Below are 72089 nucleotides of genomic sequence, written 5' to 3' on the forward strand. Positions count from 1 at the left end.
CATGAGTATCCATTTAATATTTTTTTGAACATACATGGTTTAATATTTTATTGAGGTCCATGAACCCAAATTATGAGAAAATTTCAAGGAACACAATAAAAATTGATTGCAAGAAGATTTATGAGTTTGAAAAAGAGAAGCTCAGAAAGAAATTAAGGGATATTCATAGGTTTTCATTAACCTCTGATTGTTGGACTTCCAAGCAAACAATCAGATACATGTGTCTAACCGCTCATTAAATTGATCAGGCTTGGAAGATGCAAAAACGAATTATTAATTTCATTGAATTGGATCCACCTCATACTGACACATTCATTTGTGATGTCATTTGTTATTGCTTGTTAGATTTGAAGATACAGGACAAAGTTTCTACTATCGCTTTAGATAACACTAGTAATAATGATCTTGCGTAATAATGATGTTGTTGCTAGCTTGCTTCAATCAAATTTTATGACAAGAGGGAAATTGCATTTTAAGGGACATTTCTTTCATGTTTGTTGTTGTGCTCATATATTAAACATTATGGTGCAAGACAATTTGAGAGAGATTAATGACATCATTTAAAATATTAGAGAGTCTATCAAATATTTAAAGAAGTCACCGACAATGTTGCATAGGTTTGTTGAGATATCCAGACAATTAGAGATATCAACATAAAAGGGTTTGTGCATTGATGTTCCAACAAGATGAGACTCAACATTCTTAATGTTCGAATCTAATTTTTTTTCGGAAGTTGTTCGCTTACTATGCAAATCAAGATAACAATTTCAGTTGGTTGCCTTCAGATTTTGATTGGGTGAAATAAGACTTGAGAGAAATATGACAAAATCAGAAAATTTCTTATTGTTTTTAATAATGTGACAAAAATGATTTCAAGTTCTTTCTACCCAACCTCAATTATGTTTTTTTACATGATTTTATGCATATAATGAATTTTATTGTTTTTATTAATGTGAAAAAAAAATGATTTCACGTTCTTCCCGACCTCAAATATTTCCTTACCTATCGATTTCCATATAAATAAATTGTTGTTGGATGAGTCGACTTCATCTGATGACTATATTAGAAACATGACTTTTGTTATGAGAGGTAAATTTGCTAAATATTGGGGTGAGTGCAATCCATTTTACGTGTTTTGATGTGGTCTGGAATCATCTGTCTGCTACCCCATATCATGCATGTGGCTTGGGGCATTATGTTTTTCAAGCTCTTTTACATTGTCTGCAGTCCAACCTACTGGACTTCAGATTTCGGTTTTCATTTCTACTTTTCTTCTTTATGAAGCTCTTCTCTCATGGTTCTATGGATACTATGGGTTTTGATTTGTTATTTACGGTATGGTGTTTCAACGTTTCAAAATTTTGATCCTGCAGAAATTTAGGCATCTTCACACTCGCTGGAATGACAGTCTGAGTTTGAAGGTTTGGCTGAATATGAGTGATTGGTTTTTGCTGGTGCTGGTGGTTTGGTGCACTCTATTGAGGGGTTTAAAGTGGTTCTTTTCATTGTCCCATTTGCTTTATATTGCGGTTTAGGCTTGGGCTGAAATGTAGGAAATGAAAATTGAAAAGTGTGCTACAGGTTATCATTACCAAAATTTATTTTAACTAATTTTCTTTCACCACTCCTTATTTTATCTGACCTTCACTAGAATTAGTATACAATGCATTCTTAATGAATTTCAATTAATTTTATTACTTTGTCGTTGTAATCGAAGCTCCCAATGCTTTTTTTTGTTACTATACAAGAAGTATATTTTATTTAGTTATGGAAGATGTTACAATACAAGAAATATATTTTATTTATCATTACCTAAATTTGTTTGGCATGGGGAAGATGCAATAGAAGATGTTTATTCATGTAGATGTTTTTCATTTCAAAGTTGTCTAAGATGATTGTTCTTACTCTTAATTTTAGAATGCAACACAAGTTGGCAACCATTTTAAGATAAGAAAATAAAATGTTGCCTTAGATGATTATTTTTACTCTTAATTTTGGAAGGCAACACAAGTTTGCAACTATTTTAGGATAAGAATATAAATGATGCCTTAGATGATTATTCTTACTCTTAATTTTGGAAGACAACAAAAGTTTGCAACCATTTTAAGATAAGAATATAAAATAATGCCTAAGAATTAAGATGATTATTCTTACTCTTAATTTTGGAAGGCAACACAATTTTACAACCATTTTAAGATAAAAATATAAAAAGTTGTTTAAGACGATACTCGAAAATAGATTGCAAATTTTGGAGTTTGGAGAAATGCCATCACAGTTATTTGATGGCCCTCATTTAAAGAAGAAACCGTTAGTTGAAATTCTAAAGTTCCAGGTATATGAATCATTTCATTTTATCAATTGCAAAATGTCTTAACTATTTTTCATTTTATCAATTGCAGGGTTGCCTCTTAGCTTGTCTACCTTTGGCTTATCATTATCTAATTCAAAAAATATTTATCAAGAGGTTACCACTCATTTTCTCTATAATGGAAACTTAGCTAGGATTGTCATGATGATATTCACTCTTCACTAAGATGTATTTCTACTTTTAACCAGGCTATTAATGTGCTGCATTTGTGTAATAGGCACAACCAAACTACTACAACTAAGGCTTTGTCGGGACCGCTTGTATGATAGAAAAAAACATCTAACAAAAGATAGTACTTCTTTGAATGACTTATTTTTACAGTTATTCAAAATTGCCTTAGAGAAGGTACTTTGGGATGACCATAATTCAACCAGTGATTGTGAAAGCATCTTTTAATAGCAACAACATAAAACATAAGCTGACCACAATGAAGCTTAATGGTTTCTTTGGACAGCTGCAGTTTTCTTATTTTTATAGTTTTTTTGGTCTCTTAATAAATATGCCTTATATTTTCTTATGTCGTGGGGTTTACACCCTGCTTTTTAAGACATTGATATATATATATATATGCAAATGCCTGCTTAACTCTGAAGTTGATATTTCTGCTTGTAATCTTATTCATGCTACATTTGTTACACTAAAAAACCTCTTTTTTTTCTTTTTAATTTTGGGGCCCTTTGGCCTGAATGTGCTCTTAGCTACATCTGTTTACATGTGATGATAAAAATTGATGATTTTGATTATTGATTTGTCTCTTTATGTTATTATTCATTTTAATACATTAATAAATGATACTAGTGATTGCAAATATTAGTGCATTATCTTTATTAGTTTTATCAATGACTTTGCATGCCTCTGTCTTTATATTTTGGTGTTGTTTTCTATGAAGTCTTCTACAAAAGGTGGTATGCATGATCTCTGTCTTTATCCATTTGATGTTTTTTTCCCCTTCTTCTTTGTAATTTGATAAGAAAATATTCAGTAAATACGGGCTATTAATGAAGGAAGATCTACATGCATTCCACACAATTCTTATGTATCTACGTATCACCTGAACTTTAATTTGTACATTCATACCACCTTTTCACTATTAATTTTTACATGCAATCTAGCATATTTTGATTTGTTTCACCAAAAGAATCTTACTTCTGACTCTTCTTTGGTCACAGATGCAGCTATCAGGCCTTCAAGTTGGGCGAGTTAGACTCCATTGTATTAAGAGAAATGTGTGATGTATGGACTTGCTACTTTGTCGCTATGCAATTTTATGTTTTCCATATTTGTAATTGTTTTTTTTTTTTTGGGTCGAGGATATTCTTAGTAGGCAGCCTTTAGTTAATATTCGTAGTGCTCAACAGTCGTTTGAGCGTATTGCTTATTCCGTTAAGTACAATGAAACTGTTCTTCTAGTCGTTTGAGCTATATATTTTTTGTGGATGTCCGATCGTTAAAATTTTGTTATAATGCTATAACATATTCAATTTTTGTCTTAGTCTTAAATGAAAATAATCATTTTTGTCTTGGTTTTGTTTTGTAGAATCTAAATCGACTTTTGATATGGAAATCAAGAAAGAACAGAGTGAATGTGGCGGTAATGGTGATGCACCTTATCAAGTTATGCTTCAAAGATATGTGCTTCAACTTTTAAAGCTTCAAAGCGACGTGCTTCAAATTTAAAAACCAAGAAGTTCAGAGCATTTAAATGCATGAATGGAAACAAAGAGCTCATAGTGGGGAACAAGAGTTTCATGCTTGATTCTTATAATTTGTAAAAATTGTGAATAAATGCATAAAATAGTTCTTATTTTGTTAATTTTTTGTAAAATAATATTAATTTTTTTATTGTAGAAAATTTTGTCTTCAATTTATTTGTCTTAAATTTTGTCTCCTATTTATAAAATAATATTAATTTTTAATGTTTTTTTTTTGTCTGAAATTGTGTTCAATTTCCTGAAAATTGTCTTCAATTTAACTTTTTTAAGTTAATCATTTTTTCTTAGTTAATAAATATCTTGGGCTTTTGTCTCAAATTTGCTCTTGAAAAATTTTACATAAAATTTTTTCATATTAAAAAATAAAATATTTTTTAATAATTTTGTATTCTAATTAGTCAATTTTGAGCCGAACACGAACACACTATTCACGAGCCAATTTCGAACACAAGTCAATATCGAACGAGCCGAATACGAGTCCGATCGTTTACTGCCCTAGAGGAGCTATGTTCCTTCCATACTTTTTACACGGTATTGCTTTTTTTTTTTTCATTAAAAAATGCTTGTAAGAAAATTCAAATGAGCCGATCCTTAATTAACTCCATATGTCATTTCATTTTTCATTTTTTTTTTTTTTTTTTTTTTTTTTGGTTACTTTTTGACTTAATCTTTTTGATTGGATAATGATGATGCTGATTGAATGATAAATATTTGGTCAAGATAAGTTTAAATAATTAATGATATATATATATATATATATTGATGAAGTTTAAATTAATCACAAGTTAGAGATCAAATCCCCAAATGAAAGAGCTACCTCCAATATTGTAATTTTGTGCTCAATGGCAAGCTATTGCTCTTATTAGTGACAAAGAAAATTTGTGATGAAAAATTTAATTAGATTCTTAAAAGTTATGAAGATTTGAATTTAGAATTTTTGCAATATCATCGATAGAAAGACTAGACATATGTTGTGATTTGTTCGTGTTTGAATGCCTTCTAAACTTTGGTAGTTGAATGCCTTCTAAAGCTTGGTGGAACATCAAATTCAATAGATTCATAGGGAGTGCGAGATCATCATAGTGAGCAGTGTGTAATGTGGTATATTGGGATCAATGAGGATTATGTGGTCATATTGCTTACTCTTTAATATGTCCTTCAAATAACCACCTCACGAGCCAGACATTGTAGGCTATTTAGCAGTTTACTGATGGTTCAATCGATATAAATTCTTAAAAACTCCAAATTGATGAAGAGGGAAGAATTCATATAGTCAGGGAACACAAGAGAGTGCTTAGGATGTGTCTGTGTGATTATGAATTTTTCAGTCAAGAAGAAAGTGCATTATAGAAGAGAGGATTATTTGGAGCGGATATGAGACTCAAACGGGGTGTAATCTCTTATTTAACTTTATAGACTTTCTATTTTAGTTGCAAGAAAATCTACTTTAAGAGTTAGTTTTCTTACTTTTTGAAATGGTGGAGCAAAAATCTTGTTCATTCCTTGCAAATTTCTTAGAGCAAATATTAAAATATTGATATGTTAACCTTTAATGCTTCATTTAATTTTTGACTGGCTAATAGAGAAGCTAAAATAAGTTATGATCTTAGACTTTTAAATGTAGACTAGAAGAATAATTTAGATTAACACATTTCCTGGAAGAATAGGAATATTGTCATTATGAGATTGCAATCACATAAGAAAAAGTGAAATCCTGGAACCCTTTAAGAGGACATAACCATAATATTAGACTCCAATATTTCTTATGTCCAGGAATAGAGTAAGGGGTAATAGCCCTTAATTGTCAATAAATTTGGAAGAATTTAATGGACGAACTTAAAATTTATGTTACTTTTTATACTCTTTGAATAACTCGACTTTCAGCTCCACTAAATAACCTACTTTTCAAATTTGATCACTATTTTTTTGTTATCAATTAAATTTTCTTCCTATTTTCATTAATTAAAATAGCCTTCATATGTTATGTTTTCTTGTTTCAATAACCTGAAGATGGAATCCTTTCCATTGGATACTCACCGCGCCTCAACACATATGCGATGAGATTATACCTAAGACATACACTTGTAATAGATACCCAACTAATGTAATCCACCAACTCCTAAGAACTATGACACCTCGACGCCCTGTACGTCAGATATTTCGTCCAATCACTTTGCCACATCACCACTGATCGCCCTTTCTTCAAATGGGCACATGAGACACCACTCCCAAACTAAAAAGGAACTGGATAATGTCCCATAAGCATGGACCTATCTTACATAAGAGAAATTTTGCCTCCATATTAAAATAAAATAGTAGAACAGGGTTTTCTTCTTGAATAGCCCTTTCGACAACAGATTCAGCTGTAACAGTTACTCTAACAATTAAAATTGTACGATATGTTAGGATGTTAGAAGTGGAGACGGTTAAAAAAAAACCCCCCGCACGTATTTCTTCCGCCCTGGACCCCGACTCCCGTCTGCACGATCTCCAGCTCCCGTCTCCGCGATCTGCCGCTCCCTTCTCCTTCACGCGAGAACAGAAACTCTCGCCTCCTTCATTTCACCAAAGCAAGAAAGGAGACTTTCTGCTTGGATTGCTTAGATTCTTGTGAGGCTTACGAGAAGCAGAAGGTAGAAAAATGGTGTTTTCGCAAGATACTCTTTATTAGTTGATTTTGCGTGCTTGGAAAGAAGAAGAAGGTGCTTGATTTCTTCTTAGTGGCTTGCGCAAGAAGAGAAATAGATTTCTCTTGTAGGTATTTCTTCTTCTTCGGTGTATCTCGGTGTAGAGAGAGAAGAGTGAAGAATTGAAAGGAAGAGTTCGCTCTTGTAATTGGAGACGATCAAGCGGTGTAAATTCCTCAATTAGTAAAATCCTCTGTAACTCCGTAGATGTAGGCAATTTGCCGAACCACGTAAATCTGTGTGTTATTTTCTGGTGTGATTTTTCTCGTTCTATTTTTTCACTTCATCGTCGATCGTTTTAAATTTCATATATACCACAACAACTGGTATCAGAGACAATGACTGCAGATGAAGTGAAAGTTTCAGGGATTAAGAAGTTTGATGGCATAGATTTTGGTTATTGGAGGATGCAGATAGAAGATTACCTCTATGGGAAGAAACTTCATCTTCCATTATTGGGGAAAAGACCTGAAAGAATGGATGAAGCTGAATGGAATCTGTTGGTTCGACAGGTTCTGGGGGTTATTCGATTGTCCCTATCAAGGTCCGTTGCACACAACGTTGTCAAGGAGAGGATGACTGCAGATCTTACGTCAGCCCTGTCAGGTATGTATGAAAAGCAATCGGCGAATAACAAGATATATATAATGAAGAAGTTATTCAATTTGAAGATGATAGAATGTACGTCTATTGTACAACATCTGAATGATTTTAATACCATCATAAATCAATTATCATATGTGAAAATTGAATTTGATGATTATATGTGTTGAAGACTGTCTAGTTGAGGAGAAGTTCATTGTCAAATAGCTGGGAAGCTATAAGGATGGTTGTCAGTAATTTTGCAGGTAAATCTAAATTGAAATTTGAAGATATTCGTGATTTGATTTTGGCTGAGAAGGTGCGCAGGAAAGATTCTGGTGAGACATCGGGTTCGAGTTCGGCACTGATTGTTGATTCCAGAGATTCCAGAGGGAGATCACAAAATCACAAAACATGAACTCAAACAGGGGAAGATCAAAATCAAAGAATAGAAGCATGAGCAAGTCAAGGTCTGGTAAACAAGTAATTTACTGAAATTGTGGCAAAACTGACCACATAAAGAGGAACTGCAGGAATCCTAAGAAGACGAAGAATGACAGTGCAAATGTGGTAACTGAAGAATCTCATGATGCACTACTGCTGACAGTTCATAGTTCTGTTGATGACTGGATATTGGATTCAGAAGCTTCTTTCCATATAACTTTCCATCGGGAATTGATATGGAATTATGTTGCAGGTGACTTTGGGAAAATATATTTAGCAGATGGAGAAGCTCTAAACGTGGTAGGAATTAAAGATATTAACATTGCACTTCCAAATAAGAATAAGTGGACTCTGTAAAAGGTCAAACACATTCCTGAAATGAAGAAGAACCTCATTGTTGTTGGGCAGCTTGATGAATGTGGACATTCAGTAGTTTTCTCAAATAACACCTGGAAGGTTATAAAAGGAGCATTGATACTGGCTTAGGGTAAGAAAACAAGTACGCTGTATATGACTACTGATTTAATTAACAATGTTGATACTACTGTTGCAGAGAGCACGACAAAATCGTGGCATTGCAGACTTGGCCACATGAGTCAAGGAGGTATGAAGGAATTTCAGTCCATAGACAAGTTACCTGAACTGAAGTCAGTTGATTTCAGCATGTGCCAGAGTTGCATTATGGGGAAGCAGAGAAATGTCAGTTTCTTAAAAAGTGGTAGGATACCAAAGGCAGGAAAGCTGTATCTTGTACACACAGATGTGTGGGGACCTTCTCCAGTGGCATCTCTTGGAGGCTCTCATTACTACGTCACATTTAGCAGAAAGGTATATGTTTATTTCTTGAAATATATGCATAAATTTGATGTATTTAGTGCGTTCAAGACTTAGAAGATCGTGGTTGAGACAAATACAGATTTAAAGCTGAAATGTCTGAGGTCTGATAATTGTGGTGAGTACATTGATAGTGGGTTCAAGGAGTACTGTGCAGCTCAAGGAATCAAAATGGAGAAGACCATTCCAGGGAGACAAAATGGAGAAGACCATTCCAGGGACACCACAACAAAATGGTGTTGCAGAGCGCATGAACATGATCATTAATGAGCGGGCTAGAAGCATTAGATTACGCGCCGGACTACCACCTACTTTCTGGGCAAAAGCGATCAGTACTGCAGTTTGATCAATAGGGAGCCATCTATTCCATTAAGCTGTGAATTACCTGAGGAGGTCTGGAGTGGGAAAGAAGTCAAATTTTCTCACCTTAAGACTTTTGGTTGTCTTGCTTATATTCTCATTAATCCTGATGCTTGGAATAAGCTTGAGGCTAAGTCAAAGAGGTGTTATTTTCTTGGCTATGGAGATGAGGCATTTGGATATCGTTTCTGGGATGATCAGGGTCGGAAGATCATAAGGAGCATGAATGTAATTTTCAATGAGAAGATTATGTACAAGGAAAAGTCCAGTATAGTTCTGAAACAACATTGCAGAAATCTGAGTTGGTAAAGTTTGATGATTTACCAGAGGTCGCAGTGCAGTACAGAGATGCTGGTGATGAGGAGAGTGGATCCAGGGCATCCACTCCTATTGTTCCACAGCCTGTTTCAGAGCAGTCTACCCTGTTGACCTCACTTTTGGTTGTGGTTTAGTTTTTCCTCTTTAGTAGCCTAAGGTCTAGCCATATGACTTTCTTATTGGCTATTCCTAGAAAACTAGAAATGGAACTCTCATTAATATAAATTCTACCCTCTTCCTTGCTTAACTTGAAGTTCCACATATTGGTCATAACCTCTAGCACTTAGTAGGTGGGGTCGATATGGGGGAGCTCAAGGAGAGTTCCCACCCTTAGGACTGCTGGACCTTAAGGTTGACCCTTGGTGTTGGTCTAGCACTCACTACAATCACCCCACTCACAATCACTCAATACCCTAAACTCAAAATTTCTTAACTCTGATCCCTTAATCTTTTGGGAGACTCATGTAGATGGTCCCCTAAACCCTCTCCGGTCCCCTAAACCCTCTGGCCCTAGGCTAGGGTTTAGCTAAGACCAGTACATAGAGGACCCAAATGGGGTTTCTATTGGTCCATAACTCATTTATGGTGGTTGGTACCCCAATTCTACCAAAAATAATCAACTTGGCTTTTTTGCTCCTGAACTCCTCCAACCAAAATAGTGCCTACATACCCCTACAGTTGTAGTTTGTAGGTCAGAAAGGGCTAAACGTTCTCCACAATGCTATTCTCCAACTGTGAATTACATTATGTTGACAGATGGTGGAGAACCTCAAAGTTATGAAGAAACCTTGCAATATGAAAATTCGAGCAAGTGAGAGCTTGTCATGAAGGAGGAGATGGATTCTCTACTTGAAAATCAGCCTTGGGAGTTGGCAGAACTTCCATCTGGGAAGAAGGCATTACACAACAAGTGGGTGTACCAGGTGAAGACTGAGCACGATGGCAGTAAGAGGTACAAGACTAGACTTGTAGTAAAGGGTTTTCATCAGAAGCATGGTATTGATTATTCTGATATTTTCTCTCCTGTGGTGAAGCTTACAACCATCAGAATGATACTGTCTATGGTGGCTACTGAAGATCTCTTCCTTGAGCAGTTAGATGTGAAGACAGTCTTTCATCATGGGGATCTTGAAGAAGAGATCTACACGCACCAACCTGAAGGGTTCATGGTACAGGGAAAGTAAGAGTCAGTTTGCAACTTGAATAAGAGCTTGTATGGCCTGAAGCAAGCTCTTAGCAGTGATACAAAAAATTTGATAATTTCATGCACAGTGCAGGGTACAACAGATGTCAGACATATCATTGTTGCTACGTCAGGTATTTTGACAATTCTTATATCATCATACTGCTGTATTTGGATGATATGCTTATTGCAGGTGCTAGTATTGGGGATATCAATAATCTTTCAATAATCTGAAGAAGCAGATGTCAAAACACTGTCAGAGCACTTTGCAATGAAGGATTTGGGAGCTGCAAAACAAATCCTTGGTATGAGAATTGTCAGAGATAGAGTCAGAGGCATGTTGAGACTCTCTCAGGCTGAGTATGTGAAAAAGGTACTTAGCATATTCAACATGGATAAGGCCAAACCAGTTGGCACACCTTTGGAAAGTCACTTCAGACTTAATAAGAATCAGTCACCCAAGTCAGAGGAGGAACGAGATCACATGAGTAAGGTTCTTATGCTTCAGTTATTGGTTCACTTATGTACGTTATAATTTGTACCAGATCAGATATTGCTCATGCAGTGGAAGTTGTTAACAGATACATGAGTAATCTAGTAAAGGAACATTGAGAAGCAGTGAAGTGGATTTTAAGGTACCTAAGAGGCTCTACAGAAACTTGTTTGTGTTTCTCGGAAAAGAGTTCAGAGGTACGAGGCTATGTTGATGTTGATCTAGCTGGATACATTGATACAAGAAGAAGTACTACATGCTATATTTATACTTTTGGTGGTACTGCAGTGCATGGGGCTCTAATCTGCAGAAGACAGTTTCATTGTCTACTACAGAAGCTGAGTACATAACAGTGTCAGAGGCTGCAAAGGAGTTGATATGGATATAAGGCTTCTCGGAAGAATTAGGCAAGAAGAATCAGAAGGGAATTCTCTACAGCGATAGTCAAAGCACAAAAGCACAATATTCCTTGTCAGGAATCCAACATTTCAGTCCAGGACTAAGCATATTCAGATCAGGTATCACTTCATTCGGTCATTGTTGAATGATGGACAGTTGTTATTTGAGAAAATTTGTGGAAGCCAAAAGCTTATTGATATGTCGACAAAGGGTATTACTCTGGAGAAACTGAAGTTGTGCGCAGCTTCAGTTGATCTTCTAGCTTGAAGACAGGAGTCTTGAGTTGCAGAGGTGGAGGATAACTTGTTTGAAGAAAATGGTTACGCCGCTAGTGGAGGACATCAATTTGAGAAAGAAACGTTGTAGTCTGTGTACCGGTCTCCAAGTGGGAAATATGTTAGGAGTAAAGACAGTTAAAAAAAAAACTCTCGCCTCCTTCATTTCTCCGAAGCAGGAAAGGAGACATTCTGCTTGGATTGCTTGGATTCTTGTTGAGGCTTACGAGAAGCAAAAGGCAAAAAAATGGTGTTTTCGCAAGGTACTCTTTCTTAGTTGATTTTGCATGCTTGGAAGGAAGAAGAAGGTGTTCTTGATTTCTTCTTTGTGGCTTGCGCAAGAAGAGAAACAAATTTTAACTTGTATGTATTTCTTCCTCTTCTTCGGTGTATCTCGGTGTAAATAAAGAAGAGTGAAGAAGTGAAATGAAGAGTTCACCTTTGTAATTTGAGACGATCAACTGGTGTAAATTGCTCAATTAGTAAAATCCTCTGCAACTCTGTGGATGTAGGCAATTTGCCGAACCACGTAAATCTGTGTTCTTTTGTGGTGTGATTTTTCTCGTTCTATTATTTTCACTTCGTCGTCGATCGTTTTAAATTTCATATATATCACAACACGATAAACGGATCCATCATCTCCCCCCTTCAAACGCAATGAGTTCTAATAGCCATAACTAGTTGACATTTATTTTTTCTTGGTGCCATATGGCCAAATAAAAGAAGATTATAAATTGTGCAGCTCTTGACTTAATCTTATAATTATTTGTTAAAAAAATATCTCAAATAAAAAATGATTATTTTAATTAAAGAGAAAAATCAACACATTGAACTTCCCTACAAAATGGCACTCCTATGTTCTACAAACCTACTAACCAACTAATGGAGACAAAGCGGGTGTGCGTTGTGGGTGCGGGAATCAGCGGTCTGGTGACCTGCAAGTACTTACTCCATAAAGGCTTCCGGCCAGTGGTCTACGAGACCGGCCGGTCCATCGGCGGTGTATGGGCCAGCACGCTCGGTTCGACCCGGCTGCAGACCTCGACCCAGAGTTACCGGTTCACCGACTTCCCGTGGCCGGAATCCGTCGCCGGAGCGCCGAACCACGAGCAGGTGATGGAGTATTTGGAAGCTTATGCTCGTCGGTTTGATCTTATGAGGCACGTGCGGTTAGGGGAGAAGGTTGTGGGTTTGGACTATGTTGGATCGAATCGGGAGCAGATGGCGGTCTGGGATTTGTGGGGAGGAACCGGTGGCGCTTTCGCCGAAGCTGGATGTGGAGCTTGGAAGGTGACGGTGGAGAAGGAAGATGGGGTTGTTGTGGTAATTTTAACTTAAAAATGAGATTTTGCAAAAGGATAAATTTTTTAAGATTAACTTGTTATTATTAATTATGTTAAAAATATGTTTTTCCTTAAAAAAATTGAAATTTATAAGTTATTTTTAAATTCATCAAATTAAGAATTTTTAGGGTATAATTTTTTTTCTTTTGATAAAAAGTATATATAAGTAATGAATTCTGGAAAGATTTAAATAGGTATGAATTTTGTAAATAATTTTTATGCATTTATACATCTAATATTTAATTTTAATTTTTTAAATTTAGGTAGTTTTTTATGCATGAAGTAATGTATTTATTCTTTTTTAAAAAATAAAATAATTATATATTTGATGTGATTCAAAATATATGGAAGTCAAAAATATAAGGATGTAAAGTGTACATCTAGATTTATAGGAATTGATTGGTATTTATATAAATGCCAATGATAAATTTCATAAAATTTTGAATATGTTTGGAGATAATTAATATTAAATATTATTATGTTATATTAGAAAAAAATAATAAATAATTAAAAAGATTTAATTAGATATCTTAAGAAATATTTTAATGTAAATCAGGATTTATTAAATTATCTTGGGTTAAAATATGTAAATCATTTTAGACCTTGTTAAATTTTGACCAATATTTGGTTATTTATTGTTAGATTTAAGATGATACTTTTATGACTATAATGATTTTTATAATTTTTAATCTATTTTAAATTGATTATAATATATAAAAAATAATAATTTATTTTCCATCCTAATCAAAAAGGACAATTGAAATAAAGCTTTTGACATTTTTTGGACATTGAAAATTCCCTTTTTTTTTTTTTTTTTTTTTTTTTTTTTGTAAATGGATGGTGGCATGTTGATGAAAAGTGTTGTTATTATCTATAAAAAAAAATTAAAATTTAATTTTTTTTGGGACTAAAATTTAATTTTAGATTTATGTTATTTAAAAAGATTTAAAACAAATTTTAAATTAACTTCTTATATATTATTTTTTTTATTTATCTTGAAATAGAGCTTTGAATTTTAATATTAATTCAACTCAAAATTTTCTTATCATAATGAGTATTCAGGCTTAAATTTAAGCTCTCTTTAATTTTTTCCTAAATATTTGCTTCTAAAAAATAAAAGAAAAATTTATAATTTATTAAATTTACAAACTAACATTAGTTTTGCCTTTCATAGGAGCATGTCATGGACTTTGTTGTCCTCTGCTTAGGAAGGTTTAGTGGCCTCCCAAATATCCCTAACTTCCCTAAGAATAAAGGCCCTGAGGTCTTCAATGGCAAGGTGATCCACTCCATGGACTTAGCCAACATGGGAAGCACTGCTGCTGCCAAGTTTGTTAATGGAAAACGTATCGTTATAGTTGGTTTCCTCAAATCTGCTCTTGATGTCGCTGCAGAATGCGCTAACATTAATGGTATGATTGTTGTTGTTATCATCATTAAATTTGTTAGAAAATGTGATGGGGTTGCCATTTACTATTTATACTCACTATTTATTCAAATTAAATGTTGTATGTAATTGGCACATGATGGTGCTATATAACTTTGTGCTCATATAAAATGGAATGAGCAATAGGGGTGTCACAAATTGATTCTATTTGTCATTGTGACTCAAACCCGATTAAAAAAAATTCAGGCTCTGGTTGAGCTAATTAATTTTCATGCTAGGTTTTTCTAAAAAAAAAATTATAAAATGATTAGTTTTTTGGTTTGGATTTAGATTGATCACTAAGCCCGAAACTGACTTTAATTTGATCATTCAACCCAAAATTAACTAAAATTTGACCAGAGCTTGATTTGAAATTGACAAATAGCTATTATATTTATATTAAATGAGTTGTGTGGGCCGATGGTCAGCCAGGTTGAAGGAGTGTTTGATTCGGGTTAGATTTTCAAACCCATTTTAAGTTTAGGTTGTGTTCGGGTCAATTTCAGGTTTGAGCTGAACTCAACACGTGAACCCGATTAATACCCCTAATATGCAACCATGTACTATGATGCTCCACACATTCATCAAGCTACTTAGTTCACACATAATAATTCCATATATTCTTTATTCTTGTTTTTCTTAAATTTGCACTTGTAGGTGCGGAGCTTCCTTGTACAATGATTTTTCGAACAAAACGATGGAACGTACTAGATTTCTCAGCTTGGGGTGTCCCTTTCAGTTACATTTATTTCACTCGCTTCGCGGAACTACTCTTTCACAAGCCCGGAGAAGGAATCATACTAAGCATTTTGGCAACTATGCTTTCTCCTTTAGTAAATACACACAATTCTTATCTTCAAAATTCTTTTTTTTATTTAGATATCACATTATTATTATTATTTTTTGCTTCAATATAGCGATGGGTTATATCTAAGTTTGTTGAGAGCTACATCAAAAAAACCACTCCCATAGAGAAGTATGGAATGGTTCCAGACCATAGCTTCTTTGAAGCAATGAGCACCACATTATTTAGTACATTGCCGGAAAATTTTTATGAGAGGGTGAAAAATGATAGCATTATTCTAAAACATACAAAAAGCTTTGAGTTTTGTCAAGATGGTGTAATATTGGAAGGTGAATCTACACCTATAAAGGCTGATTTAGTTATCTTTGCTACGGGCTTCAAGGGTGATCAAAAGCTTCAAAATATTTTCCACTCTCCCTCGCTTCAAGAGATTGTGATTGGCTCCTCGGAAAATACTGTTCCACTTTATAGGTATGTTTCGAATGACTAAAAGTTCATATTATTATAATAAGTGCACCCATAGTAAAATTTTGAAATGTATGACTTGTATGGATATAAACACTTGAGTTTTAGCTGGCACGGTCCATAGAGGTTGTTTGGGACGACTCGTTAAGCAGACAAGTCTATTTAGATTTGATTTGTTAAATTATTAAGTCAAATATGAACCATTCATGATTATGCAATAAATTTAAAAATCATAAATAAATCATGAATCTATATGTTGTCATCCACATAGATGCTTATAAAATTGTATGAATATAAAAAACACATGCACAAACGCACGCGCACACCCATAGTCGCACGTGAATGCACAGACACTCACACGTAGTCGCACGCGCGCGCGCGCGCACACACACACACACACACACACACACACACACACACACACACACACACACACACCCACACATAGTAGCACACACACACACACACACACGCATGTGCACATATATTTCATGTAACCTTATCAAGCATTTGTGAGTCGGACGCCACCAAATGATGCTTTGGTTGTTTTGAAAAGGTTAATAATGAAAAGGTTTATCGAGCTCAAATTTATGATGCTCAACTTATAATTGTTTAACTTTATTAACACATTTATATATGATAGAGAATGTATACACCCAAGAATTCCGCAAATGGCCGTAATCGGATACTCAGAGAGCTTATCAAACTTATATACATCCGAGATTAGAGCGATGTGGCTAGCATCTTTTCTTGACGGTGGATTTCGTCTCCCGAGCATAAAATTAATGGAGGAAGACGTGAAAAAATGGGATAAATACATGAAGGAATATAGTCACGAGCATTATAGAAGATCAAGTATAGGAACCATACATATATGGTATAATGATCAACTTTGTAAGGATATGGGTTGTAATCCAAAGAGAAAAAAATGGTTTTTGTCTGAATTGTTCGTGCCTTATGGACCTAATGATTATGTTGGACTCGACTCGAAAGTTGAGTGATCAGATCCCCATAAAGTTATTGCAAGGAACCAAAAATAATGTCAATGGTTCTTGCTAATTGTCATGGAAAAATATTGAGTGTAATAATAATAATCAAATTTAGTCACAATGAAAATAATTGTAATTCTCTTGTTAATTCTCAATGTTATATAATTCTCAATGTTTTTGTTAATTTCTTATTTCTTATTTTACAAGATAGGGATTAATTTATATCAAAATTTTCAATTCTTTAGTCCTTTACGGTTTGTAGACTTCAACATTTTAAGGTATTTACACATTTGTGTTTTGATTTCAAATAGCTTCATGTTCGCTGGTCATTCGGCAATTGCCTTATTTTATAATGCTAGCAGGTAGTTTTGAACACTAAATGATCTGCAGACATCAATAATATTTGTTCTGTTGTCTTAACTTTGAAGTTTTATGGTCTATTTGGGTCAGCTGCAGCTTATTGAAAAATCTCCTGATAAGTTAGGTGCAGTCGCTATTGCAAATTTTTATTTTTTTAGAAAAGTCAGACCGCAACCAGAAAGCTGCCACCGCACCTAGATAGGTGCGGTGTGAAAACACTGTTTTCAGTGTTTTGAAAACGCATAGGCTGTCAAAACACAGTTCACCCAAACAGACCTGTCGTGTTTTCAAAACGCCACCGCACCAAATAAGTTGCCCCAATCGGGCCCTTAATAAAAGTTTATTTTATATTTAAAAAATATTTTATTAGATGAAGAAATATCATGCTTAAATCCTCGATTAATTTTTAATTGGAACATGTGTGCAACCAAATAGGTAGAATAATTAAAATAAAAATATTTACAACAATCTTTTTGGTAACACATGAGAAGAACTTGTATTATTTACAACAAGCATTCTTCTCTCTTTTTTGGCCAATTCCTATCATAAAAATTTTGATTAATGATAATAAAATGTGCTACTTTATTAAAAACTTGTATGCATCATATCAAAATCATAATAAAATTATTATCCTTCTGCCAAGCTGCAGGCTCAACATCAATAATTTGTAGCTATCATTCCTTGATGTCTTATTATTAATTTTTGTTGGCACTAAGTAACATTTCCAAATATAATTGATTGTCATTGATAGAGATTTATTTTTTTATTATATTGTAATGATTTGCTAAAATGAATTTTTTTAGAAAAATTGCATTTTTAAATGCTATTAAGATAATCATAAAAATTAAAATGATTACAATTTTACTTCTCCATTAGGCTTACATCCTTGAGAATTTTGCTAAACCTTCTCAAACAATTCATAATGAACAATTGAGTTTGATTGATTATTTGAGTTTGTGCTCGAGTCTTAATTTTCACAAGATTACTTATTTATTATTAAACAGTGAAAAAAAAATTATGATTCGAATAACTTCTGTAGTAAAATGGCAACAGGAATGAATAATTAGAAGAGAGAAAATAAGAAATTATTTGACGTAAAATAATATAATATAATTTTTAATTAATTTTAATATTTTTTTACTTAAAATCTTAAATTTTTATTCATTTTAAATTGTTTTATATTAAGATTTTTTTTTTAAATAGCCTGCTCATAAGCTAGTAAGTTGAGCCAAAGCTGGCACAAATTTGGCTCGTTAGCTCATGAGTCATTTATTGAGCTCAGCTTAAACTACCTTGACTCACTTATACCTCTAAAAGGATGAGATGAATGCATATATTATATCATTGGGTATTTAGCATAATCAGATTTTAGTTTTTTTCATATTTTATTAATTAAAAGTAAGGCACAAATAAAGAAGACAAAACATCAAATGTACATTGAATTTCATATGGAGAATTAGTAAATTTTTAATTTTGAAAAAGACCATAGACCGAGCATGATCATATGGATGCATTATCTCCCTAAATTTACAATGTCAAATAAAACAAATATTCAGAAAAATATTAAGCCATTCTTTATTGATAATTTCAATTTGGAAGTTCTCTCCTTTACCTCTAACAAATCCAAAACATTACTAATAATGATATTACTAACAGTTTTGCAGTGAAAGAAAAAATTGATGTAAGAAAATTGTTACGAAGCACTTTAATATCTTCAATCAACACTCTAAGGCCTCGTAGAATCTGGAGAACTATTCGGTTGGATTGAACGCTACCGCATGAAAACTTTATGTCTGGCGACAAAGTGTTTTCGTAATGTCTCCACTTATTGTATCACAAGAACCTTGAATTTTGATCATTTTAAAACGAAGACGATGAGGCCTGTTCCGCCAAACAACTTTTGAAGGAGCTTTGCCGAACGAAGCCTGAGTTTCAACATAAGAAGCCAAAAAAAAAAGTTTTCAAAATCAAGAGACCTCTGTCATCTCTATGATTAATCTCCTTCCTCCCTATCCATCTCAATGTACCCATGACACCTCTACAATTTTATGGGAAAAATAAAATGTTCACGCTCGTTTATGTCCTAATATTCATATCAGTTATCTCAATATGATCACGACATGTTCGTCATTGTCCCCCACTTTTAAAAGAAAATTCATATGAGATGCCCTCATTTTATGTGATCTTCCTTTGATTATTTTTGATTCTATAATGTCTCAGAATATGTAACATACTTTGACTAATTTCATCTTATATGTCTTCTTCTTTTTGTTTGGTGTTATGACCTCTTTAAAATTTATCATGTTAGTTGATGATAATTAAAATGTGTCACATTAAATAAAGTTATATGAGTCATTTGAAAATCATAGTAAAATCATTATCTTTGTTGAGTGCTACAAACTCAATATTAATAGATTCATAACACAATTCCTTTACACCTTAATACTAACATATGTTGGCACCAAGTAAGTTATAGCCTACAACATCAAGCATTTAGTTTTCTTCAATGTGGATTCATTTGTCATATGATAATAGTTTTTTTTTTTTTTTCAAAATGTAGTTAATCTTTTGAAGCTTAACAGCAACAATTAATATCTCTTCGGAATGATAATCTATAATTGCAATTCATTTTAGTCATTTATGTATAAAAAATCAATCAATTATGATAAATAAAGAGCAAAGTAAAAAAGAAATATAGAGCAATTATGATATAAAAGATATTTTATTTTAAATTTTTTTTGTAATTAGACAATTGTTAAGTTATAACATAAAAATAAAATATATTGCATATATAAAAATTATACTCATATTTTTTTTATAAAGCATTTTAGTTGAATCTAGGATATTATGATCAACTACTTTCAAGATTTCAGTTGTTATAAATGTATGAAGAATCTAAAACAAAAAACTATATAATTCACATTATTTTTGTGACCAGAGATCCTTGTCATAAGTTATTTGTGACGAGTCTTCTAATAACCAGTATTGCAATAAGAGAAACAATTGCAAAAAGATCCCAGACATAAATTATCTATGAAAAGTCATTTGATGTGACAAGAGAATCAATCATGTCGCTAATATGCGATAAAGAGGTCAATGTCTTTTTACGGCTTTTTGATAATGGCTAGTTTGAGTGCTTGTTTGTTTGTCCATAGTCTAATGGGCTCAGACATGGATCACTCATTATGTCATATTAGCTTGGTTGACCTTTGTCCCTGAGTCGAGTAGTATGCACTCAATTATCCTTAACTTCAGTGAAGGAGACTGCATCTGGTCAAGAAGGTGAACACTTTGGTCTTTCATTGGTGGTCCCTCCCTTGTTATACTTCCTTTTCTTTGGACCATTAGATTCCTCAAAATTCGTGTTGGCTCATTTTTTATGTACAAAAACATCTCATTTATTTAAGATTTTGCCAAATTATTGAGAAGAACACACTTGATTATGGGAACATTTTTTTAAAAATAGAACTTCTCAACTTAATTTTTTAATAAATATTTATTAATTAATTAAAATTTTGTTAATTGAATTAAAATTTTAATTAATCATTATTTTTAGTTTAAGAAAGCAATTAAAAAATAACAACTCTATCTAATCAATTTAAATCACAAAGTATATTAATGATTTGAATTACGATTTTGCTTAATCAATTAATATTTGTAATGTTCAAAAACTAAAACCTGCAAGATCTGTACTTCAGATGGCAGACAGGCATGAAAAAGGAGCTCGAAATGCTGCGAGAGAACCACCCCAAGATCGAAGCTGACATACTGATCTCATCTGTTCAGTGGTTGAGGAAGCCAACAAAATGAAGTTCCAACTCATTGCAAGCCCTACTTTGTACAAAAACATTTCTCTTCTATCCATAGTAGGTCATGGTCGCATGGACAAGTCAGCTCTCTTACGACACATCTATGAAAATCTGAAAGAGGAATCTAAACTGAAAATGTGGGTTTGTGTTTCTAACGAATTTGATGCAAAAAAGGTCATTATCGGTGCATTGGAATTTCTTAACATGAATTGTGCGGTATGCATGTAAATATCCCTTTTATTGCATATGATATCTCTCTCTCTAGAATACACATCTCCTCATCTTATGCTCATTGGGCACCCTTCAATATTCACCTCAAATTTATTTGTGAATCACTTATAAGAAAGAGAGAGAGAGAGAGAGAGAGACTAGTTGGTATCAGGTTTCAAACCTTCATTATATTTAATGCCCTTATATATATGTGATATATACAATTCCTCTTTTGCCCTTATCTTGATTTGGACAATATTTGAGATAAATGCGTCGTAACTCTTGGCTTTTAGTTGGTCAACTCCTAGTCAGTTGACCTTTGATTTGTCAACTTTTGTCAGTCGACCTTCAGTCCATGGGCCTCTATCCGGTCAGCAGCTAGTCGGTCGACCTTTGGTCAACTAGCTTCTTATCAGTGGGAATCTGATCATGCGAATGGCCTCTCTGATTAGTCAGCTTCTAGTTAGCCTTCTTTCAGCAAGCTAGCCTATGATCTTTCAACCTCAGGTCATTCGTGTCATCTCGAGCAATTGTCCTGCTACAAATCACCGTGCATTCTTCTCACCAGGTCAGTCTTTTGACACTGTCTTGTTATGAATCGTAGGATCTATGGAAGATGCAGTCCAGCACCCATTTGTCGTACATATGAAGATTTATCTATTTTCTTTATTTACAAATGGTTATCAAATGTCCCTATTTGTTAAATTTTTTATTAATTTAAAATAATTGTTGATGAGAAGCATTTTTTTAAAACTATATATATATATATATATAAAATTATTTTTCAGGCATTTACATATATAGCACACAATTCCCACGTACTTATATATATAAAACCTAAACTTACCTTTCATGCCACCCATATATTTCATATCAAATATCACTATGTGAACTTTCTAGAAGTTAATGCATTTTTTCATGCATAAATAAGATCACATTATTATAGAAATTGAGCTTTAAGTGTTAGATATGTAAATACATAAGAATTGAGCGGCATCTATGTAAATCGACCATTGAAAGTTTTGATTTCTCTTTGTAATTTCAATCATCCCAAACATACTCCTACCCCTACTTTATAGCTACTTGTTTTGCCTTATAACTTTGATTTCATCATTGAGTTAGTGATTTTTTTGAACATTTTGCTTCAAGTTTGATAGTCATGCAAATTATCAAACATCATTTGAGAGTGAACTTAAACATCACTTATCAAGAGTTTTAAATAAATTGTAGTCGTAAATGAGCCGAGTTTAAACGGGTTGTTAGCATATTCACATTTGACTCATTATTATTTGAACGAGTAAAGGACGAAAATAGTCCCATACTATTTATATAAGACCGTTTTAATCCTAAACTTTATAAAAGAGCAAAAATAGTCCACAGACTCATTAAATTATAATCTAAATAGTCTTTATAGGGAATTATCAGAGCTCAATTTTAAAATAATCAGACATTATTTTGTCCCTTCTGTAAAGTCTGGGACTAACTGATAAGTATATCAAAATAAAATGAAAATAAGCTGACTAAGGTGAAGGCGCTAAAAACATTTTAGATATTTACTAACTAATTTGTATATCAAAATAAAATTAACAATACATAATTTAACAATATAATTGTCTATCAAAATAAAATGACAATTTTGTCTTGAGCTACATAACATTAGTTAGGAATATCAAACATAAACATGTAATCAACTCCAATGCATGGGCGACCAACGGCTATTATTTAATAAATAAAATAGATATAATTGTTATATATTATTAAAATCATATGTTATAAATCCAAAGTTGTATATTTGTATAATTATTAAATGTTTTTTTTAAATACATACCAAATAGAGTAAATATCAAATTTGTATTTTTTGTGGCATTACCATCAAATGGGAGAGTAGTCGAGAGAAGAGAAAATTGTAAGGTTTTATTATGATTTTTGATATTAAATAGGAAGTTTAATGAACATTGATCGAGTGATTATTTCAAAATTAATATATATTGTTATATTGTTGAATCCTGTAGAGATGTGCGGTCTTTTATTATTTGTTAGTGCATACAATCTCGTAAAAGCTATTTATCATAGATAGAAAACATGAGAGAGAGATGTAGGTGAGTTCAGAGAGTAATCCTCAGAGAATGCATTGAGTTATTATCACTGGTGTTTTGGAAAAGTCTAGCCCGTCGGAGGTTTCCTGAGCAACAAGATGTTAGAGAGAGAGAGAGAGAGAGAGAGAGAGAGAGGATTCTCCTTAGGAAAAAGACCTATTTTGTTCTCCTTTTCACTTTCCTTTTATGCACAAGAGAGAAAAGTAATAAAAATAATAAATGAGATATGTTTCTTACTGTATGATACCCTTCTTCAGTGTCTCGATGCCTGTCTTTCGTGTTTGGTTGAAAAGATCCAGTAAAAAATATTGGATGGCGCTTTCAATGATGGATTGACAGATGCCCTTACTAGTCATGATGATCTTCTCTGATGGTTGCCCTCTCAAAAGTATATTGGATCGTCCTTTCGAGAGAAATAAATATAACAACTTCGGCAGACAAGTTTGATTAAACTGCTTTGACAGATGGACTCAATCAAAAAAAATAAAAAAATATTTTTATATAGCCAAATTTGTGTGTATGTAGAAACCCAAAAATCCGAAAAAGACAATATAAATTCGAACATAGCTTTCTCTCCCAAGCAACTAAACACAAATAAACTCACAATAAATTATCTTTTGAAACTCTGCATGCTTTGATTTAATCAGCTATCTAAACAACACAAACATACTTTCCCAAGTTCTTACATGAGAGAGTTTACAAATTTATTTTGGAAAGTTTATGTACATACCACACCATTTTTATGTATTCACATACCTAAATCCTAAAGTTTAATATTTACATTTATAACAATTTAATAACATAAATTTGTGTAGGAGAAGGTAAATTTCACTTTTACAAAAGTAATAATAGAGATATTTTCTTAATGAAATTTTAAAGATCGAGTGTTATGCATATAAATATAAAAATTCACGTATTAGATATGTAAATAGATAAGAATTATGTGATATGTATGCAAATGCCCTTAATATTTTCATGCATTAGATAAATATTATTTTCAATATTAAAAATAACATTGAACATAATACAAATTAAACACATAAATTTCCTAAAATAATAATAAAATAAAATAAAACAAAAGACACATAAATTTCTAACCAAAAAATTTCCTCAAATTCACATTGCATATATACCAAACAACTCTTATATATATATATACATCCAACACTTAAATTTTCATATTTACATATTTATATTTATAACATTTTGATATTATAAATTTTGATGATTGCTCTCCTATGAGGATAGAAGCTTATGGATCAAATATCTAGTATAGCCATGTTATGGGTGTTATGAATTAGGCTTATCTAATTAGGTCTGGTGGATGTTGGCATTGTTTTTGATGAGGTGCTTGCATCCATATTTATATTGACCTAATGGGTGATGGGATGCTTCAATTATGTGTATTGATGCTATAGCCAATAACAAATGACAAAGCAAACTCATGTCAACATGCATATCAATGACAAAATTTGGTATTATAAGCATTGGTAGATCAGGAAATCAAGTTGTGTTAGTGGTCAAAAGATCATTGTTGGTTAATGATGGTTAGTAGGCCGTAATTGGGTGAGTATAATTTGATTACTATAGTCAATTGATTGTAAACGAGTGATGAAGATATGATGAGTGTAGACAAACAAAGATGGTTGAAAGACCGTAGTTTGGTAATGATAATCGAATGATTATAATCAAGTGATCGTAATAGAGATAGTTGGTCTATTAAATTTGGACAATTGTGGTCAGGTGATCATAAACATGTGAAGGTGATCAGTTTATTATAGCTGGACAGTGAAACATGGGTGACCGTAGTTTAATGAAGGAGGTCGGCGTTTATAAATGGGTGGAGTTGGTTTGGCGATTGTAAGGGCAATCATAGATGAGTAACAAAGAACTGGAAATCGTAGTCGGGCAAAGATAATCAAATATTTGTAGTCGAATGATAGTATTTGGGCGACTGTATTTCTACGATTATGATTAAGCATCAATCTTTGGGCAATTATAGATCGGACGACCGAGGTCAAGCAATAGAGATTGAGCGATGGAGGTCGGGCTACGATAGCTTAGCTACAATAGTTAGGTAATGTTGGCTAGGTGATTGTAGTTTTGTGATGATGGTTGGACGACCTCATTGTTCTATAATGTTCAGATGATTGTAGTTGTGTAATAATGAATGAGATGAAAACCATGGTTAAATGATGTTCAGATAATCATTTGTGGGCAATCGAGTTTTTGTGATCTTAGTCAGGCACAATTGATTGGGTGTCTTAAACAAGTTCTAGTGACTGGGTGATTGTATTCAATCATTTATAATCAGATGATTGTAGTCTGATATTAGTGATTGAGCAATCGTAAGTGTGTGACATTGGTCAAGAAATTGTGGATGGGCGATTGTAGTCAAGCAAGATAGAGATTTGACAATTATGTTTGGATGATGACGGTTCAATGATAATTGCTACCCAATGTTGGTGGTGATCGAGTGACATTGGCCATAAATCAATGATTAAACAACAATATTTTGATGGCGCAGATGAATGCGATGATTCGAAGATGATGAACAAGTAACAAGACTTCAATAGAGGTAGTCAGATTACCATCACCCAGTTATCATTATCCATGTGAGGGAGAAGAAACTATATAAAAATCAAAGCAATTAATGGAGTTTGATTAGCATTAGAGAAAAGATTAATCTACAAAATATCAAGCAATCGAGACTTCGGGTGTTAAGAATTTAAGGGATAATTACATACATAACAATCCAAAACATCACTTTTTTACAAAATCTATCGTTCATGCGAAAATTTTGAACCACCAAACTGATGTATTTTGGCGTGCCACAATCAAATAATTGAAAATTTAATAAAAATGAAAAAAAAATGAGTTAAGTTTTATCATGGATTTTAATATTTGAGTGATAATTTGAAAAATGGATGAAAGAGAGCCTCAAGAGATCCCGAAATTTTTATTCCTTCTAATATTATTCCTGCCTTTCATTTCTCTTTTTCCTCTTTTATTTATTAATTTTTAAAATACCTTTAATTGTGCTGATGTCATCATCCTCGATAAAAATAAAAAAAAATTTAAAATAAATAAGTAATTTAAGAGGACGCTCCAAAAGATTCTGAGACATCTGTTTATCTACTAAAAATTAATTTGATAAAAAATAATAATTAAAATATATTATAATAAATTTTTTTTTCTTAGAGTTTTATTTGCAATGATAATATATAATTCTCGAAGCATAAAAAAAATTCTTTTTATTTTTATTTTTTTTCTTATTTTTTATATAATGAATTGGTAATTTTTTAATTGTTCATGACTGGAAGAAAAAGTTTATAAATATAAATTTTCAAATTTAAGTGTTAGATATACAAATACATAAGAATTATGTGGTATGTATGTAAATATCCCAAATCAGGGTCCCTGATCAGACTTTTTATTGAGGTAAAATTATCCTTTAGAAACACAAAATGACATAAAATTGGAAAAATGTTTATTTTTAGGGTCTATTAGAGAAAATTCTATCAGAGCACGAGTGAGCCCAGGCTCAGCTCGTGTTCGTTTCATTAAAAAATATCACAAATTTGCGTTCGATTAGTTTATATTTCAAGCACAAAAAGTGAGTTTATGTTTGACTCGTTTGCTTAGCGAGCTGAACATGTGATGTTCACAAACAGTCTTTTTGACAGCTCTAATCACGCAACCGTAGGATGTTAAGGGTTGGGGTAAGATTTGAATCTTATTCTTTATGCTAAAAAATCATGTAATATAATTTTATTTCAAAACGAGTTGAACACGAACAATCAAATTTTTGTGAACATTCAGCTTGTTAACATATCAAAAGAATTGAATAAGAGCTATTTACGAACAAACCGTTCTGATTATATATATATATAATTAGTATTTCGAGCCCAAATGAGACAAACACGAACGAATAACTTTTGTTCATGTTCGTCTTATTTATACATCGAGCACCAAAAAAGCATTTGTGTTCGGCTCTTCACAAAACAACGAGTTGAACATGAGTTTTTTAACTCAACAAACGAATAAATCACAAAGCTTTTTAACGAGCTGAACATGAGCTGTTCGAGAAACAACAACCAGATTTGACAGCCCAAACTGTCATTTTTATAAATAAAATAAATAAGTACCATAATTTTTTAAATAACAACTTCTTATTATTATTATTTATTTAAACAGCTGTAACTGCGGCAAATAAATCCAAAACTGTATTTGAAAAAATATTTTTTATTAGCCATAAAACTTTGGTAAAGATAATAATTTTTAAATCTTATCACTTCCCTTAAATTATATTTTCCTTATAGTTTCTAGGTTATCTTCTCTCCTTTCCATCCAATTTGGGTCCCCAATGAGTGCATTTAATGCTATTTGCTGAGTTCATATTCCTACATTATATAAAAAAAAATTCATAAAATGCATACTATTTACAAAAATAACCAACCGTTTGGATAAATTTTTTAAATTTATAATTCAAATAATAAAATTCACGATAAAATAAATTATTCCATACGGACATCACATACAGTGTCCGATCTCTACTGTCGATCATCGTAAAGATGTATTTTAGTGAGCCTCATTTTTATTTTTATTTTATTTTTTTAAATTTTTAATTAGGGTGATCGACTCTCGTTTTTATTAAATAAATTAGTAACAGCACAGTACTGGCACATGAAGCAGATGGAATCCCCACCTCTGTCCCTCCTCTCCCTCCTCTCCCTCCTCTCCCTCCTCTCCGTCCTCCTAGCCATCTTGCTTCACTTCCCTCTTCCCTCCACAGCAATCCCCTTCACCTGCAACACCTCCAAAACACCCACCTGCCAATCCCTAATCGGCTACATCCCCACCAACAAGACAACCTACTCCAGCCTTAAATTCCTCTTCACTATCAAATCCATCCGCACCCTCTTCTCCGCCAACAACCTTTCACCTTCGACCCGATCCTCCACTTCCATCCCCGCCGGATCCACCGTCCGCATCCCAATCTCATGTTCCTGTTCCGCCGGCTCCGGCTACTCCTCCGGACGGCCTATCTACGTTGTGAAGGCCGGCGATGGATTGGACTCCATTGCTCGCAATATTTTCGGCGGGTTTGTGACCTACCAGGAAATTGCTAAGGCCAACAATATTTCCGATCCGAATCTGATTGAGGCCGGGAAGCGGCTTCTGATACCAATGCCTTGCAGCTGCGACCCTGTTGATGGGGATTCGGTGGTGCATTACGCGCATTTCGTGGCGGCGGGGAGCACGGTGTCGTCCATTGCGGAGAGTTTTGGAGTTTCGCAGAATGTGCTTCTTCGGATTAATGGGATCAAGGATCCGAAGGACCTTCAGGCTGGACAAGTTCTTGATGTTCCGCTTCGAGGTCCATTCCCTTTTTCTTTCCACCTCCCTCATTAATCTCCAAGAAAAGCAAAACATGAGCAATTTTTATCTTAGATTTTCATTTGTGTTTGGGTATGGTTTAATTCAAATTCTGGTAGAAAATTCTGCGGTTTAACGAAGGCTGTCGGGATTAATGCATGAAAAGCGACTTTAGCTGGTACAAAAAAAAAAAAAAAAATCGGATCCCAAAGAGACGATTAAAGGTTGTCAAAATATGACAGCCATGGCAGGTTCATGCTGGTTTGAATTGACTGTTTCAAATAATTCGCATGTTTACTGTTCTTAATAGATAATAAATTTCTTAACCAGAAGTTCTCAAATAGTTAGTTGTTGTTGAACGGTTCAGAATTGGAATATAGTCGTTTGCATGTCGATATATGGGATTTATTACTTTTATTATTATTATTTTGTTTTTTTTTATTACTGAAAGGCTATTTTTGAAATTTTACATGGAAGAGTTACTTAGATCTAGTTTTGTAGTTTTATATTGTTATCCATAAAGATTAACAGTTCTCTTAAAAATAACCGTATAGCCATATTGTAAGGCTTCATTTTGTGTCACAGGGGAATTACATAGACGACACTCAAAATTTGTTTACTTATAAAATTAATGTCATTAGCCATTTTCATTTTTTGAGTTATTGAGCCTGTGTATTTGCATGTACTACAATAAAAATTTTAGAATTTGGCAATAGTATGAATCTCGACACAAGCTCAAGCCGAACATGAACAACTTATAATTATACCAAGCCATGTCCGAACAATGATATTTTTGGCTGGGCTAGGCTCGATTACAACCCTAACAGTAAGACAATAGTTGCGTTATAACAACCACAAGGGGTGGTCAATGATGTTTTTTTGTGGTCGTTGACTCCAAGATTTTCTTTTTTTTTTAAAGAGTATGGATTTAACCTTTTGCTTTCTCTCTATTCATGTTGAAAATAGGGTCCTATTGATTGAGTTTCGGCAGTGACATTTTGATAATTTTGGTCAAAATCCTAAAGCACTCCATCATGTGATCCAAGTTGGATTTTTTTTGTTTTTGCTTTGATCATTTAAATGCCTTAATGAACTCGAAATTGCATGATCTTAGGCTAGTTGGATTCTTCTCGGGTTGCTTGATACAAATATAATCATGCAAAATTCAATGATTGTTTAGCCCTTCAATTGATGGGATGAAACATTCAATTATACTTCAAGTGTTTGATTTAGTCTCATTTGGACTTAAATCAGTTTGCCTTTAGCATTGCTAGTTTCATCTCATTTAGACATTCGGTCTAATTATAAAATTATTGAAATCGAAGCTTGAAATATTTTCAATTCAATCTAGAAATTACATAATAGATTTGTGTTTGATTAAGTGGACTTTTTGTGACATCACTTCTAACTTGCATGTTGTCAACTAAGTAGAAAAGTGGGAAAGAGGGAAAAGTATAAAGGAGGCTCAAAGTTATTGTTCAGTTGAAGAAAAAAAACCCTAAATATTCCTTTTGCCTTTTTTTGTCTCTGTACATTACAGTGCAAGAAATTGAGGAGCTGCCTAACATGAGGAGATTCAAATCCACCGTCTCATCAACCATTAGCTCTTTGATCATTGTGTTGTAGCTTGTAAGCACATCACTTCATACTTCCCGCCATTCATATTTGTCTCACAAAATTTTCCCTTGACTCAACCAATCACTTGTTAAGTATGTCAAAATCTCCCTGATTTTCACAAATGTTCTAGTGGTTTGGTGTTTTGCGAAGGTCATAAAGCAGCCTAACAAGGCCCCTTGATCCCTTCCCCTATCCAAGTGATCCAATCAAAATTTTCATAAACATTACCAATTGCTAGTCATATGTCCACTATATTTTTTTTTCCTTTTTTGCGGTAGTCTTGTGTTTTGGGAAAGTTGTAGCTGCTTGGCACATAGCTCCTCGATCCCATTTTAAGTCAGTTTTCCTTGTCAACCATTAGTCACTTTTTGTCAATCCACCTTTCTGCCTTGCTTTTTCGCAGTTTGTTTAGTTACCCTTTGTTGAAATATCTAATTTAAATTACAAGATTTATTGTTTTTCATGTTAAGACTTATAATAAGAAATAATTTATTCATAGAAAAAGTTATGAAGAATAAATTCTTTCCTTAATGTAAGGAGATATTTTCTTTTCATATATTAGGAATTATTTATTTTTCTATTTGATATTATTCTCTATTATCTCCTAATAATTAATATGAATTAATTATTGGAGATATCAGGTGATATACCTTTTCTTTTTTATTATTTTTTCTATCATAGGATTCTTGTAAGGGTTATTTATAACCCCGTTCGTATCAATAAAATTAAGTGATTCCAAAGTATTCCACCTTATTCCGCATTATTCTAAATTTCAACATGGTATCAAAGCCTAACTTCGTACTCTAGCCACTGATCCTCTTTTGAGAATTGTCGAACTCCCTGCCATCCTCTGTGCAGGAGGGGAATAACGATTTTTTCTCCAGACCCCTTGCAACTCTGCTCTACGTCGGTTTCGCCGAGATTTGCTGCGAGCGTATCAACTTCACCCATAACAGCATCTCCGCCGGTGCAGCTGATTTTGACGATGATTTCGATCCTAATCTTCTTCCCAAGCGATTCAGAAACTCTGCCACGCTCGCGTAATCCATTCCCATTTTGGAGTTTCGGGGGCGGCGCTTGTCGATCATCCATCCGTCGAGTAGGAAGACCTCCGGGCGCACTTGTTGTTCCCCGTACGCCGTTTTATCCTGCTACGAGGCTATCTCCATCATTTCTTGCTGGTATGACGATAAAACGGAGTGGGGAGATCAAGTGAGATAGATCTACGGCTCTGTGTGCTCCGATCAACCTCACTGATCGCCTCCACCAAGTACTCCGATGGGCCACCGGATCGGTCGAGATATTCTTCTCCCGCAACAACGCTCCCATTGCCACTCGTCACCCGCAGATTCATCTAGCTTTCCAATTCCGCATGTTCCTTCCTTTTTTCGCATCGGGGTTCCTTTTTATTTTCGTAGGCCAGGAATGGAAAACGCATTCCAATCTCCGCAGCAGCAAGAGAAAATCCAGGGACTATTCCTATAGTAGAAATCAAGATTCTATTTTGATTACCACCTCCTTCCACGCCCGACAGATTCGGCCTTCGCTCTTCTTCTAACGCTCGACTGATCTCTCCGCTCTTAAAATCCTCGATTCTTTCTTCCTCTTGGTCGGATTTGCATGTTTGCATTGGTCAAGAGCCACGGCCTCTGAAGAGACCTCGGCCATCGTGTCTCAGAAGTTCGGCGATGCTTTGGAGCTGAAGAAGGCTCTGGTAACGGAGGATTTCTCATTTGTAGAGACTCTAAGTGATGGAGAGCTAAGCGAGGCTGAAGATTGACTTAGCAAGCTTGGTTCCAAGTTGGATTTAGATGACACTTCATCCTGTTTTACGAAGCTGGTGCTTTGCTTGCTCTGTGGATTTCATCAGTTGTTGTCAGCGCAATTGATACTCTTCCTCTGTTTCCAAAAGTGTTGGAATTGGTTGGTCTGGGCTATACAATCTGGTTTAGTTATCGTTATCTCATTTTTAAGAAAAACAGGGAGGAATTGTATTTTCAAAAATTGAGAAACTGAAGGAGGAGATATAATTTAGACAATCTGAGTAATAATTTTTTTATGTGGTTCCTCAGCTGCATTTGGTTATATTTGCAGTATTTTTCCTTCCCTGCCTAAAGCGTCAGAGGGAGCTGCGTTTCCAACCAGACCTTCTCCAAGCAGCCATTAGAACCAGAGACCTCTCTACATTCTTCTCTGCATCCGACAACTCCTGTAGCTTTTGTTGCACCTTGCTTTTTCACTATGCTGGCGTCACCAGTCGTCGGAGTCAATTTCAGCAGCCTTTGTTGTGCCTCAATTTTTTTTCTTGCGTAGGTGTCTGGTTCACTACACCATTGCAATTTCAGGTGTTTTCCCTGCGCAGGCATTTGAGCAACTGCAGACTTGCTTTTTCAGCAAACAACGAACATTATTTTCTCATTCTAATAAAAATTTTGGTTTGCCGATGGGATTTGTTTTCTCTCCAGTGCAAATCACTGAAGATCTCCAGTTGAAATCCCAGTTTTCACTCTCTGGTGTAAATCGTTGTCCCTCGCAGAACCGCACAGAGCACTGGCCTCCTTGCGGGCTCTCCCATGGTCGTTCTACAGTTTTTTTTTCAGTCACAGATCCTTCCTGCATGATCTTCCAGTCGTCGGACCTCCCGATTTCCTTCCAGGACCGTCGAAGCACCTACCTACAGCGGGACCTATCCCTTGATGGCTTTTCTGCCACTGGAACTCCCTCCTGTAGTCCTTTCTGCTGGTGAAATTCCCTCCTGCGGCATTTCCTGCCGCCAGAACTTGTGGACATATCTGTTGCCGACTGGACCTTCGGGCTTACTCCTGCAGCCGGTTCTCTCCCCTGCAGCCTTTCCCGCCGTCGGACCTCCCTCATGCAGCTTTTCTCGCCGTCCGATCTACCTCAGCAAATTTTTCCCTGCAGATTTTGGCCAGCTCTTCCCAAGGAAAGCACTGCTTTTTCCTGCAGCATTATTGCAGCTTTCTCCGAGCACTACAGCTTTCCTGAGCACTATTTTTGGCTCTCTACAGCTTTCCTGCAACCTCCCTGCAGTCTCTTTACAGCTTTCCTGCAACCTCCTTGCAGCCTTCTTACAGCTTTCATGCAATTATCAGTCAACCAGTGACTTACACATTCATCAATGTCTTGAAATTGAGCTTAGCCCTCGTCCAGCCACTCTCAGGTTTCGGTCACTCTCAGGCTTTGGCACTCTTAGGCTTCGACATTCTCGGCTTCGGAGCTCTGAGACTTCGGCTCTCTCAGACTTCAGCACTCTCAGGCTTCAACACTTACGATTTGAGGATTGTTGGAGTTTTTTGACAAATTGATGTTACCTGTCCAGTCAGCATACTGCAGTCGATGCTTTCAAATTCAAGTTGAATATGGTTTTCAACCATATTCAACTTGAGGGGAAGCGTTGAAATATCTAATTTAAATTACAAAATTTATTGTCTTTCATGTTGACTTATAATAAGAAATAGTTTATTCATAGAAAAAGTTATGAGGAATAAATTCTTTCCTTAATATAAGGAGATATTTTCTTTTCATATATTATGAATTATTTGTTTTCCTATTTGATATTATTCCCTATTATCTCCGAATAATTAATATGAATTAATTATTGGAGATATCATGTATATCATGTGATATATCTTTTCTTTCTTTTTTATTATTTTTTCTATTATAGGATTCTTGTAAGGGTTATTTATAACCCCGTTCATATCAATGAAATTAAGTGATTCCAAAGTATTCCACCTTATTCCGCATTATTTTAAATTTCAACACCCTTCTACTGGTCATTCTCACTCTAACTAAGAATTGATAAGCGAGCTTTCTAAATATGAATTTGCTAGCTGACATTTTAGGATTTGCTTCAGATCCTTATATCATTATTCGCCTCACTTTGATTATAAAATTATGCTAAATAGTAGGAATAAGATAGTTTGAACTTAATCGCACTAAATGGTCCATGTGCCAGATTGAATAAATTCATCTGATTACTAAATGACACTTCTGATGCTTAAAAGCAAAAGTATAAGAAGACAGTGAGATTCATAATACTTTTTCATTAATGTTTAAGGAGATCTAAACAAATCTATTTAATATTTACACAAAAAATGGAAATAAGGAAACTCCTAACTAACATGTTTGTCTGACTCGACTGCACCCTTCAATGCATTGTCATAGTTATTGTTATATGCCCATTGTGGACTAGTTTTAGACCCTTAAAGAATGTCATAGACTTAGACATTTAATGGGTAGCCTTGCTACCTTTGTTAGTCCCAAAGAAAGATTAAACAACCGAGCAATGCTTATGGTGGTGCTTGATTCATGCTACAGTAAATTAATGAAAGTGTATGGATGTATAGGTGTAATTATACATTTGGAGATATGTTAGGAGCCCCTTATCATTGTAAATTCTCGGTCAATAAAAAGGTGGGAAGTTTTTCTTGTAATATGGGTGTTATTTTTTAGTTATGCATATTTGTACTTTGTGTTTGGCAATGTCGAGATCTGGCATGGAGCCTAGATTTGCCTAGTAGTTGGGTAGCATTCAAATGATGTAAACTTCGCATTGAACCTCTAAGCCCATGGTGACTAGCCTTTTCTGCATTGTGGCCGTCAACTCCTATCATTTGTGTTTTTGTAGCTCTTTCAATTCTTTAATCTCTCATCTTCTTCCTTGAAGTTCATTGAGGTTTTGAGCCATCCAAACCGTTCCTTGTTTAATAAAGTCTAGCACATATTAGTGAGTTAGCCATTTAGCAAAACACTTTCACAGCCTCAGGTGTATACACCACAAGAACTACCAATGGAGCAGGTGCACAAAAAATTTTGGGGAATTTACATGCATACCACCTAATTCCTATTTATTTACACATCTAGCATCTAAACTTTATCTTTTTACATTTATACTACTCAAATCTTTCATATCACATCAAAAATACCGCTACTTCTAAAGTGAAATACACCTTTTCATGCATAGGCATGGTGGTACATATGTAAAAATTGAAGTTTATATGTTAGATATGTAAATACATAGGAATTGACTGGTATGTATGTAAATATTACTAATTTTTTGATACTTGCTCTCCTACCTCTTGAATATTGCCACAATCTTATTAAGTTTCCTTTAATAGACCAAATTTTTTGCTTCAGGCAATTACCAGTTGAAGCTTCAAATCCTTAACAGTGGAAACTAAGGAATATGAGTAGAAATGCTTGGCTTGATTCATTGTTTCAAACGTACAGTTTTTGAAGCAAGGAACAAAAGTGTAAGGCCTCTTTTTACATATTCATCCTTAGTGCCTACTTGGAGCTCAAATTGAATTATCTATGCTGCCATCCTTGTCCTAGCCGATCTTAATTTTTACAAAAGTTGACTTAACTAGTAATATTGATGAATATTCTATATAGCGGAGGACTCCACTTTACATTCTCATCCTACTTGTCTGCTTCTTAACACTAATCTAATCACACTTTGCTTTGGCTCTCATCCGTTTGGTTCGTTCTTCTTGGTTGTTAGTTTGGTTGAGTTTGAACCCCACCCATCGAGGGTCCCACTCCACTCTTTCAATTATCCTCGAAACTTGTTAGCTTGCTCATAATCATTGTCGGGTTCATTTGCTATGATTGCCATTTATGTGCTACCTTTCATATTCAACTCCTTGCCACCATTGAATCAACCAAACAACTACTTGATGATATTTTTTCTGCATCAATTGCCATGTAGCCCTTCATTTCTATTTTATTCGCCACTTCCTAACTTTTTCCCAAAGAAAATGGAATCATCTCGCTCATCACTTTACAACCATTACACATATAACCCGTCTAATTGTCTTAAGGCCCTCATCTTATCACACCAATAATTACAAGTAGGTTGATCTTCATGTAATAAAGATAATATTTAGGCATTTTTGTGTGTGTGTGTGTTTTTTTTTTTTGACGACCTAATGGTTTCCCTGGTAACTTTTCCGCTTTCTTCATTTTCTTTGAACTTATGTGTCCCAAGAACTTATGAAGTTCACCTTGTAAAAACTTTTCTCAAGCCACTTAAATTTTTTTCTTTATAGTGGACGCAATTCAATCACCAAAAAACTTAAAAATTTGATTTTTGTGTGTTGTTTGGTTCGGTGTTTTTCTCTTGCCTCTATTGCAATTAGCATCAAAACACATGCTATTCGTGTATCTTGCTCCAAACATCTCAAGAAATACATAGTTTTTTATTTTGCGACTATCGCGATGAAATTGAAGATTCCCAGACAAACACAACTATTGATATATTGATGTCCCTTGTAGTAATTCTAAAAAGATCAAAGTGGCCTTCAAACACAAAAAATAATCTCTTTGATTGATTTCAATGAGGGATTCTTTATAAATTTTGTGGACATTATTGTCATTATTAGGAATATTCCTCAATAATGAATATTTCAACCTATATCTTTCACTATTAAAACGTGAACACACAATTTGAGCTTTCGGGTTGACCTTATTGACCAACTTAGGTCTGGATTGATATGGGATGCCAGCGTTATTCCAGCAAGAGCAGCCATTGGTGATGTCTCCAATTGATAATCCGAAGATACTATTCTGCATATCTCGACTCCATGAATCTGTAAGCATTAATAAGTCACAATTTTGTCAATTAGATTAACGAGAATGATTTTAAGAAAATTTGTCATCTTTGATTTAGGTCATTGGAAAATGGCATCGATGTTTCACTATTTTTAACAGAGTGCTCAACAACTCTACAGTAGTGATATTTTTAATTGATTTTCTATTGTAACAAGTGCACTGCTCTCATCCAAAACTTATTTTTTTGTGTTTGTGTTTGTCAGACTAATTACAAATAATTACACTTGTAAATAGTATTATGAAGTAATTACTGACCTTCATAGAAAGCATATTTCTTGATAAGGATTTATTTCATTGCATTCTTATGAGAAAAGTGTCAAAATAGTTCCCTAACTTTATACATGGATTCATTTTAATCCCAATAGCCTATAAAAGTGTCAATTTAGTCCACAAACTCTTTTATATAAATTGAAATAATTTTTATGGAAGATTATTTCAGCCACAATTTTAAAAAACTGAGGACTAACTTATCTTGTTTGTAAACTGTGGACTAAAATAACCCCATGCAATAGTCCAGAGACTAATTTGGAATTTTACTTATATTTCTATATTAACCATCCAAGTTGATATTAGTAACCTCAGTGCAGTAAAATCTGAGTCTTCTAACTCCCCTCAAATCAGCATTTAACAACACTCTTTGGTCTTCTAACAATCTTTTCATCACAGAACCTAAATAAGTAAACTTTATGTTACTTTTTTATCTCTCAACTTAATTATTAGTAAAGAATAATGAACTCAGTGACACTTTGGCAGCATGTTCCTCGTCAATAAGCAACTCGTCTCTCGATCACAATCTGCGCATTCCTAACAGCAGCTATGCTCTCACTGCCAAGAATTGTGTCCTCTGCAGCTGCAGCTCCACCACATGGCAGTTAATATCCTATTCAACTCCCATTTATTCATTTTCTCACTTAATTCGTATCTCTATAATTTTTTTTAATGCAAATATTTATGGAATATTTACTTGCATACCACTAAATTCCTACGAGTTTACATATCTAACACCTAAACTTCATTTTTCACATGTATGCCGCTTTGCCTATGCATGAAATATTATATTTCACATTTTAAAAGTTAATGTGGGTACTTTTGATGTGATACGAAAGATTTGAGTGGCAGAAGTGTAAAAAGTTAAGTTTAGATGTTATTTATGCAAATATATAGGAATTGGGTGGCATGAAATCTTGACCATTGTTATAACAGATTGGAGTGTCGTCCGACCCAAGGAATAGGCAATAACTCATGCCCTGCAGCTAAATGTGGCAGCCTCTTCATAGGCAACAGCTCTGTTTCAGCTTGTGGGACTTCTACCTGCTCTTATGCTGGCTACAATGCAGGCAGCATTTTTACTTCACTCAACAACCACTCTACATGCAACGGTGAGTCTTAACATTCCATATGAAAACTTTCTGTTTGGTTTGTGTTGAAGAATTGTAGGGGTGTGAAGCTTGGCCTGGGGCTCAGTGCTTGTTCATATTTGGCTCGTTCAAAAAAAAAAATATTTGAAATAGGCTCTTATTCGAAATTGCCCATGAATCGATTCAAATTTGTCTTCGTTTGAGCTCATGTTCGGCTCGAAATTGTCTCAAATATTTTGAAAATAATAAAATTTAATATTTTTAAAATATACCATACGAAATTAATATAAAAACGTTATTTTTTTAATTATTTAACTAATTCGAGTCAGAACGAGCCGAACACGATCTAATAAAAGTTTATTCATGTAAGGCTCGTTAATTAGTTAAATATGATCTGTTCACAAACGACATGCTTATTGATATCCCTAAAAAGTATTGGATCTGATTTGTCATTTGTCAATGAAGGAACCAATGGCTCGGGACCAGGACCGGGATCGCCAGAGAAAAACGGTTGTTCCTCGAGGCTTCGAGTTGGATGGATGATTCAGACTCCGGTAATGCTTCTTTTTGTAGTTTTGGTATTTTTTGGTTTACTTTGTAATGAGATTAGTTAATGGGCGTTTTCATTTTTATTTTGAGTTTGATGTATTTATTGGTAGTTGTAGGGTTTTTTATTCCCAAACTCTGAATTGACAAATCAATTTTTGCACTGATACACGCCTTTCTATCTTTTTTTTTTGGGGGGGGCGGGGGGCATTTACATACATACGACCCAATTCCTATGTATTTACATCAACTTTGCTTTGTTACATTTCTACCACCCAAATCTTTCATATATCATCAAAAACATCACCATATGTAAGTTTATGTGGTAGATCTATAAATTCATAAAATTGAGTGGTATTTATGTAAATTTTCCTTTTTTTTTGGGGGTCAAATTATCACTCGAAATCAAAATTCACTATAAAACCTCTACCACGACCCTCATTTTCATCAAATTTTCATCGTGGCATTCATAAATACGTCGATTCAGTAGTTCAAAAAAAATCACCTAGGCTCCAACCTTGTAAATAACAATATTTGCTTTTTTTTTTTTTCTTTTTTGAGGTGAATTGTGTTGTTGGCTATGTAAATTGTAGTTAAGTTGGGTTCAACTTGAGTTGTAACCAATTTTATTAGCGTTTAGGGAAGAAAACATTATGAAATATTAAAAGCTTATGACAACATTATGAAATGTTAAGTTCACTTAAAATCAACTGACATGTTTCATGTTCGGCATGTCCAATTTTCTTATTTTCTGAGCTAAATCCTTTGAAAAAGTAGCTACCAAACACTATCTAAAAGGGGAATAGAATGTAATAGAACATGATTTATAATTTTTAAGACAAATCATGTAAATTATGTTTTTCAAGAAAATTGTCACCAAAAATTAAAAAAAAAATTAAAAATGGCATTTATTTTTTAGTTTTAAGTATCTATTTGTAAATAAATATAATGAAAGGGTTTTATGGCTTCATGGGCAAAAATCTTTTATGTTTGCTGTGAGGGTTTTGTTTATGAAACTTTTATTTTTGTAATTTTCTCATTTTATTTATAGCTCGAATATTATTGATCTTTAAACTTATTTATCTTTTTAAAATAGTTAAAATTATTTATATGATTTTCTTATTTTAATTTATAACAAAAATTAGTAAGTGTTTATATGCTATCAACAAAATTCTATCATAAGACACAAATCTCGAGGTATGATATGTATCTCAAGACTATTTTTGAATAAATAATATTCAAACTTTGATGAAGAATGATGTGGAGCAGCTCTGATTTCAATAAACTTATAGTAAAACTGACCGGCTCGACAAAACATTCCCAATGATACCAAAATTGGCCCAATCTGAGCCAAATCAAGCGTCGATGAAGCCATTAAGTCGCTTTTGTAAGTTTTTCAGATACATTTGGAATGTCAAATGGAAGTCGAATTTAATGAGTTCATAGTCAATCGAGCGTCTCAACAAGAGTATTCCAACAAGCTTAAGTTTGCTTAGTTATGATATTGTTAAGACACTAAATGTTCATAGAATGTTGTATGAACAAAGGAAGTTCTCCGAACAGTCCGATCAAAGCGGTTCGTATTCCTACATTAATTACACCCAAAATTCTATAAAATAGAGCCCCCTACCTCTTATGTAATGAGAGGGGGGGCTTATTACTTGAGAAAAAGCTTGGAGCTTTGAGAAGGACCTCAAGTCCAGGATCACTCTTGTCGTCACTGGCCACCTTCGACCACTGTGAACCCACACCTGTCGGTCGCCGCCGATTGTTATCGGTCGTTGTCTGTTCACTGCAACAAGTTCATCCGCACGTCAACGTTGTAATTTGAAAAAATCCGTAACAATTCCCCATCTGTGTGACAAAGAGTCTTCATAATCATCATCTTATAGTAGATTTTTACAACTGGGTCAAGCGCAGCTTGAGACTTGATAAAATGCTCGAAGCTTTGAAAAGGAATTGAAGTCCAGCTTCACTCTTGTCGCCGCTAACCATTGTCGACCACCACCTGCTGGTCGCCGCCGATCGATATAAGTTGTCGTCCGCTCCTTGCAACAAGTTCACCTGCACGTCAACGTTGTATTTCGGAAGAATTTGTAACGATTTCACGTCTCTGGGACAAGAGGTCTCTGCAATCATAAGCTTATGGTGGGTTTTTACAATTGTTTCAGACCCATGATTTTTTTCCTTTACAGGTTTTCCACGTAAAAACTTCCAGTGTCTCTACTAGTTGTTTTCTCTCTTTGAGTGTGTGTTGAAACTTCGTACAATGTTATGACAATAATTCATTATTCTATCGCTGCAAATCTTCTAGCACGTATCAATTTCAATTATAAAAAGTTCAGCAAGTGTTATTTTTTCTGATGGTACATATTTGAGTGCATGCATGTAAATATAGAAATTCTGGTGATAAGACATCTAAATATGTAAAAATTCTACACATGTATGTAATTACCCCTAAAACTTATTAGCAACTTTATGTTAAATTTCTATCAGCGCGCGCGCATTCAAATTTTATATATATATATATATATATATATATATATTAACATGTATGGATTGTGTGGTTAAGTGTAAATGAATTGTGTAGCTTGAATTAGTTTATGTCGAGCTTGAATTAGTACTATAAACATATTCTTTCAGTACAATAAATATATTTACATGTCGAGCTCGAATTAGTTTACGAGTCAATTTGACTCGTTTTAGGCATGTAAATGAATTGTGTGGTTAAGTGTTAAATATGTAGATATGCATGAACTTGTATGGATTTATTAAGATTTGTATGTTTGTCTTAACCATACAATTTGCAACTTTTAGATATAAATTTGCAACTTTTAGATATAAACTTGCACATTTATATAGAGATTTGTAATGCTTACAAATTTATAATTACATGTTTACTTATGATAAACTTGTTTAAGTTTGCATGATTTAGCATGAGAATTTACATGAATAAGTCTTGTTTGGAAAGGATGTAAATTTGAGTTTCCTCTGGGAAGTGTAAGCTTATAAATGGTGATTTGAAAATAGCTTGATTAGTTAGAGGATTTTGAATCTTGATTTGTTAATTTATTTTCTTAACGAAGGTTTTGGCTTGAAAGTTATGATCTTAAGTGTTAGAAAATTCAAAGGGTTTAAATAATATAAGTATTTCTAAAACTTAGGGTTAAACAATTTGGAAGTTATTTTAAGAGTTTAGTTTATTCAAGATTTAAAGTATTTTAAAATTTAAAGGTTTTTTTTTTTAATTATTAATATTTAGCTTATATAATTAAAATAAAAATAAAAAATAAATATTTTAAAAATTGAAGTGGTCCACACAATTCTTAAAATCAACATAACACATAAATGTTTTCAAAATTGACATAGTCTATACAATTCTTATAATCAACATAACACATACAAAGTATTCTGAGTTCAATCTCATCTAAACATGCTTTAGAAGAGAAATAACAGATACAATCGTGACTTAGAAGGAATTCCAACAACTTGCTTTCAAAAAGGAAATCCTACTCACATCATATTTTCACAAAAAGAAAGCCTCACATCATATTTTTAAAATTATGATGCAAGTGAATCATACATAGGATATATGAATTTAGAAGCATGTGAGTATACCTAGTTTACCAAATTTAACATGTCAATTCATGTATATTGAATGGAAAATATATGAAAATTCCCTTTTAGATCCATTAATTCACAAAACCAAAGGACCATGCTTGGTAAACCAAGCTAAAAGGAAGGGAAGGACCATACCTTGATTGCTTGAATGAGGTTCCGAGAGGATTTGGAGGCCTTGCTTTCCTTTTTTTCTATGGCTCTCGAGTAGGATTAATAATGAAAGGAGGAAGTTGGGAGTTTCAAAAAATGGGAGCAAGTAGGGAGAGGGGAAGCAAGAGAGAAATATTGAGAGCGAGAGAGATCGAGAGGGAGAGAGCGTGCGAGAGAGATCAAGAGGGAGAGAGCGTGGGGGAAAGAGCCTGTCTTGAGGGTGAGAATGAGAGGGTGAGGTCTTCTTTTAATGGTGAGAGAACGAGAAACTGAACGAGAAGCATTGGAGTTTCGAATCAGAGCGGGCAGAAGTTGAACAAGGCGTCGGTTGGGAGACACATAGGCTACCTGAGGAGGCGCCAAGGTGTTCATCTCTCGGCTTGGAACGGCTGGGAACGCAACGCCTAGTGGGAGAGCATATAGGGTGGTGTAACTACGGCAGCCACATTGGCATAGCTACACCAAAAGTGATGTAATTATGCCAAAATGGAGAGGCACATAGGCAACACATGGGTGGCGCCAAGGTTATGCCCTCTCGATTTGCTGTGGGAGGATAGTAGTTGTGGTGTAACTGCGCTACTACTGGTTTAGCTAGCCAGCAGCATAATACCTACGCAAGAAAGTGGAATAGTTACCTCATTCAGAATTTTGGGATATCCAAATGCTACTGAGCTCATTTTGAGCCCTATAATCTTGTTTTGTATGGAGCACCCATCCAATGAAGGATAGATGAAAGGTTTGTTCAAGAGAGAGAGAGTGATAAATAGTGAGGTTAACAGCCAATTGTTGGGTTAATCTTTTCTTAATATTATTCAAATTCTAGCATTTTATATTTTAAAAGGATTTACATACCATAAAATTTTATATATTTACATACCTAACAAAAAATTAGATATATTTATTACGCTTTGGTGTCATAAGCATATGCATAAAAAATGAATGTTCCACTTTTAAAAAGTCAGTCATGTTGATATTTTTATGTGAAATTAAAAATTTGACTATGATGCAAGTAAATATGAAAGTTTAGGTGTTAAATATGTGAATGCATAATTGTGTTGTATGTAAGTAAATGACCCTAAATTTTATTAGAGGCATCATCCCTGCAATCTTCCTAGAATGCATTTGTTAGTTATGGTTGCCACCTCCCAACTCACCGGCCCAAGGAGAGTAAATCTTCTTCCTCATTGGATAGTATGTTGCATTGTCGGTTTGTAAGTTTATGGTTGTCGTCGTATGATTGAGTCATGGATCCTTCTAGTGTCTTTATTCTAAATGCTACTCAAGGAACCTGCCCCAAGACGACCTCAACCACTCAACCTTCTCAAGCAATTCACTCATCCATTTCAGTTGCTTTTCTTGTAAGTTGCATATAGGTCACAAATTCCAGAGCATTAGTATTGCTACATGTTTCTTGGCTTGGATTGTAAACCCTTCATAGCATTTGGTTTCTAGTTCTTGTCAGGCTCCATATTTATCACACCTAAGACAATGTTTAATTCAAATTTGCTCATAAATAATATCAAACCTTATTTATAGATACTACAAGGTTAAGATGCTAACGTATAAGTGGACTAAGACTAAAAGTAGAGAGAGAAAGAGGTGAAGAAAGAATCTATAAGCATTCATTTTATTGTAACACAAAATACTATAACCATGTAGAAAGAATAAAATAAATTAACATATTTATTATAGGGTCTTGATATGTGGATCTCTCATAATTAAGGTTCCGGGTATCTGAAACTAATCCTTGAAAAATACAAACCCAGCATTCTTTGGATCCAAGTAAGTGGCTTCATGACTTGGGCTAGTTTTACGAGTCCTAGGCGAATGACACCTGGTCCTATATGAGTCCCACTGGCTCCTGGTGAGCACCACCTGGCTCTAGATGTGTGCTGCCTGACTCCACGTAAGAGCCACCTAGCCCACAGGTAAGTGCATCTTGAGCCAAGGTAGCTCCTTGCTTCTAAACTTAATGGCTCAATATATTTGATATAAAGTAGATAAAATCAATAATGATGGTATGATATGAACATCATTGTAGATGAGAATGGCACAATTGCACAAACGGAGATCATTTATTCATATTAGCATGAGAGCATTCACTGTTATTTCGATTTGTAGGCTGATGGTGCGACGATTAATTCTATAGTGAAGTTTGGTAATACTATTTAATGCAGAACTTTCAGCCAAATTTTAATCGAAACATTAAAACAAAGATGAAATCATAAGCCTACTATAATCTCACATTCAAACAATGGAATCAAACTGGAAAAGAATATTCATTGAAGTTTAGGGATACACCTAAAAAATGGCATGTAAATGTTAGAAAAACTAAAACGATATTTCAACTAAATTTTGTAAGCATAACTTGTGGGAGATTATGCTTTTCTTTCGAATTATATTACACTTGACACCATTACACCTTCAAATAGAAGATAAGTCTAACTTAGCAACATATATTTATGTAATTGGTTTATATTATGTTCACTGGTTCATCGATCTCAATTTGCTCGTTAAAGTACTAATTCGTTATTTTATCCAAGTCATATGCATCTACTTAAATTGTTTATAAACAGGCAGATAATACTTTAAACAATCAGAATCCCTGGGCTAGCCCTATATTTGTTAATTATGTATACAAATAAAATATTTCAACAAATAAAGAAGTGCAAAATACTATAAAAGCGATTAACATAATCCAATAAATTCATACCTGTTTGTTGAATCTAGAAACATAACAAGTCTGTCCAATAAAGGTGCATGCACACAGAAACGCCCGAGGGAGAAATATGGCTTATAACTTACATAACTTTAGTTACAAATTTTGCTTAAAAAGGGTACTTCAGCGCCAAACGCTATCAGCCTATGAAAACAAAGTCGCACTATGATCCAAATACTTCCACATTGCATACTGGACATGCCTGAAATTAGAAAGAAATCTGGAAGTTGGCACGGAAAATTAAGCTCAATATACACCAGAATTGTATCAGTGCAAACATTATCTCCTGCAAACAGTTTATTTTTTTTTTTCCACTTTGTTTGTGCATGCATGCATCTCCCAATCACAATAATTGAAAGCAATCAAGTTATCGCTTTGACACTCAACGGTTCTATTATTAGCTTAAATTAGGGGTGTAAACGAGCCAAAGCATGAGCGAACCCAGGCTCAGCTCGTGTTCGGCTCGTCGGCGCGTGTATATTTCGAACACAAAAAGTATGTTTGTGTTCGGCTCGTTTGCTTAGCAAGGATGGGGTAAGATTTAAAAGAGTCGTTTTGACAACCCTAATTACATAGGCATAAGATGTTAAAGGATGGGGTAAGATTTAAAAATTATTATTTATATTAAAACATTATTTAAATCTAATTTAATAATTTTTATTCTATTTTTTTAATTAATACTTTAACAGTATTTCGAGCCAAAACGAGCTGAACACGAACGAAGAAATCTTTATTTGTGTTCGATTCGTTAACTTAGCGAATGAGCCGAACACAAGAACAAGGAGCCATTTTGACAGCCGTAGCCTAAATAAACCACCAGCATGTACCTTTCAATACTCAGTACGTATATTAGAACTAGATGTGCATGGAATAATTAATCTAGATGTGTTTAACAAGAGTAGAGTGATTGCAAACTCTACTTTCCAAAAAAAATTGTATTGGGGGCATACCCTAAAATACGGATAAAATTCCTGCAATACGCAATACCATTTTCTAAGATCAGCTAATTAACAAAATAGATATGGTACAATGCTACAAAATGCTTACAGGCTACAAGCCTACAACCCATTTTTTCTACAGTATTACCATAAATTCTTCTTGCCATTTACATAAAATACAAGTACACCTTTAACAATTTGAAAGAAATTCAGTGCAGAATAATGCATGTAAAATATTCTTACAAAATTACCTTGTTGATCTTTAACCAGTGACTGACACATCCTTGGTGGTATTGATGCTGGCAGGGCAATGTGATCAGCTTATCTCTGTTCTTGTAAGCCATATAACAAATCACACATCTGCATGCAGCATATGAACATAAGTCACTGAAAGTAGGGAATAAGATATAGATGAATATCAATACAAATCAATGATCAAAGAGCTATATAGCAAAGCTGCTTTCCAGAACAAATCGCATAAACGAACTAGTAATCACTAATTGAATTTCCAGAATTATCGCATAAATGAACTTGTATCGTTACTAATTGGATTCAATTGGGGCTGGATGGAAAAGAAAGTTAGCATTACAACAGTAACAGTCACAATGAAATTGACTTCTAAAAAGGAATTATTGAGAAAGAATGCGCAAATAATACATAGAAAACCTAGAAAGGCCATGTGCTTTAATTAATGAAGCTGTGGTCATTATAAGGTAATCACCAGATTCTGATGTAAATAGTTGTTGCTACTTCATGCTTAGCACTCAACACTTGCATAGGAGTTATAAGCAACATCTTAAAAAGTTGAGATGATCAGACTGCGATCTACCGCATTTATTTAAAGATTACAACCTTAAATTGATAATAACCTTATGTGGGGGTTATGGATGGTTATAAGTTCCAAAGGGAAGATATTTTGTTCGGAGTGCAGAGAAACAAATGCAATGATTTTGAAATTTTATGTGCTTGAAGTAAAAAAAAAAATCAAAATAACTTGTTGAGGGATTGGAAAGTAAACTGATAGTTCATTTTCATTGTATTTGGAATGAATCCAATTCAAGCAATTTCCAAAAACAACATGCGATAATGAGCATCTGCCTACGACACCTCAGAGAAACACATCACCACAACGCCACATCAGTGATGCACACTGCACAATGCATCACCCTTGCAATACCATCTAAACTCTCCCGACAACGCTTGCACTGCAAAGCAGCTTATTATATTTCAGACCTATAATGCTCGAGCCCACACACTACACCGCACTATAACATTCACAACCACCGCCTCTAATACTTTGCTCCCAGGTAATCTCGCTCAGGCGAAGCTCGCTACAATATCTATGATGTATTTGGAAACAATAACAATTTTTAATAAGAAAAGAAAGAAAATGATTTCTACAAAAATTGGTAGTTACCTTCTACAAAAAATTTATCATATATTCAGGTACCTTTTAAATTCAATAAACAGCAAGCAATTCTCGTTATAATAAGGATAAAAAGTGAAAAAAAAAACACCAAACCTGAACATGGATAAGAACCGAAGCAAAAGATGGAACAACCTATAAACCTTCAAAACAGGGTATCCCGTAACTCAATAAGTAGCATCACTTTAGGTAAAACCCAGTTAAGTCAAATTAGCAGTATTACAGCTATAAACCTTAAGCCATAAACCTATTAATAAAACAATCATGATCCATAAAAAACTCTAAATCATTAACCAACAAAATCAACCAGAAGTTATATGAAACCACATAAACCGACCACAATCCAAGGAATCAAAATAACATGTTTATATAAATTAAAACTGAAAACTAAAACTGAAGCTACAAAGGAATGAAACTAAAGCAATTATTACCAAGATGATCTATAGACTTGAAATTTGTAATCTGTGTAAATTCGTATAACACATTTAAAAATTATACAACCTTTTTAAGTGACTATAAATACTACTATGAAATTAATATCAAACAGATTTTGCAACACTAAAGATGTTCTCTCATACTAAAATATTTATAGATTAAAGATATAATAGTTTATAAACATACTCTTCATTTTTCTCTCTCTTAGAAAATAAACTAGTTTTGTATGTAGAAGTTGGCAAGTAGGATATAAGCTCATCAGACAATCCTCTGCTTTCCGCACCAATAACTTCACCCAATGACTGCAATTCCTGTAAAAAGGGAAGAGTAATCATAAATAACATTGAAGGCATCTGACATAAATATAAGACAAATAAGAGGTCTGATTATGCACGAGTTCACGCACAGCATTTAGTGAATGAAATAGACAAAATACCGACATATGTTCTAACAGCCATTCACATATACAAATGACGTATATATTCAGAAAGTTTACACTTTGTCTATTTAAAAATTTATCTTAACAAAACGCTAAAGCATTACAGCAGCAACAACCAAGGAGCCCAGATATTAATACCATGAAGTATCCTAACGGTACCTAAAATAAGTGGATATCAAATTAAATCACACATCTACGGATGATGAAATATCATATAGAAATAGAAAAAGGAAACTTAACAGGAACTACTACAAAATAAGTAATAAAGAAAACATAATGAATGAGGAGATGAACCAAAGTAACAGCATCATTTAAGTCATTTAAGCCTGCGAAGATTCTTAATTAGTAGCAAGAAAGTATGGCACTAAGGTATCAATAACATGAGTATCCAAGCAGTTCAAGTAAGTAGGTGCTAATGAAATAGATCAAACATCATGTCATACCCAGTACCGAGAAAACATTAAATGTAAATTAGAGGTGAAATTGGACACTTTAAAATAAATAAAAGTGAATTTTATTTTTGTATTGAACTAAATTCAAAGCTTTATTTAAAGAGTTACTTCTTTTTTTCTTTTTCTTTTTCTTTTTTTGTGGGCAAGGTGAGCACTCCAAGCCGATATCTTGGGATTCTTCACTTTGTTTCCAACAAATGTGCTACACATTTGAGCACAAAATGGTACTTCTTAATTAGGGAAGACAAACACACCTCATAAGTCATATTATCTGGTTCAACATCATCTTGCTCGTCAACCTGTGGAATATTAAATATAATATTGAGCATCTTTAGAAAAGAAAGAGGTGGGGGCGTGGTGGGGTGTGAAAGAAGTGCATTATGAATTACTTTTGATAGAACCAATTACCTGATTTGTGGCTTTACTGCCTGATGTACAAGACTCTGCACGAGCAACTTCTTTGTTTTTTCCCAAAAGAGAAGAGTCAGAGTAAGCTTTGTCATAAGTAGAAGACAAAACTCAAATTTAAGTTGGCAACACTAAATATAAAACTCAAATTTAAGTTAGTAAAGCTAAATATTTCAATCAATCATGGCCAACTGTTATTAAAGTCACTCATGAAATTTTCTAAGTAGATAGAAATTCATTTCACACAACCATACCAGTTCGTGTTCCAGAAGTTCTGTTGAGCGAAGTATAAGAAAGTTGATTCTCCAATTCTTGCAGTTCTCTGGCATACGCTTCATCCATGAGCAACTGAGAGTCGACATTTACAGTTTGGGAAGAACTTTCATGTCTCAGAAGTCTACCATCACGATCTCCCATGGTAGTGCTGCTTGAAGTTTTAACTACATTAAACTGAGCATCTCGATTAAAGGACTGGTTTGCAGATTCCCGCCAAATATTGTTTGTCATATTTTTGTTGATGCAGAATTATTGGTGATATGGTACAACTTAGCATTAGAATTTTCTTTTATGCAATTAAAATGATATACATTATGATTTCCTTCAATGGAAAGAATAAAAAATAATGAATCACAAGTCAAATATTAATTCAGCAAACTTTCTCTAGATGTAAAAAAGCAGCATTAGAATAAAATCCCAACTTATAATAGAATGATTGAATAATCTGAAAAAATCAACAAGAAGTCTAGAAACACTCAAAATCAAAGAGAATATTAAATTTAATATCAAAGATTTGATTTCTGATGTGTAGCATTTGATCAAAAAAAAGAGAATCGAATAATATAGATAAAGCTGACTAACGAAAGAAAATATCAGAGTAAGAAAATATTAACAATAACACCAATAAAAGGAGATGACTTTCTTCAGTATCAAGTAGTTGCACTTATACTGCATTTACAGAAACCATAAATCCAACTTGCACACATAAGATTGAAAGAAAATCAATTTCATTTTAGCCCAATTAGTGAAATTATATGCTTCAAAACAACAATTTATAAACTCATAATCTATGTTAGTACATAAGGTTGGCATAGGATTAGTCCTAACAGAATTTTGAATTAAGTTCAAAAGAAAACAAAGAACTTCAAATTTAATTTTAAATTTCATAATCACCTAACAACAAGAGTTGAACATCAACCAAATGTAAATCTCACCCATAGAATAAGTGGTAAAATTGGAAACTGAATTGAATGTAATTGCTCTTCAAATTTTTTCCTTCATTCATTAGTTGGACTTCTAAAAAGCCTTGCAATTCTTTTTACAAATAGCCCATAGACTTCTTCTATAATCCCTATTTACAGTTATACCCCTCAAAATAAGATACAAATCTCAACACTCCCCCTCAAGGTGAGCAAAAGATATTCATTAAGCCAATCTTGTCACATAATCTAGACGGATCTAATGAACTAAGTCCTTTAGTGAGGGAGTCAGCCACTTCCTCTCCAGTGGCTAGATGACTTAACTCCACTAGCCCGTTATTCAACTTTTCCTTGATGAAGAATCTAAAGAATCTATCAATCTCCAGTATCAATCTCCAGATGTTTGGTTCTATCATGTTGCACCGGGTTGTTGACAATGTTGATTGCTAACTTGCTGTCACACCACAACTTCATTTGAGTTCCTTGATCCACCTTGAGCTCGACCAACAGAGCTCTCAGCCACAACATCTCAGTAACTCCTAAGGCCATGACCCTATATTTTGCCTCTGTTGTTCACCTAGCTACCACAAATTGTTTCTTGCTCTTCCAAGAGACCAAGATGCCTCTTATGAATACGCAGTATCCTGAAGTGGATTTTTTGTCATATGCACAACTCGCACAATCAATATCAAAGTAGCCCTCAATGTCTATATGTCCATTCTTCATAAAAATTGACCCCTTCCCTGGTGCACTCTTCAGTTACCTCAGAAATCTAATACACTGCATCGATATGAAACTTCCTTAGATCATGCATATAACAACTCACCACATTCACTGCAGATGAGATATCAGACATTTGCGACTCAGCTAGATCAGACAACCCACCAATCTCAGGTATCTCTCACGATCAACTGACTATCCTGCCTCTGTACTCAACTTAAGCTTCTGATCAATTGGAGAGACTACAAGCTTGCATCCCAACATGTTTGTTTCTGTGAGAAGAACTAGTATATACATTCTCTGAGAAAAAGTCATCCCCTCTTGTCTGCTAGCCAACTCAATCTTAAGGAAGTATCTGAGCTGTCCAAGGTCATTCACCTCAAATTCTTTCTCCAATCTTACATTTAGTTGAACATTTTTACTTCAACATCACCAGTGATTATTATGTCATCAACATATACAACAAACATAGTGATGTGACCACCATTTTGACAAAAGAACATTGTGTGGTCGATAATAATCTGCCAATATCTCATGGCCATCTTTTGACCTCATTTTTGGCGAGGTCTAGTTATCTTCTTAGGATTTAGGATCTAGCCTTTAGATTCTCCCTTTGACTATCCTAGAGCTTTAGTAATGGAACCCGCCTCATTTTAGAATTCAAACCACCTCTTTACTCTTTTTGGAATTCCGCATGTGTGGTTCTTGACCTCTAGCACTTAAGACATTGAAACCAATATGAGGGAACTCAAAAGGAGTCCCCATAGAACCATTAAGCCCTAGGATTGTCTGATTCACAATTTGCACATTCGCACGCATAAATATCACAATTCGAACAGTCGACATGCATAAATATCACAATTCGCATCAGCTACGCCTTTATATGTTGCATAATTAATCGAAACATAAAATAAAATTTTGAAAAGATCAATCGCAAACCCAAAATTCAAAGAAAACCGAATCTGATGAGTTTTTGATCTGATCATCGATGAGGTTGTCCAAACCACGTCAGATGAAGAAACGGACTGCACCGCGTGTCCGGAAAGTCTGTTTTACCCAGAAAAGACACACATTTTGCTATAACGCTGCGCAAAAATAAATCTCACAAAAATTGAAGCGTGAATTAAATAAATAAAAAAAAATAAATTTCTATTTAAATCCATAAATCCCTAAACTCACGCACCCGGCTCCCGTCTCCCGTCTCCCGCTCGACAATTCGCCCGAGCCCTCTTCTTCTTTGGTTGAGTGCAGCCCTAGCCGATCGAACTCCTCTTGTTCGCGAGACTTCAGCTCGAGGTCCCCCTGTCACCTGCATCTGCACTTGTTGCCACTCTCTCTACGCAAGATCGCCACCTGCTCCCCGCCGACACTCCTGCCTTCTGCTTGTCACTCCCTCTGCGTCGTTTGTCATCATTTCCCCCATCTCCTTCAGCTTCGGCTCACCCCTAGGTAAGTAAAGGTAAAGTTTCTCCCCCTTTTTGGCTATAAAAACCCCACTTGGTGGATGTTTTCTAGTTGGTTGGAGAATTGGTGTAAGGAGGGAGGTGCTGCCAGAATTCCAGGTAGTTTTCTTCTTGGTTGGTGCTGCCCTAACGTGCTTGGTGCTCTTTGAGTTATGTTCCTTTCGTGTTCTTCCTTTAGGTAAACCGAGCAAGGTAGTCCCTGTTTTCTTTCTCCCTTAGCTATTTGTTTTTGCTATTGGTTGCTTGCTCAACTATCCCTGATCTAGTCTTAATTATTCTCTCAGCTAAAAAGAGAAAAAAGAGAAAAAAGGAAGAAGAGGAAGAATAGTATGTGCTGTTATTTCTTTAATCTTGTTCATGGTGGCATAATTGTTTAGCTTGTATGAAGGTTCAATCACTCAAGCATGAATGGTGAACTTGTTTAACATGGTGGTGGCCAATCCCTCTTGTTTGCTTACTTTAATTTTTTTTAGAATTGGGAAGGAATGCCTATAAAACGCTATTCAATACGCATTTTTTTTTTTTTTTTTTTTTTTTTTGTTAGCTTGGAAAGGGGTTGGGGGGGAGCTCTTCTTTGCTCTCTACTTGTTCTTTACTTTACTGAGTTTCAAAACGTGATGGTATGTTTGGAGAAGAATTTTGAAAGCTCTTCTTTGCTCTCTACTTGCTCCTTACTTTACGATTTTCAAATAGTGATTTAAATGCTCTTGTGGGCTAACATTTTTGGTATGCTTAGAAAAGAATTTCAAAACTCTTCTTTGCTCCTGGTTTTACTGATTTGGAAAGTAATGTTTAAATGCTCATTTATATTTCCATTTGTGATAATTTGGATAAGTAATTATTGGCTAAAATACATCAGTCCAATGTTCAGAAATTCTGAATATGTCTTAGTAATTTTCCTAATGAGCTACCTCTTTTCCTGTTGTTTAACCATTTACTTTGATTTCTTGCTGGTGAGCTGCAATTGATTTGGTGAATTCTAATTCAAAATTCGAGGTACATATACTTTCTCACTTTTGGAAAGATTTAAAAAGTTTTATACTTTTGATTTGTGGGAGGCGGTGGAAATCTGAAGCCCTGTGCACTTTTGTTTGTTATCAAGAAAGATTTACATACATTCCATTTGATCTTTCTGCGTTTACATATGCAGCACCAAAACCTTAATTTGCAGACACTTGGCACCTTACCGTTATAAGAAGAAATGCAGTTTTTGCGGTTCTTTGGATGGTTTTATTGTATATGTTGCTGCAGCTTTTTGGGAGCTTTTGTGGTCCATTCAAGCAGTGGTTTTGGAGGTTTTTGTAGTTAGTTTTGCTACTTGTTGGCTGTAGTTTTCGAACTGGTGTGTGACTAGTGCGAGCTATGGTTTTGATGCTTCTAAGCTACCTATATAGTTGAGGTTTTGGTAATACTGAGGGGCCTGTTTGGTTGCGTTTTTGGAATTTTCTGAAATGGTTTAGGAGGTTTGCCTTGTTGCGGTTTTGGGAGTCTTTGATAGCTTACCTAGCTGTGGTTTTGGAAGTTCTTGGGGGCCTGTTTGGCCGTAGTTTTTAGGGATTTTGAAATTATTTGAAGGCCTGTTTAAGCTGCTCCTAGCCGTGACTGCCATGTTTGATCTTGTTGGGGCTTTGCTCCACGCTGCCCCTTACCTGTGAGCCATTAAATCTTCTTTATTGTGGTGGATTTGCTCCCTCTCTCCCCCTCTTTCGGTTGCCACTCAGTCTCGCAAGCCGAACCACTAATTGCAGAAATGTTTGGATTTATGCAGAAGGGTTTAAAAGTTGTTTTGCTCTATGTTTTTGTTGATTCAAGGAAAGGTTTAAAGACTGCTTTTGGTCATATATTTTACTGTTTTGAGCTGCTTATGCACACTATTTTATGAAGGATTTTTGCACCACTTCGAGTGTTGATTTGTTCACTATTTTTGGAGGCTTTGCATGTCTTTTTTGGGGCTGAATGTTAGTTAATTTTTGTGAAGATTTAGAAGTGGGTCGGCCTACTTTTCTTGTTGTTTCGTTTTGCTTTCTTTGCTCTTGATTGATGATTTTGTTTCAGGTGCTTATGTTCCGACATAAATGCACATGCATAGCTCTTGCTATATGTGAATCATCAAGCAAGACTATAAATTTGATGGTTTTGGGGTTTAAGGGTTGTGATGACAAAAGCAACCGGTGATAGAGCTGAAGAATATTACATCCTACGACATTGAGACTTGACCGAAGGACCTGGTGAGAATGTAAGATGACAATATTATGCACCGATACTAGACTAGCGAGGATTGTTGTCTTCTTAGGCTGCAGGCGGTCCTAGCCCGATAGTGTAATTGACTCGTGGACGATTTATTTTACAAAATATACAAATATGACGACAGAACATATTTTTTTTACAACGTAAATACTTTCAATTGGTAAGTAAAAAAATCTATTTTTGTTTATATGCATGACAAACCACAAACTTTAAATAATACAATTTGATCTTCCACTTGTCAATTACTTGTATTGGGCTAAAAATTGTCCTCCTAATGCTAGTTGAATGTCGAGCTTTATACATGTGAATGACCAATGGTTGCCTACAGAATTCTTTAAGAATAATAAAATATGAGTCCACCCCAAACCTGAATTTTTATAGTCCACTTCGGTCTTTTATAGTTCACATATTTTTTTTACTAGTCACTCGTTCTTTTACTTACCACCCGACTCTTACATATATATATACATTCATGTTTGTCCTGCTAGCTAGATTTTCTGCGATACTTATTTACTCTTACCTGTGACACTTACTCTTACCTGCGACACTAACCCCATTTGCATGAGTGGCAGACACGTCAGGTACACATGTTTATATCATATTTACAATACCTTTTACAACACTTCTTTTACTGCACTTTCTTATTTATAGCATATCTTGTTTATGCAGGCTTTAAAAAAATTACAAGACTTTCAGAATAGAGAACAATAGTCGGTTTACCTAGGGTGAATCGCTATAAAACACTAAACCTGAAACTGCTACAACATGAAGCATGAAGCAAGTCTTTGTGGGCAGCAAGACAAAGATGCAGCGGATAGAGGACGACAATCTACAACAGCAAAACAAAACTACATCAGCTAAACATTTACTTAGTTTAAATAACAAGCCATAGGACTTTGAAGTGATCTGACTTGCACGACATAAATCCTCACCCTATCTTTTAGGTCTTTGCAGAGTCATATTGTGCAATCTAAGCTCTAACTCGCTTTACACTCCGAGGTCGTCGTCCGATACGACGTAAATACTTATATCTTTTAGGTTATTTGTATGACCGTATCACGCAAATATAAGTCCTAAATAATAAAACTGACATGATGAAACATTCAATAACATCTTCTCGAAATTGAAGTTAAACAATAAGATAATTTGGGAAATCACCGAGGTTTTACTCAGGATTGTGACATTTCCTACTTTTCTTCCCTTTGACTTCAGAAATAAATGTTCCTATTTGGTCCTTTTCACACTTAATTTTTCTATGTTAAACATTGAAAGTTCTAAGACTTTGAATTCATGAAGATAAATACCTCTGATCATCATCGAAAGTTTTCTTAAGTGAGTTCAGTAATTTGAGAGGTAATTAATTATATGAAATTGTCTCTATATGGAGCTTTAAGAACCAAGGTAATATAAAACTTATATAATTTTTAATATTATGTAAGAGAACTTATCGGTCAAAATAAAAAAAATTTGCAGACCAAAATGAATTTCATAAATTATTTAGTTTATTTAACCGAGTCTTATCACCAAGTAATGTGTCTATTTCTCGGGATATGTGCATTACTTGTGATGTTGTGCTCGTTTACTTAAATTATTAAATGAATGAGATCCATCTAATATCGTTTTTCAAAAATTAAAATATTATTTTCAAAAATCAAAACATATATATATATATATATATATTAAATTAAATCAAAACCACCGACATAGCTAGTAGTGGAAATGCCAATGTTATGCACGAGGAGACACCACCATAGATTTTTTAAACTTGTCAAACAAGGCTCGAGGTGACTGTTCCAAGCCATAAATTGACTTCCTGAGCCTGCACACTCTGCCCACTGTCTGAATTGTACCGAATTCTGGTGATATGTCCATATACACCTCATCCAGCAACTCACCATGACGAAAAACATTCTTCATGTCAAGTTGGTGTAACCTTCACCCACCATTCACAGCTAGAAAAATTAATGTCGTCACTGTGTTCATCTTCACTACCGATGCAAAGGTCTTGTCATAGTCAATGTTATATGTTTGACTATACCCTTTCTTCATCAATTGTGTATTGTAACATTCAACTTTCCCTTATAGATTTTATTTTACTGTGAAGATCCACTTACACCCAACTGCTCTTTTCTCGGTTGGTAATGGAACAACCTCTCACGTCCTGTTCTTATTGAGAGCACCAAGTCCTCAAGCATAAAGTCATACACTTTGGATCCTCTTTAGCTACCTGCCAAAACTTGGGTATAGAGATAGTGTCTAAAGATGCAATGAATGCTCCGTGTATAGACAATATGTTAGAGTATGAGACAAACTGAGTAATATCCTGTGAAAAACCAAAACAATCAAGAGAATAACGATCAGGAGAACAACCCGCACTGTTGTGAGAGATCATCCTTAATGCAATGGGAGTGGGAGGAGAAGGGAGAGGATTCATATCAGATCATGGAAAGGAAGGCATAGGTGTCTTAAAGGTCGGATAAGACCGAGACATGGGACTTGATGGCACGAGTGACACGACAGCCAATGTTCCTTCATTCTGCCTCCTACTTGTATACACTCTCAGCTCTCTTTGAGCTTGAATCTCTCTACCTTCAGGCTCATTGTCCTCATTTTCTGGCTCTCCCCAGCCAATCCTTCCCACACAATTGGGACAAGACATCAATCTTACATGCTCCATTCTCTGATCATCACTAATCTCCCCCTCATGCCTCATACCTCCAATGTATGACAATTCACTAAATGAGGAGGTGACCTCCAAGATGTAATATGGTTCGAGCTCTCTAAAGGACACTTTCATGCTCACAAATAGTCTATTCTCTATCGAACTCCAACAGACAATTTTTTTGGGTAGCAGAATAACCCATGAAAGCACATTCACAGCTCTAGGATTCAGCTTCAATACTGATAGTTTATTGTCCTTCATAAAACATACACAACCAAAAACCTTCAACGGGAAAATCCCATTATTATCTCCTTTTAACATCTGACAATGAGACATCAAATCCAACACTCGAGGGCATTCTGTTGAACAATCAAACTGTTGTCAAAACTGCTTGTCGTCATAAGTTATTTGAGACATTCATTGTGATCATCATACTTCAAGCTACTTCTAGAAGATTTTTATTTTTCCTCTCTGCTACTTCATTTTATGTCGGTGTATATGAATATGTGGTTTGATGTTATATCTCTTGGGCTGACAAGTATTCCCCGAATGTCTTGTTGGTATACTCCGTCTCATTATCAAATCTCAATACTTTCACTATTGCACCATATTGAGTCGCCGCTCTGTGAAAGTCTTTAAAGCATACAAACGGATGACTTTATTTCTCATCGGATATAATCAAGTAACACGAGAAAAACAAACAATGAAAGTCACAAAATATCTATAATCATTCATTGAAGTTGTAGAACAAGATCCCCATACATCTGAATATACCGAATCAAAAACATCATAACTCCTATTACCAGAACCAATATAGAAGCTCCTAATATGCTTACCAAAGTTAAAAGAATCACACACAAGTTTTTTATTTATTTGTCTTTACATGCAAGAATAGATGCAAATGACGCAATATATTAAACGAAGAGTGTTTGTGCGCCTGTGATGTAGCAACAACACATTCTCCAAACTCCTCTCAGATACTCCTGCTATAGCATTCTCAACCATGGATATCAAGACTGATTATATCCTCTCTATCCAAGTGTCAGAGTCTACTATGCCAAGTTCCAGTCCCAAGTCTCTAGCCAGTCCCCTTCTCTTGAGATGACCATTGGAATATCAAATGAAACAACATAATCATTGAAGTATAACGACACTAATGGATAAAAAGTTCATTAGAAAGAAAGAAGCATGCAAAATATTAAACAAAATCATAGAATTGGCACACCTTATTGTACCTTTACCAACCATATGTTGTGTTGTACCATCAGGGTCAGAATGCTCTCTGAAATTGCTAGGTGAGTATGGGAAGAAAACTCACTAGCGACACCTATCATATGTCAAGGTGCACCATAATCTATTGTCTATTCTGTTAATCTTGTGGTGGATATATAGACAATAGAATGTGTATCACGAGTGTCTTTTGCTGAGTGAGCATAGCTAGTAGTGTTCACCTTAGATGACGATAAGATAAATGCATTCCTAGTCACATCACCTGCCTCTCCCTGCTTTCCCTTCAACATCTCCAGTAACTCTTGATCCTCATCGTTAAAGGACAACCTGTCTTTCCCTCGTTCTCTACTACCATCAGATTTGTTCGGTAACCCCCTCTTCCACCCCTTGGGCCCCCATGATACGACCAATGCCTCTAGACTGTCCACATCCACCGGTCAGATATCCCTCTATCATTTTTCCTATTAAAACAACCTCGACCCGGCGTGACAAACTCAATTATGTGGTTAGTCCATCAAGTTCAGATCCACAAAAAAGAGATCTAGCTTTACTTGTAAGGTAGCAGTTTTCGTTAAAATGCTAGCTCCATGTATGAGCCCAAAAAAAACTTTCAAAACTTCAGGATCTATTTTCCCCAGAAGTTCCAACTCTTTACTTCTCGCAGTATGTCGGCCTTCTGACATCCTCAAGCACAACGAAAAAGTTCAGATCACACAGGTCACACGCTACTTCCTTCATGCAAGTTCGTGTGCTCCATATTGCCTTAGTTCACATGCAAAATCTAGTGCAACTCCAACAAAGGAAGCCCTGCTTCACTGCTTTCTTTTCACACCGAAGCTGCATTACTGTCTTTCCCCTTCGCTTCGTCTCCGCTGCATCGAGCCGCATTCTCCTTCACGCTCGAACAAAAACCCCGTTTCCTTGCTCGCACTGTAAGCCGCTGGAAACTCGCAACCCTGTTCGAAACTACAGTGACTGAAGCTCTATCCTCCCTGGTAAGTCGCTGTCCTCCTTGCTCGCTCTGGTAAGCCGTTGGGAAGCAATGAAGATCGCAGCACACACAGACAGCCGACGCTCACCAAAGCTAGAGAACGAAGCGAGATTGCAGCGCTCACCGACAGTCGAAGCTCACCTAGCAAGGGAAGCGAAGACGGGATCGCAGCGCACAAGAGCCGCTGAAGCTCTCGTCTTTCTCGTCTTCCACATTCTTCTTCACGCCATCCAGTGAATCTTCACTGTTCACGCGACTGGGGTACGCTTGGCTCTAGATACGAGGAAATATTAGCCTGCTGATTGCAAGAATAAAAAAACGCTCGTATAACGTACCCGGCCCGAATCAATGGCCCCACCGAAACCCGCCCAAATTTATAATTATAATTAAGTTATAAATACATACGTATTAAATTGTATGTAACGAATAGTTAATAACATTATAATAATGAGGTTTAAATCGTGTTATACACGTAGAATTTGAAAATAACCCGTTAAATCATCATATAACATGTGATTTTTGAAAAATAACGCGTTAAATTTGCGGCATAACACATGGAGAATATTTCACTAGACCGTGTGTTAGAACACTATGAATATTCCCAACGTGTTATACCGCGGGTAAGAGAAAATTATAGGGTGGTTGTATAACACGTGGGGCGGCGTTATAACTCGCGGTATAACACGCAGAGAATATTATCACGTATTATACCGCGGGTCAGGGGACTGTATAATTGTGTTAGTATGTGTGTTATTAGTGTATTATTAGTGTGTTATTGTGTATTATTAGTATATTATTAATTTGTTATTAGTGTGTTATAGAACAAAAACAATTTACTTAAAAGTCATAACTTATATTTATTAAGAACTTATAAAAGAATAATAAAATTTAGGACATATATATAACGGAGAAGTCCATCGAAACTAAACACAAAAACCCAAAAAAATATTTCTTCCAAAAACCCTAGCTACATGCGTCCAGTGCTGTGAAATATTTATTTAGCTGAGTGTAAAATAATTTTATGAAAGCTGGCGGGAAATTGATCGGGCGGTGTTTCGGGACGGGTCGCGGGCGAAGCTTTATTTATTTTCCCTATTTTCGTCTATAGGGCTGGGATTCCACGTGGCTTCCGTTAATTGGACTCCGCAAAGGCAATATTTCTTCCTAGATACAGCTTTAAATTGCATTTTCTAGGACATAGTATTTAAATACAGCTATGAAGTGATTCTTCCTGCCGCTCAGCAGCTAAAGCCGTTACCAAACAATCCCTCAGTGATTGGCTCTAGTATCATGTGCCACTATTCATTTTCTTTTATAAATAATCATTTTCTTGTATAAATAACATGTCCTAGATACAGCTTTAAATTGCATTTATGCAATGTTGATGTTAAAGATCAAGATGATAATAAGAGCTAACCTGATCTGGAAGAGTTTGGGCAAGTGCTAGATCATTATGATCGTGGAAGCGCCCTTCAAAATTCTCTTCCACTACATATGTTACCGGAGCATTGACATAATGACTTTCCATTTGCTGCTTTTTCCCTGTTTGGAGTTCCACTTTCATGATAGCCACCTAAAATTCATACCTGTTAGCTGAAAATACCAGTAGAAAGGACCTAAGAGTCTTAAAAACAATAGAAGTTCTAAAAAGAAATTATAAAATACCAAACCCTCATAGTGGAAATGCCAACGTTATGCAGCTTTTGATAAATTTACCCCTCATGAAAGAAAAAAAAAGAAATTATGATAGAACCAGATAATGCCTAATGAGGTACAAAAAATGTTATTGCATTGCTTCCAAAATTTAAGAAACAAACTAAACATTAATTCAACAAAACAGGTCTTACCATACTTACATGAACACTGATTTCAATAAAAACATTTCATTATTTTAAAATGTCTGCAAAGAACCAAGAAACAAATTTTCACAAGCACATTAGGAATATTATTTTTTTCTTATGTAGCTTCACAGATAAAAAGTAGGAAATGGGCAAATGTGTATTCACATGTCATTAAGGAAATTCCTTTTGAACTTAACATTCCGACTTTATATGTTATGGTGAAAATAAAATATAAGCCTAAAACAAGTGTTATGATAAAAAGCTAAGAATACACATTCCTTCATAATGCAGTCAGAAACAAGCAGTAATGCAAGAAAAATACTAAAGAAATACAAGTTTATATGAATATTTATAGCTCGAACCATGTTTCAGGAATCTCCAGCAACATGAACATTTAATGAACTCAACATTTTAAATTTAGAGATTACTACAAAAATAAAATACAAAGCTAGAAGAAGCACAATGATGCACAACGTAAGAATACAGATTCCATGGAGAATAAAATCAGAAACAGAAAGGCGTACGAGAATACCACAAGAGAGTTACAACTTTATATGATGAATTACAATGGGAAGAATGTTTCAGTAGTCCCAACAGCAAAAGTGCACATAAGTGATTATCTAAAAGTCAGAACAACCATCATTTTAGCTGAACAAGGCAACAAGATAAATTATTTACAATAAACATTCGAAAAGCAAGAGAAACCATAGAACTACAACAAACATATGTTTATAATTGTATCAAAGGTTTAAGGGATTATGTGGCCCTTCTACGGTTGGAATATGATAGCATTAGACATGACTATACCTTGAATTAGAGAAAGTCGCCTTAGATGGTTTGGACGCATCAAGCGTCAACCATCTAATGATCCGATTAGGAGAGTTGATGTTTTAGATTCGACTTATGTTATGAAAGACAGGGGTAGACCTAGGAAGACTTGGGCTTATTGTATAATAAATGAAATTAATTTATTAGAACTAAATGAAAATATGACACTAAATAGGACGCAATGGAGAAAAAAGATTCATGTAGTCGACCCCACGTAGTGAGATTAAGGCTTTGTTGTTGTTGTTGTTGTTGTATGGGTATTAAGGCTTTGTTTGGTTAAGCATTTACTTTTATATATGTCTGCCAAAAAGCTGTTTTAAGAAAAAAAACAGCATTTTAAAGATAAATAACAATAACATTCCGAAATAATATGAAAATAGAGTTTTTTAAAAGTTTTTATAAAAAATCATAACCAACAAAAATACTAAATAAATAAATGATTTTTTTTTTTTTCTGAAACAAACACCGTAGGAAGTTTTCTCAAACGAGGCCTACGACTTCACATGAACTTTCCAAGTTCATGTTAAAACCTTCTACTATCATATTATTCACATGAAAATACTTATGAGACATTATAAACGACATGAGGTCATGAACCATAATCCAACTTCAAGCTAAGGCAGGAAAATTAATTGAACTTTGGTTATCATAGCTTCAAAATGTGGCTTATTAGGAAATAGTGATTTATGTAACCTGTGGATAATGTACATGCGGATTGGTGGTATTGTGGTGACCACCCTATCCACACGTAATATTTCTCCCTACGATGAATATCATTTGCTTAGCAAAAGGAAACAATTTAAATATCTCAAATTCTGATCCTATCTAACAAAAGATGCACTAAAATCCACTTTTGTTGGACAAGAATTTCCTAACTTAAAAACAACTAACTGACATCTGGAGGCACAAAACAAAATTATTTGAATTGCTGTTTCCATATAGCCAATACTCTCTCAGAAGAGATGGGTCCATGGAAATCCTGAATCCTTGTATTGCTTAAGCTAAGCAAAACTTCCATCCACTTACCATAACTTTCTCATTAAATTCCCAAGAATCACTTCGTATCGTCTACCTCTGATGAAGGAAAGCACCGGTAAAGAATCCATCGTAATGAATTACGAGTCAGATGAAAGAGAGGTGTATTTTTTCTTTTTTGTTTTTGGGGCAGGGTGAGCGCCTGTGGATCTTGACTTTGTTTCCCGCCGATGTGCTACGCATTCGATCACCGAAAAATAACTCATTAACACTCAACAATTCTTAACGTTAAACACCGTTAAATCATACCATTTCTCCATCTCAAGCTCGGCTCTTCTCTAGAACCAGAAAATACAAACCCTAAATAACGAATCATAAAACCAAACGAAACCGATTTGAGCCAATTTCAAGTAAAGTTTCACCGAATCACCTGCTTGAAAAGCTCTACGCTTTCATTAAAATTCATCGAGAGGGACAATTTTTATCCCGAGATTCCATTTTCCATCTGCATCCAACGCTATAAACAGTGAATTCTTTAATTGCGGAATCTAGAAGGAAGGATAGGGAAGAAGAAAAAGTTTGTTAAGGGATGATGAAGGACAGCTTTCCCGACGCTCCCTCCACTCGGCAGTCGTTGGTCGGTAGCAGAATCCACGCCGCCGAGTGTGGTAGCAGACAGAGATTCAGCGCCGAAGATGTTCTCCTGAGTTGAGGACTGACTCAGTCCTCAGGCGTGGAATGTGCTACCCGCCACAAAGTGTTGACACGAATTAGTCATGCCTCTGAGGTCTGATTTGAGAAACCGGGGAAGGTGGGGGCTGGAATCAGGGGTGTAAACGGATCAAACACGGATTAACAGAACGTGTGTTCGTATTTGGCTCGTTTGAAATTTAATTTGTTTGAAATAAGCTCGTGCTCACAATTATTCGTGAAGTTACTTTTCTTAACGATATCTATATTAATATATTACTAATATAGTTCATTAATATATTATTTTTATTAATTTATTATATATTATAATTTATAAAATTTAATTTTTTAAAATATCATAATATTTTTATATATAATTATTTTAAATTATTTTATATTTCGAACAATAACGATTCGAACACGAACGAACACATCAACGTTCGTGTTTGATTCGTTTAACTAACCGAACGAAAAAACTTTGTTCATGTTCGTATTGTTTACTTATCGAACGAATCGAACACAAACTCATTGACGAACCGAATACGAACTATTCGCGAACAACGTGTTTTTTTGACAGCCCTAGCTGGAATTTAATGATAGACATGTTTCTTTTGAAGTTGTTTCAATAGCAACGTAATTTTTCATCAAATGATTTGGTTTTCTAAAATAAATATAGAGATATTTTTTACTTAGTTATAAAACACATAATTTTTATAAATTTAATTATTTAATTATGTTAAAACATAAACATAATAAAATATAGTTTATATTAAATGAAATAATATTAATGATATTTTTGATGTAATTTTAATTTTAAAGAGCTATATACATAAATAATTTAGACTTTTGAAGGCGAGTGGATTGATAAATTTTATATTATACACTTCTTAAATAAATTTATAATATTATTAGTGACTATCAACCTTATGGGCAGAACTAGTCTTTCATTAAAAAAAGGCAAATTTATTATATTAATGAATTAATTTAAAAAATGAATAATACATAATTTGAAATAAAACATTATATTTCATTATCATCACTGAATTAAACAATAATTCTAGATTTTTAAATCTATTTTGTATTTTCTAATAATAATGCATAATAAATTCATTTGGAATCAAGTCCGATATTTTTTAAAATATTTAATATAAGAAGGTCATTAAGTTAATCATCAACGATTCGATTGATATTTGATGGTCATCATTGCAAAAAACAATCTCTCAACTGTAACAGTAATAACCAGTAAAGTTAATGTTAAGATAACAAGTCTATAAACTACAGAATTAACATAATTCTTCTTAGCTTTAATAATTTTTCTTACAAGATCAACAATGCCAATTAAAGACGAGAAATATTCACTAATGTGCATGTCAGTAATATTAGTGGATAGCTGATGATCGAGAGCCACAAACGTAATTTTAGAAAGTGTCATTGAGATATAACTTTATATGATGAATTAGTTTTCCCTTATCAAAGAATAAATCACTTTGATTTAGGCATGTCACACAAAAAAGTAATTTAGTTTTGAAACAATTATTCGGCTTTTGAAGTTTTATATCAATCATAGTGTAGAATAATTCAACAAGATAATGTTGTAAATTTGTAATTTCTTTTTCTCTTTGTATTGATCGTCGACAAGCCTTAAAGGTGGAGTTTATATCTTGAACATCAATTTAAAAAACATTACAAACAGAGACTACTTCCAATTAAGAATCCTAATCATTTGCAATCGTCGTTTTAATACCTGCACTAGTTTCATTGCATTCTACTGTGTTGATCTTTTTTGTAAAAATGTAGAAAGTTCATTTATAAACCCTAAAATATCAATCATTAAATACATCATGAAGTAAAGACTAAACTTTTTGTCTGGTCAATTAAAACTCTAGATTTAACTGATTGTTGATCATGCATCTCATCTTCTTTTACAATTGATGCATTTCAAGTATGGATGCGTACTTTTTTACAGGATTAATTAAAGTATAAAAATATGAGCCCCAATGGGTATCAAAAACTCTTTGCAAAGTAATTTCTTTATTCAAACCATGATCGTTAATTAAATATCAAGCTTTATGATGTAAAGAAATTTCTCTTATTGAATAATTTTAAGAGCATCACTCTTCTTAGAAGTAGCTCCAACCATATTTTGGATACTAGAACTGAACTCAAAATATATTTTACTTGCTAAAATTTTTTTGTTACAAACGACCAAACATTACTTAAGTTGATGAGCAAAGCAAGCTTGAGGATTATTATTAAGAATGAGTGATTTCAAACTAGTAAACTCATTTTGTATATTGGATAGCTTGTCATATCCTTGATTTCAAACTACTAAACACACCGCACCACTCCACCACCTCCACAACCACACACCACTACTTCCGCACCACACACCACCACAACCACACCAAACCCTAAGCCCTACAAAACCACCTTCATACTATACACCGACAAATCCACACATATCACACCACCACCTCCACAACAAGCAGTAGCTCTACACCACACTACTACCTATACACCACCTCCGCACCATATACTGTCACCTGAACACCGCACATCATCACTTTCAGACCACACCACAAAATCCAGTATTTAAGGAAACCACTGTAAAACTCACCACCAATACAAACTATGACAGTATAGCACAACCACAAAATCTATTTGTATTTAATTAATTTCCAAATGCAACCACCACCACCACTAAATTTTGGGCAACAACCAACATCACAAGTATCTGAATCCATCAACCAGACAACGAATAGGGAACAAAAACAATCAAACTAAGAAAATAATAGAGAGTCCAACAAATTTGCAAAATCCAATAACAAAACCCAACCCCTCAAATCCATCAATCGAGTAGTGCACCAAAAATTGAAACTCATCAATCGCACGAACTGAAATCCATCAATCGAATTCCACCCAAATTCCAATATCACAACACGACAAACTGAAAACATCACATCACAACAAATAACCAAAATTTTCAACTCTAAAACAAAATGCCTCAATAGAAGCTCATAGAGAATATGGTGAAGGCAACAGAGATCCAATGATTTGAACTCAGCCGAAGGACAGAGAGGAGAATGACATGTATTGAGAAAGGCAAGCTCACTGCAACAATCACCAAGCGCTGATCTAGATCGAGCAAAAGCATTGAGGGGAGAGGGAGAGGAGAAGAGAAAGGAACCATACCCTGGCCATAGATCGAAGAGGATTAAGAGATCCAATTTAGGACAAAAATTGCAAGAGATGTGATAAGGGAGAGGGGCTTGAGAGTGGTGACGAAAGAAATCGCGAGAGCTTTCAGTGGGAAGGATAGTAAATAAATTGCAAAGAAACGTGGGCCACAGGATCAAACACATGGTCCAGATTTCATATGGCTTTCCTGAAAATACGACCACACCGCATTAACCAAACACTCCTAATTGTGTTTTCAGACTGCACCATGACAAATAAGCTGCACCAAATGAATTCTAAGTTATGCCCTAAGTTATCTGGTATATGCCACATCATTACTAACATATAATTTCTTAGTTATATTTTTTGAAAGCATCTATGCATAAATAAGTCCTTTTTAATGTTAGGGTGCAGTTTTACTCTAGAGTTCACTATTGGAGATATAATTAATTATGAAGGTTTGCTCATGCAGGGATATCAAACTCGAGAATAATACAAACTCTATCATACACCCTTAAGGTATGTGAAAAATCTTATGTTCACGTAGACCAATAAATCCTTAAGATTTTCATCATCCAAATGATTAGATCTATTCTAAGGTAATATTTTTTCCCATTGAGGTGGTATATTATCCTTTAAATATCATATAAGTCATTCACATAGAAATCTTTCAAGATATGTGGTTGACATGAAGAGAAAAAATACAATATTACATTAGTAGAATGAGTATTTCTCTTTAAAAATGAATGTCATTCAAAATCGTTTACTCGTATTATCTATTTGGGCATGTTCATCTCCAACATAGTCATCAACCATGTGCTCATTGAATGTGAAGTTAACTAAAAATTAGTTTTTAGTTCATTTGTAATTATATGAATATTCATAAATATTAATGAATTACATACCTTCGCACCCATATCTTATTTGTAAAGGCAAAGATAGCCCTTTGGATTCCTTATAATTGACTTTAATAGAGTTCTACGTAGGCAACCTTTTAATGGGCATTTGAGTCAACAAAGATGGAGCTCCCATTGAAGCTATCGAATCAATAATTAATGTCTCAAAAGGATCAATAATGTGAGGGGTAGTTGATGTCCCCTAGGAATAATTATCTTTTTTTTTCTCTCTTTTTGAACTATCTTTCCTCTTTCTTTCCCTTGATGATCAAATGCTAAAATGAGTTTGACCATTGGAATATTGAATTTTTCTTTTGAGATCTTCACCATCAGGATCACGGAGAAAGTGAGACCTAGAAGAAGAAAGCACCTAAAAAAAGAAGAGAAAGACTTGAAGGGAATATTTAACGTACCCCTTTAACCCTATTTATAACCTGAAAATTAATAATTCAATTAAATATAATCATTATACTATGACAATAATTATTATTGTTATTTTCTTTTCCTCAGTTTTGTTAGTAAAAAGATAAGAGAATTGTGAACTAAATATATATGGTCCCAAGTCCAAATAAAGAGTTTAGGCAAGTCCATAGAAAGAGTTTAGGGCAGGTCTAAAATATGAATGGAGAAAATTCATCGAGCTAACTAGATAATTCAACCAATCAATTAACTCAACAAGAGAGTTCTGACCTACATCTCACCTACATTGATTTGTGCACAAATGTGCTTTAGAACTAAGACAACTCAACAATTTGTGAAAGAAGCCAAACTCACCTCATAGTTGAGCTAGTAGAATTCTCGTAGTCCAATTCCCCTCAAAGATTTAGCTTGACTCATGGCTGATTTGACTAGTAAAGGCATCACCAGCAATACTTGGGTAAATTCTTCATATAAGGAATAATTATCCATGTTGGGTGATAAGAGAATTATTAATGAGAGAGGTCTAGGATCTTTCAAGACCTAACTCTTACGAGTACTTGATCTATAATTCATAAACATACACTTCTATAAATAAGGGTCATCATTGCAATCTAAGACAATCTCAATGAAAAACTTGATGCAAGTGCAAGTTACCTCTTAAATGTCTCATCAAAGCATAAGCGTTCACCTCAAAAAGTTAAATAATGTTTTCTCATTCGAGTTTGAACTTCAATTATAAGACTAGGGCCCTGAAATAATTTGCTTTATAATTACTTGTCTAAACAAGGACAATGCAAGTATAAATACTGGATTAATTACCACATCTTCTTTATTGCCATTATAGGTTTTAAAATCATTTTGTTGCTTTGAATTTACATATGAAACTTACTAAAACCTATCTTGCATCTAGCTCAAATAAATTCAAACATTTTGAAACTAATATGAGAAAAAAAGATTAATTGTAATATTCTAAATCTAATCTTTTTTGCTCCTTAAGTAATTTAAATGTTCACATAGTTTGCTTAGAAATAATTGGAAACACAATTAGTGTTTGTCATCACCAAATAGTTAACAAAAAGTCATTTGATTTGTGATGCATGAAATATGTGCCATATTCTTATCAAATGATCCACATGATTGTTTCTAGCTGCCAATTAAGTATCTAAGCATCAATTAGAGAGGAAGGAAGTTAAATTGCTAGATTTGTTGGCTTAGAGTATAATAATGTGAATCATTTTTTTTATTTCTTAAGTCTATTCTTTAACTAGAGAGGCTAAATATGCTTCTGAATACATGAAACATTTTATCTGAGTATATTCATTTTTTAGAATGCAAATTATGGATCAATTGAAACGGAGACTCAATATTACTTTGTTGAGGCATTAGGGTTTAAAAGAAGTCTGTCGACCGCTCGCTATTGTTGAACTCCTTTGGTGCACCGTCTGAGACTAACTCGTCAATCGACTTTGGAGGCGATCACCGTTCTATGAGAAATTCTTTGCCGCATTAATTCGATTGTCTGACCTCAATGCCTTCTCGGTTAGCATCCAATTCTTCAAACATTGCTAAGGAGCCTGATCAATCTTTCCTAGCTTCAGGACTATCTGTTTGTCTTGAAAATCGTGCTGACATATTTTTCGTATAAATTTCAGGATCTTATATAGATAGAGTGCTACAACTTAAAAGTTTAAAATGACATTTACATAAACATTACCGAATTTTTATATATTCACATTTCTAGCACCTAAATTTTAATTTTTTACATTTATACCATTGAAATCTTTCATATCACATAAAAAATACCCCATTTTAATTTTTAAAAAGTGAGACACTCCTTTTCATGCATAAGAAAGGGGGCATATATGTAAAAATTGAAATTTAAATGTTTGAAATTTAAATATATAAGCATTAAGTAGTGTATATGTAAATCTTCCCAATTAAAATTTACTATATATATATATTACATATGTATTTTTTAGGAATTTTTACATACATACCACGTGAAACATTGATATTTACAAATAAACCACTACCGAATCGCTGTATTTACGTGTGCTACACTCAAATTATTGAGAATTTGATAAAAATGAAAAACACGGGTCAAGATTTGACATGAATTTTGATGTTTGAGTTAGAATTTGGAAAATATATAGAGGAGGGTGGTTGATTTGTAAATAGCAAGTTTTGGGTTGTATGTATGTAGTTGCAGAAAAATATCTACGTTCGGATTGAAATATTCGGTTGTGTTGCGGGAATATTCCATCTGCGTTATTTGTAAAAATGATGTGTTATTTGAGTATTATATGATGTTATTCGATTATTTTGCGGTGTTCTTAGAATATTTCATCGCGTTACTTGATTTGGGGCTGAAGTTTTATTCAAATATTCCTCTGCATTACTTGATTTTGGACTGTGCTATTCTAATAACATAGTGGAAATTGAAATAACACGGAAATATGCTGAATAACACAGCCTCAAATCAAACAATGCTGGAGAATATTCCAATAACACCGCAAAATAATCGAATAACACCATATAATAATCAAATAACACATCATTTTTACAAATAACACAGATGAAATATTCCCGTAACGCAGCCAAATATTTCAATCTGAACGTAGCTCTCATTGGTGCTTTTTTTGCTTGTTATGTACTCAACATTCTACTTCTTTATTGGTGGCATCTTTATCAATGGCACGTTTAGTATAAAAATTTCAATCATATTTTCATACCTAACTTTTTTTAATAAAAAGCCATGTTTTTCATTTTTTTATGAATATGACTTCATTTGAAAACTAATACTATTGAAGGATAGTCTGAACTGAAACTCTTGCCTTCCAAATTTGCTTAGATTTTTGAATTGAGGTGTGTGCATTTGTCAACTTTGGCTAATCCATTTCTATGAAATTAAATCCCACATTGTTTTCCCATTCAAAGGAGAATGAGATCTCTTTAAACTTGGATTTGAACGAAATTCATGGGCAACTTATTTACTCATCAATTATGTAACATAAGTATTACATTGATAATTCTAAATCTGACATTGTTTTTCGAAATTGGTTGATGTTGTTGCTTAAAATAATATTTTTTTCCTTTATATGGTTTTGATATTAAGTATTTTTCTTGGAATTATTTGGGCATCACTATTAAACCTTCAATGCTCATCATTATTGACTGTCATAGGCTCGTAGATAAAATACATGATTCGTTGGCAGGTAGGAAGCAAAAAGTTTTATCTTCTGTTGTTAAGAGTCAATTAATAAAATTCATGACATGAAGCTATTTATATTACTGGTTTATTTCGACTGTTTTATCGAAATCTTAAAAAGAAAATATTCTCTGTGCTATCTAATTTTCTTCATGATAACTAAGATGATAAAAAAAATTCACACAATTGCTTGGGATAAAATTACTATGCCTAAACATTGTGGAGGTCTTGGACTTCCATCTTTAGATAGCAAAAATTCGGTGTGT

General features: G+C 34.2%; 3 protein-coding genes across 6 annotated transcripts; 2 read left to right on the forward strand and 1 right to left on the reverse strand.

The window, feature by feature from the left end:
- Positions 1–12537: 12537 nt before the first annotated feature.
- LOC110028215 (probable flavin-containing monooxygenase 1) lies at positions 12538–16695 on the forward strand. Its single transcript, XM_020729968.1, has 5 exons — positions 12538–12978; positions 14173–14410; positions 15082–15257; positions 15342–15700; positions 16338–16695. The coding sequence occupies exons 1-5, from the start codon at positions 12538–12540 to the stop codon at positions 16693–16695; spliced, it is 1572 nt and encodes a 523-aa protein (XP_020585627.1).
- An 11149-nt stretch (positions 16696–27844) lies between these two features.
- Positions 27845–38942, forward strand: LOC110028216 (chitin elicitor-binding protein). Its single transcript, XM_020729969.1, has 4 exons — positions 27845–28538; positions 37541–37658; positions 37991–38166; positions 38611–38942. The coding sequence occupies exons 1-4, from the start codon at positions 27845–27847 to the stop codon at positions 38757–38759; spliced, it is 1137 nt and encodes a 378-aa protein (XP_020585628.1). The 3' UTR covers positions 38760–38942.
- Positions 38943–45136: 6194 nt separating this feature from the next.
- LOC110028195 (E3 ubiquitin ligase BIG BROTHER-like) lies at positions 45137–64231 on the reverse strand. Of its 4 annotated transcripts, none has more exons than XM_020729943.1 (9): positions 64034–64231; positions 63863–63937; positions 61206–61361; positions 49534–49729; positions 49280–49326; positions 49126–49170; positions 48167–48291; positions 46371–46479; positions 45137–45383 (listed from the first exon to the last, which is right to left on the reverse strand). In XM_020729943.1, exons 2-9 carry the CDS (start codon positions 63896–63898, stop codon positions 45345–45347), a joined length of 753 nt encoding a protein of 250 aa, XP_020585602.1. In that variant the 5' UTR covers positions 63899–63937; positions 64034–64231; the 3' UTR covers positions 45137–45344. The 4 variants fall into 4 exon arrangements, with proteins under 4 accessions (XP_020585602.1, XP_020585601.1, XP_020585600.1 ...); XM_020729942.1 differs by having other exon boundaries at positions 49280–49329; XM_020729941.1 differs by having other exon boundaries at positions 49280–49365.
- Positions 64232–72089: the final 7858 nt, after the last annotated feature.

The sequence above is a fragment of the Phalaenopsis equestris genome, unplaced genomic scaffold (assembly GCF_001263595.1).
Source record: "Phalaenopsis equestris unplaced genomic scaffold, ASM126359v1 Scaffold000504, whole genome shotgun sequence".
NCBI classification, from domain to species: Eukaryota; Viridiplantae; Streptophyta; class Magnoliopsida; order Asparagales; family Orchidaceae; genus Phalaenopsis; species Phalaenopsis equestris.

Bases quoted from the DNA above. Each gene is read 5' to 3' on its own strand.
- LOC110028215 (XM_020729968.1), top strand. From the start codon at position 12,538: ATGGAGACAAAGCGGGTGTGCGTTGTGGGTGCGGGAATCAGCGGTCTG. The intron at 12,979-14,172 runs GTAATTTTAACT...TGCCTTTCATAG, and splicing joins AGGAAGATGGGGTTGTTGTG to GAGCATGTCATGGACTTTGT. The intron at 14,411-15,081 runs GTATGATTGTTG...TTGCACTTGTAG, and splicing joins AGAATGCGCTAACATTAATG to GTGCGGAGCTTCCTTGTACA.
- LOC110028216 (XM_020729969.1), top strand. From the start codon at position 27,845: ATGAAGCAGATGGAATCCCCACCTCTGTCCCTCCTCTCCCTCCTCTCC. The intron at 28,539-37,540 runs GTCCATTCCCTT...ACACTTTGGCAG, and splicing joins TCTTGATGTTCCGCTTCGAG to CATGTTCCTCGTCAATAAGC. The intron at 38,167-38,610 runs GTGAGTCTTAAC...TTGTCAATGAAG, and splicing joins CAACCACTCTACATGCAACG to GAACCAATGGCTCGGGACCA.
- LOC110028195 (XM_020729941.1), bottom strand. From the start codon at position 63,898: ATGAATTTTAATGAAAGCGTAGAGCTTTTCAAGCAG. The intron at 49,730-61,205 runs GTTAGCTCTTAT...CGAGATGCTCAG, and splicing joins CCCAAACTCTTCCAGATCAG to TTTAATGTAGTTAAAACTTC. The intron at 49,366-49,533 runs GTATGGTTGTGT...CTTATGACAAAG, and splicing joins AACTTCTGGAACACGAACTG to CTTACTCTGACTCTTCTCTT.